Genomic DNA, 72,089 nt, shown 5'->3' with positions numbered 1-72,089 from the left:
ACATGGAACCGAAAGTATTGTTAATTTGTTACTAACACAAAGTCAGCAAAGCCAACATAACCATGATTAAAAAGTTGAAAGGCATATCAGATTTGGCTAATTTAACAAATCAAAGCACACCAAACTCTATCCATGACTAACCATTAAAGAAGTAACTACTAAGTTCTTCTGATCCATAACAGATTTATGGTTAATTTAACATAATAAAGCACACTAAACTCTCACATGCACACATATGAGTCAAAAACCCAGAACCCAGCTCATTAATATAATCAGTTGTGTCACTATAAACAATAACAGAAAAACCTTCATTTGGGTACCTCTGAATTATTCTTGAAAGAAAAATATAACTAAAAATTTCAGAAATAAAGCAATTAAAAATAAATACGACATTAGATTTGCGAAGGCTCTAATTACCGCCTAAGCATTTCAAGAACATTGAGCAAGTCCAATTGATACCTTCAGCAAAATCATTAAGCAAGTCCAATTGGTTCCACTTCAACCTTAAAATCCTTCAGCAAAACTACACCAATTAAGCTTTCTCTGTCATTACCCTCACAACACAAAGCAACAAACAAATTGATACCTTTTCCCTTAACTTCCAAATTATGCACTTGCTATTATTGGGATTTGCAGACAATTTCTAAACTCTATAGATTCAGCCCTTCGCTGGGCATGGCAGCGACGGCAAAGCCAAGGTTAATGAAGGAGGAAATTGGAGAAGAAGCTGGGGTCTTCAACCAAACAAAGAATCTAATAAAACCCCTCAAAAAATCTATTTGGCTTTTATGAATAAGGAAATTAACACAGAATTCATTCAAAAGTAGGTGAAATTTAATAACAGATATCAAAATTTCGCAGAGAAAACATAGTATTTGGGATTTTCTTCCCAGATAAATTGAAGTAGATCATGAATGAAACCCTAAAAATCAATATCATGGTTTCTATTTAAATTTATTTTCCGCAATAAATCACAGTAAAAAAATTAACTTGTTAACAAAAACTTTTTTTTTTTTTTTTTTAAATTGACCAAAAGAAAATTCCTAACTGGGTATTGCTAAGAATGGGAGAAAATCCCCTCTGCCATCAATTATGCACCTTTGTACCTTCTGTAATTCAACGATGGAGAGGTTAGAAAATGATGGGGAGCTGCGTTGGATGAGAGAGTTGAAGAAGAAGGAGAAGGAGAAGGAGATGGGAGTGCATTTGAAAGAGAGAGAGTTTGAAGGAAATGGTCAGAGGCTTCAGTTTTTGACTCTGGGGCGGTGGTAGACTTGGCTTGGCGGAAGGCTGAGGGGCTGCGGTAGTCACCATTCAGGTTGGAGTTTGGACTGAAGGTTTGTTTTCTGCATCTGGAAGTATTCAAATACCATCGTGTTCATGTATACAGTAGGGTTGTTCAAGGGTTAAATTGAAGTAAATTAAAAAAAAAAATTATAAATTAATAATGATGTGTAAATTTGTGGAGGCTACAAAGTTGAGGTGGAACACTCTTATGATGTCAACAAAAAGTCAGAGACTTTGGTTTTATAATATATTAGTCGCTAACCCGTACAATATACGGAAAATTTTAATAAACAATTTTATATATTGATGGGAAAGTTCAACAATTTATTTAAACTAACACAGATTAATAAAGTTATGCATAGACGCATTCTATAATCATGACTTATTGAAATCTACAATGCCAGCACCACTAATCTTTCTTTGGAAAGCTACCAAACTATATGAAGCATTGAAACCACTAAAAATTTGAAACTAAAGCAAAAAGAACAGTGCTCAGTATAAACTGCAATCGTAGGGATGAAAAAACTACTTGATGAGGGAACATTGCTGCTACCACCATCATCATTATTGTAATACCCAACTACAGATCTACCTTCTTTACGTTGAAACCCCATTCAAAATTAACATCCATTTATTACTCAATAACTTCCTACTTGAATAAACAAAATTTTTCCTTCACCACCTTGGCTGGCTTTGTAAACATGCAAGAAGCCTCTAGAAATCCTACTAAAAAAGCTAATCTTTCACCTACTATTTTACAATGCATGTCAAAGTCAAACCTTGCTTAAACCCTCTAACATTCAACATGTCTTTGTCTTTTCTATGCTTTCTTTCTTTGAAAATATATTGGACAGTTATGACTGTGAACAAATAAGTAAATCACAGCCACAACAGTTGAGCCAAACACCTCATAATTTTTTTTCTTTTATCCTCAACTTTTCTCAAAATTAGTACTCTTCTTCTTACTAAATTCAAGATCCCTTAGGAAAACCACTCAAGCATTGTATTACTTCTATGTTCTTCACTTTTTACTCAACTTGTTTTCATAGCTCATATTTGTGTCCATAATTCACAGCTTTCCTAGCCTTGCAAGCCATCCTAACAGCTTGCATTAAACAATCGCAGCAGAAAATTTTCTATTATTAGAAAAATTTGTAAAGTGTGTACACAGATTACAGTTTCTTGTAAAGTGTACATACCCATACTCTAAACCTCTAAGGAAGGAAACATCACAAACCCCTTACATATGTGGCTTAGATTTAAAACAAACTACATATATTCCAAGTCTGATAAGCCAACTCAATGGTAGAAAAATGTTCTTTATAAAATTAGATAATAACATATTTTACAAAAACATTTTGTATAGACAATTCAAAGAAAGCCTTTAAGAACCTGAAACCAAGAACTTAATCTCAATAGAATAACATAGCTTTCACCTAACATTGAGCATGCTCTGTCATGTATTCTATGATTGATTAGTAATGTAAGTCAAGCTTGAATTCAAGCTAATGAGTGTCTATATACTAAACAAAAGGGAGAAAAGAACAGCCTTACCATGAAAAAATGATGGGAAATTAAGTGAATCTTAGCTCTTCTTGTCTATGCTCCTACTTTCAAATAAGGATTAAAACCAAGAAAACAATTCTACAATAAGAAGTACTGTACATCACACATAAACAAAAAGAAAATCTAAAATAAATTGCCACAATCGGGAAGAAGGAAGAAAACCATGTGCTAAATGGACATTTTAGATACTGCTAGACCATGTATATACCATGTAGGAAGAACATCTCCACGTATTAGACCTGCAAAATGGACATGGTACAAATTTAAATTCTAGAAAAGGAACAAAACAATCAGGTATTTTATCAAACAATTGTTGTGCATGTAACATAGAGTCTCGTTAATTATGTTCACACCAAAATAATAAAGCAATATTTTTTAGAGGAGTGATTGGCAGAGAGAGACAAACAAATCAAAGTTTTAGAAAAACAAAATAGTCAAACAAATCGAATTAGAAGGTGAAATCAAGGTGACTTAATTTTGGTTGCTATACAAAAGATTTGATTGTTTCTATTAGATCAAACTATCAAACATCAGACCACAAATATACAATAAAACTCAGACGGGCTTAATGTCAACACTATCTTTATAATCCATGCCTCCAAGCCAAAGCCTTTTTTTTCAGTTTGGCTCAAGCATTTTGTTGAACACTTTGAAGGGTTGGCCTCTGTTCTCTTCTCATACAATGAAGAACTATTAGAGTCTACTGGTTTCCATTATTTTTTTGAAACATTCCACCCTAAAAATAAAAATAAAAAATATATCTTCTAAAGGGGAAAAAAATTACAGAACATAGAGTCTAAAAAAAATTAGAAGAGAGATAGCGATAGACCTAGTGAGGCCAATAATGACAACTGAAAATGCAGGCACACCCTCTGCCATGCACATTAGCTTTCATAAATCTTTTTTTTTTTTTTTTCTCTACCATTATTACCCACTATCAGCAAAGTTAGCATTTTGTATAATCCATTTCTTGTTTCTCTTCGAACCCCACTGCTTGATACAACCATTGTTCCACAATCCATAGAAATTCAGAAATTTTCTGGTTGTGTCGTTGGAGGGATGAAGCGAACCAGAGAGGACTACACTGCCGGTGGTGAGGTTTCTCTGGGTTACGGAGCATCGTCTTGGTGCAGGGGTCAATTGCTTGGCGTGGAGGATTTGGGTCTGTTTTTGTTGCGAAATTGAAGAAACCTGTTTTGGATTTCCTCCAACCATTGCTGTGAAATCAGAACACGCTGCTTCTGGGTTATCTTCACTCTTGAATGAAGAAGGGTTTCTTCGGTCTTTAAAAGGGTGTCCTAATGTGGTTCAAAGCTTTGGATCAGACATCACAACCACCAACTTAGCAGAGGGACTAAGGCAGCCATTCAAGTGGGGTTGTTCTGCCTCAGGGTGTTGGGGGCTGAAACTGTTGCCGGAGAAGATAGATAGTGGAGAGTGGAGAGTGGAGAGTGGAGAGTGGAGAGAGAGGAGAAGACAGCGGTGATTAAACATGATGGTGGGCGGTTGGGCTCCACAATAGCTGGGTTTTGGTCGCCGGTTATCCTTCCTGGAGAGAGAGGAGTTACCGTAAGGATAGAGAGAGTACAAAGGGAAGAAAGTTGAACAACGTTGGGTATAAAATCAGAAGAATTTTTTTTTCTTTTTTAATTAAAACAATGCATACATAGAAATTTTTGAGGCCTCCAAATCTAATGTGACACAACTTGAGGAAGTCAACAAATGGTCAAATATCTTTGGTTATATAGTGGAATTTTTCTTTTCAAATAACATTAAATATCAAAAATTTTAGTTAATTGTTACATTTCAAAACAATGCTGAAAACTAGAATATCGAGTATCTAAAACTCGAGTTCTAAGATAAAACTCGAGTTTTTAAAGATCGATTTGTAAGCGGCTAGGTCTGATGTGGAAAAAAGTCCACCGGGAAAATTATGTGGAACTCGAGTTTTAAAGACTCGAGTTCCATAAGCACCAAAACATAGAAACACCAGAATAGATTCAGCAAAAAAAAAAAAAAAAAGAACACCAAAACAGAAACACACAGAAACATGAAGGACACCAAAACAGAAACACGAAGGAATAACCAAAAAAATCAGAAGAAACACGAAGGAACAACAAATTTGAGCAACAAATCAGAAATCCCAAATCAGAAACACCTACACAAACCCAGATCTCCCTAACCCAAGAGCGACAGAGGCCGCGGCAGCGAAGCTCCGTCGTGTTCTTCATCGTGTTCTACCGTGGGTTCCCTAGGCATCGTGTTCTTCTATGGGTTCTTGTTCTTCCTCTGTTCTTTGTCGCTGTTCTTCATCGTCAGATCGTTGGTTCTTCTTCAGGTTGTCATTCCTCTCTTCGTCATCAAATCATTGGTTTTTCTTCAGGTCTATTCTTCTTCAGGTCATCGTTCCTTTCCTCGTCGTCAGATCGTTGTTCTTCTTCAGGTGTGTTCTTAGATCGTTGGTTCTTCTTCTTCGTTGTTCCTCTCGGTTTTGAATATTAGAACTCGAGTCTTTTAGTCTCGAGATCTACTTGGTATTTTTTGTCCAACTCATTCAACCAAACACTCGCAAAGCGAGTCTGTGGGACTCGAGTTTTAATTTGGATTTCAAGTTTTAGAAACTCGAGATGCTAGTTTGCTTATTCATTTTAAACGTGTATTAACTTACTATATTGTAGACCTTTATACAATTAGTCTGCAAATATCCCCTTATATAGTGTTTACAAACTAGTTGCTAACCCGTGCAATGCACAGGCAAAATTCTTATAAAAGTATAGTTTATACATAAAAGCTTTCTAATTGTATATGAACTATCATAATTGTAATAATAATTGTAAAAATAATAATAATAATAATAATGAAAGAAAATCTAAATCAAATAATCATTCATAGGAACAACTGCAAACAACCATATGACAATTTCATGAAATTTGGTTATTCCCTGCTTTCTTTGCATGCATAGCTCCTATACATTGGCTTCCACTATCACGAACTACCCCCAGACCATACCATATTATGTTCTACAATTTCCTTTTTTTGACAGGCATTGTTCTGTAATTCCTTGATAGCCAAATTTACCTTATAATACATACCTACATGAGGTCTTTATCTACACTTTTCAACAACCACTCTTATTTGATTAGTTTTCTAAGCTTTCATAAATTCCATATTAAGATTCGAGGCTGTCTGCATCAAATTCACTATTGTCTTCAAAGCTTCACCCACCCACCTTTGGTTCTAATTGTACCATAACAGCCAGGCTATATTCAGCGTGACCTCCACCTCCATGACATGCCCATTTTGCTTTAAAGACAAAATAATACTATACCTATGGAAACATCATGGTTGGTCTCTAGACTTCCAGTGCTTCTCAACACTCCCATATTTCATGTGTCATTGATTCTGCACTATCCCCACATATTTCACTTAAGAATGATGGAATTATTTTCCTATAGTAAAGATTGAGCTAATTCACAGGTAAAAAAATATTGTGGATCACCTTTCAAGCAAAAAGTATTTGTTATGGCCGCACATTTAGTCTACAATACAAAGAGAAGTATTGTTTTTTTGTACTTTTAGCACGTCACAGCTCATCATGTTTGATATAATCTTTAGCTAAATAATTGTCTTTCAAAGGCCATTATTCTTTTTGTAATGAAAATCTTTGCAAGCACTCTGACACGTTTGATATAATGTATAGCTAAATAATTGTCTTCCAAATTCAATGGTAGTACATACAATGCATTTAGTGTGCCATTCTAGTGTAATGCGTGGGATAAAAATGGAGGGAGTAGAAAAATGTTGAAAGCAATGTGGGATAATGTTTCTATATTATTTCTTGGGCAATTAGTTTGCTTCTTGTGCTGATGAATGAATTAGGCTACTTATGAGCAGTTCTAGATTGACTCGTTGGCAAGTTGCGTTTAAGTAACTCCCGCCATACTGGGTTGGTCAACTATCAATAGCATTTTTGGTTTGTGAAACAATGGAGAAGAAAGTCATTATTGGGGTTTTTTTTTTTTTTTTTTTTTTTTTTTTTTTTTTTTTTTTTTTTTTTTTTTTTTTAAAGAGAAAAGAGGTTTTTATTTTAACACAGCTGCCTTGTTAGACTAAATTTTATTTTTAATAATGCTGATGTGTAAAATGTGGGAGCTCAAAAATAAATAAAAAAAGTCAAATGTTAAGTCAAATACTTCGGTTTTATATAAATAGGAAAGTGTTTCAAATACACCTTCTCCAGCAAATAATAGGTTGGATGCGTATCCTAGGCAACATAAGCGGGTGAGAAGAATAAGCAGTTGCAAAGTCCTAGTTCTGGATAACAAAAATTCAAATAAGAGGTATTTGGGGGCCGTTTAGTAACGTTGTTCTAGTAACGTTGTTTATATTTTTTAGAAATATGTTTAGATGAAAAAATATGTGGAAATACATGTAATATTGTTTAAAAACTGAAAACATATGTTTAAACATATGTACTAAACGACCCCTCAAACACTGATATTAAGATGGAGATATCTCCAAATACTACTGAGGATTTTTTGGGCCATAACAAACTATCTCTTCGATCATAGAAACATATCTTACTTAAGTCGAACAATCTCTCATCTCCTTAAGTTCAGACTACTTTTTCGCACCCAACAAAACGCCCATTCACTGCTTCTTCGCTAGAGTCTCCTGCTCACAAAAAACAAGCTCTTGACAGTGATAGCTTGAGTGTTTCTCAATCCTTGGCTGGGAGCACTTTTCCATCCCTCCTCCAACATGAATCTTTTAAGCCGTAATTGCCGAGAGCTTGGGATCCAAGAGGCAATACATGAGCTCTGCTGTTTGGCGAGCAAAGAAGATCCCAAAACTTGATTGGATATGGATGGTTCTGCAAGATTAAAGAAGCAATTGGATTTGTCACAAGGTTATGTGATCTGGTGCTTTTTTTTTTTTTTTCAAATTGCATATTTTTTGCAAACTGAAATTGGAGTGCTGATTTGCCTAAGCCGTTTGGCTTCAATCTCCTCTCTAGAATGGTTTTAGGCTACCTACTCATATTAACTTCATTGACACAATGGATTCTACTCTCAAGAAACTACCTCATCAGATTTTGATACTCTTTGCATAGCTTATGGATGATATGAGTTGCCGTAATAAGCTGGTTTTTTTGGATCATAAAATTCCTACTCACAAAGATTCTGGTCTTTTTGGATCACAAAATTCCTACTCACAAAGATTTATGGTGAAGTGTAAGCTACATCATATGTTCGGGTAGGAGAAGAATTTGGATCCCCTTTGTACAACAGCTTCTACGACGAGGAATTTGTACAATGGCTTCTGTGACGAGGAATTTGTTCACTAAGGTGGCATGGACCCTTGAAGATATTAATTTGATTAGATATAGTTTTGTTTTTATTTTTTTTCTTGTATTCTTTTATGATGTAATCGTGCTACTCTAGTTGTAGTTAGTATAATGAAAAGTTCATTTTCTTGTATTCTTTTACGATGTAATCGTGCTACTTTAGTTGTGGTTAATGCAATGAGGAGTTTATTGTTTGGTTAGAAGAATATTCCTCTTTTCTCTTTTCCATTGTACAATATGATTCTTTATAAATAAAGCCTACTATTCTTTTTGCTAAAAAAAGAATTGGAGAGAGAGAAAGAGAGAGAGATATGGGATTCTTTATAAATAAAGTCAATTATTTTTTCTTCTAAAAAAAGAATTGGAGATAGAGAAAGAGAAAGAGAGAGATATGAGAGCAAGTGAAAGAGAGATATGAAAAAAAGAAAGAAAAAACATATGATTCTTTATAAATAAAGTTTACTATTATTTCTTCTTAAAAAAAAAAAAGAATGAGAGAGAGAGAGAGAGAGAGAGAGAGAGAGAGAGAGAGATGAAAACAGAAAGAAAGAAGAAAAAAAAACCTAAATATAATTGTGTCTATCTTTTTTTTTTTTTTTTTTTAAAGAAGAAAAACAAATTGACAAACCATAGAAATAAAAAAAAATGAAAAAAAATAAAATAAAATAGGAATTCTTTTTTGATGGATGAGAAGAAGTTAAGTTTATATTAAATTATTAAATTTTTGTGTCTATCAAAATTTATCCAAAGAAGTGATTTCAAATTAAAATTTTTATCAATTTAGAAATTATAGGAGAAGAATATAAGAACCAAATATGTGTGTGTGTGTATGTAGACTAGTCATTAACTTGTGGGATATACGGGTCTATCTCTTTTTTGAAGTAGTTTTTGCTATAGAAAGCTAATAGAGGATGTTCTCAGTGTCCATAAAGCTGCTAATAAGAAACATTATATACAAATCTCTGCACCGAAATAGCCATTGTTGCTAATTCTACATTACATTATTGGACATGTAATATGATTCTAGCTAATACGAAGTTGGCTGATGAAAGTCATGTGAGATATTTATAGATTAAAAGAAAAGAAGAAAAAGAAAGTTGATAGTAAATTTATTAGTGTGAAACGTGGGGGTATCTTGAAGAGTATAAATCCGTTATTAATTACTAATAGTATTAAAAATAAAAAATAAAAAGACTTTTTTATATAAAAGCCATGGTCAAATATTTCACATAGTTTGATATAAATCTCATTAAAGTAGTCTTAGACTTTAACTGATATTTCTAATTTGTTGTGGCTTAAATTAATAGTAAAATATAATACGTATTTCTTTTTTGATTTTGCATAGTGTGTGTATATATATATATATAAAGATTAAAATAATTCTTTGTTTTTTTCCTTTTTAATTGTACATTAAGATTCTAGTCTTAGAAATTCTTATCATTTTTTGAGAGAGTTTTAACCTATAACGTCTACTCCTGATAATAACTCTTTATCATCAAACTAAGATACCAATCGATTTTTGGTGTAAGCGGAGATTGAAACCCCCATATCATTAAAGAGTTTAAACATTAAAGAGTTTACCATTACAAATTCTTATCATTGATATGAAACATTAAATTACTAAATGTAAAATATTAATCAAACTTAAATTAAAATTAAACTTAGGATTCTGATCCTTAACATCCTCAATTATCCAATAAATATATGAAAGACAAATTTAAAGAACAACTCGATCAATATTTCTAATAAATTGGAAGACAACTTTAAAGTATTTTTTATTTTCTTCCTTTGTTCCTTTGTTGGTGTGAGTTGTACATTGCATTCAACACTAATTTTTTTGAAACTTTGTAGAATCACCATCTTGTTCACTTGATAAGTTGCTATCAAGTTCAAGTATCACTAATATAAGTCTGTCAATAGAACAAGTTTGAGAAATAATTTACGACATGTAAAAGTTAAATATCAAATTTGTAATTTTGCTACATTAAAAAATGTGCACTTCTGTTATTTTAAAGTCAAAAACTTTCTTGAGGGTGTAGAACTCCCATCTATACTAATCTCCAAATAAACCAATATTTATAATATAGGGTTTCTAATTCTAATTCCTAATCAAATTTAGGGTTGGAATATAATGGGCTGGGTTGGGCATGACTTGAAAACAGGGGAAATAATTTGTTTAGGTCGATGGCTTGTTGATTTCAATTTTTGGGTTGGGCTTCGTTGACTTGGGGCTTCACAAATGTATGTGGGCTGGTGTGTATTAAGGTGAAGTGGTTTGGACTGGCTACTTTTTCGGATTGGGCCATTTATTGAGCAGGGTTCGGATTGGGATAAGGCCTTTGGAAAACTGGCTTGGGATTCTACAAGAAATGGGCTTAAGCGAACCAGGTCAATTCTTCAGAGAGCTCAACAAATAAATCAGCAACATATTCTGATATCTTTCTCTCAATCTCACACACTCTCTCTAAATCTCCAAGAGCTCACCTTCACAGTGGAGATCCCTGAGATCAGCCCCTCCTCTCTCATGATTCTGGACACATCATGAAGGAAGGTTTCAAAATACCTATAATCTCTTTCAGCAATCACCAAATTGCTTCCACTTCAACCTTAAAAGTCCTTCAGCAATTAAGCTTTCTTTGCCATTACCCTCAACACAAAGCAACAAACAAATCGATACCTTTTTTTCCCTTTTTACTTCCAAACTATGCACTTTGCTAGTATTGGGATTTGCAGAAAACTTCTAAACTCATCCTTCGCTGGGCATGGCAGCGAGTAGAAATAAAATTCAGTAGTATCTAGTAGCAAGCCTACATTTTTTCTATCCACGAATCTTAGCTTCCATGGTTATACCAAATTTACCATCACGAAAAAATAAAATTCGCAGATAGATGGCAAGGCCAAGGTTAATGAAGGAGGAAACTCTGTCATGGCTGGGGTGGGGCGGTGGTAGACTTGGCTTGGCAGTGGGCTGAGTGGCTGTAGTAGGCACCGTTCAGTTTGGAGTTTAGACCGAGGGGTTTGTTTTCTGCGTCTAGGTCTAGAAGTATTCAGAGACCATCGGGTTCATGCATATGGTATGGTTCATGCCACAAAAATCTGCATATGAAATGAATTGAAAAGGGACGTTTAACAACGTTTCCTTCTTTTCGATCTTTTGTTGTCGAGCGGGTTGGTTAGATTTTAAACCATAAATAAAATGATAAAATGACAACGACTCAAAGAGCGGTATAAAAATATCAAAGATAAAACTTGTTATAGTTTTATCATGACAATGTGCATTGAGTTTACAAAGATTTATGAAAAAAATTTAATTAAGAAATTTTATTTCAAAGCCTTTAGCTTAACGATACTCCCTAATATATCAATATTTAATAGAGATGTTCAAGGTTTAATCCCCCTTTCTCAATTATCAAATTATTAAAAAAAAAAAATTAAGACATTTTCTATTAAATTCAATGTCTTCCTCTTACTTGCAAGTAGGTAAGCATGGAAATATTTGCACTTTGAATGAAATTGATATATGAAAAGGAGCTTAGAACTAATGATCTCATTTTATAATTGTTCCATAAATTTAATTGTTTTAAGATCAAATTATAGTCAAATATGTTTGTTGTTATGTCAATATAAAATAATGTTTGTTATTAGGGATTTTATAGAAATATGTATTTAGTCACGGATATTTATTTTAAATTTATTTCTTAAATTAAATACAAGAATTTAAGATTAGAGTTTATCTTATCCCGATGACATTTTATTTAAAGGCTTATACTACTCAAATTAATACATGATAGTGGGATCATTACGTAATAATTGCCAAGAACTTTGTATCTCTATTAATTGACACATTCTGGTGTTTTTAATGAAAACATCCAAGATCCAAAATCACCCACTCCCAACTATTGAATTGAAAAAATTGTAATAATGTATACAATATATATAATAATGAAGGATTAAAGATGAATCTTTCAAATTAAGATGCTTTAGTGCATTAGATCATATATTTCATATTTGTTTGAAAATAATTTTTGAGAAACGATTATTGTGTTTTTGATCCAAATACTAGGCACATCCAAGAAACTTGAACAAGCCAACTTCCTAAAAAAAATGATTTCAGACTAATATGTTCTTCCCTTTGCTGAGATGACATTGTTGATGCTTTTTGGAGTACAAAAGCTTCTAATTTTCATTCCATGATCCTTCATAATTTTTAATATTGTTCTTAATTTCAATATCAGCCATAGTCAAACTAAAAGGAAATTGTACTTATCGTGATTGTTCATGCTTTGATGCTTCTTAGTTCATTTTACTTCTGTTAATTGTACAATTGGAGCTGACATTTTGAGAAATGAACATCATGCTTTCAATGCTTGTAAAAGTCTTTATTAAGGTTGGGTTAATTGGGTATGCAGAATTTGAACGTGGTAGTTTGGTCCATGAGGTTTTAGAAGATTGTGGGCTGGGTAATCGAGGTCCATATGTAGTAGGAGGTGTGGATTGGGGGGCTAACCATTTGAGGCCGAACCCCATGGGACAGATCAGGTGGTCATTTGTTACTAATTTGTTGCACGACAAATAATTTTCAAATGAGGAGTTGATTGAAGTAGATGGAAAGCAATTAACGTATCCAATTTCCTTATCCAAAGCATGAACAATCATGATAAGTACAATTTCTTTTTGAGTTTGACATTGGCTGATATTGAAATTTAAAAAATTATTAAAAGTTACGAATGATCATGGAATGAAAATTAGAAGCTTTTGTACTCCAAAAAGCATCAACAATGTCTGGCCAAAATTAATGGGAAATTTATCTCTCACAAAAAAATAAATAAATAAATAAAAAACTTTGGTATCTAATCCAAGCAACCAAATCTAAAATTCATCAAGGATCCACAAATCCATATAATCTCAAAACCACACAAATTAATTCATATCAATATAATCTAATGCATTCAAATGCATTCAAAATTATCATTTTTTTTATATATACAAGACAGAAATTCTACTCTAACCTAATCTAAATGTATATGTGTGTGAAGCTCCCTCTTGGAAATTTGAACCCCGACCCTTGCCCCTCACTAGCACTTATACTTGTGGAGTGACCATCGCACCAAGGAAATGTGATAATGCATTCAAAATTATCGTTAAATGTATAATTTAATGCATTTTTCTATTAATAGGATTTCATTATGATTTTTAGCTATTTGCCTTGCAAATAAAGGGACATTACAAGTTTTATTGACGAAAAAATTAAAAATAAATAATAAAGAAAAGTTTCTGTATATGGCACGGGTTATAGGTATGTTGAATTAGAAAGCTAAAGAGTTGGTTGTAAAGAGGACTATTGGGAAAATCTGGATGGTTGTAAAGAGAGGGACAAGTGGGAAATTTTGGATGGTTGTAAGTGGTAGATATATTAACAAATTTCCATACCTTCTTTACATGTATAGTTAGTCAGTCCTGTACATTATAACTCTGGTATTCTTTTTTGGTAATACACCATAATATATGTAGGCTATTTCCTATACAAAGAGTTTTTTTTTTTTTTTTTTTTTTTTTTTTTTTTCAATAACTAAATTGAAAGACAGATTATGGGTAAATTACACTTTTCCACCCTAAACTATATACCAAATTACACTTTGTACCATAAACTATTCGAATGCTCATTTTGCACCTTAAATTATCACACTTATTACACTTTGCACCCCAATGTTAGTTTTATTGTTAAGTTAGACAAAAATTAATAGCACATGATTTACACATGATTTTTGCTTAGGTGACACATTGTTTAAAGACAAAAAAACCCCTTCACAAACAATTAAAAACAAAAGCTTATTTCTTTTTTATTTTTATTTGGGTTGAAGATTCCCCACACCCCACAATGGAAGCTTTGTATTTTGACTTGCTTCTTCATGAAAGTTGCAGTTTTACTCAAAAAGGAACAGCGGTAAAAAGCTGCAATTATAGAGTGACTTTTTGTTATCTAGGTATGAGTATCTGTATGATTTTATCAAACCGATTTGAGTTTGCACCAAAATGATTCTTTGATTATACCAGTTTTTTTTTTTTTTTTTTTTTTTTTTTTTTTTTTTTTTGTTGAAGACAAACATAATTTTCATTCATTCAAAGATAAGGAATCATGATACAATGCCTCCAAAGCTGGTGGAGGAGAATCTTCTATCCAACACATACTACATATCCCCATCCACATTCCTAGCAAATCTAGCCAATGAGTGTGCCACAAAATTAGCACCCCGGTTAACCCAGCTAAATTGCACCCAATGCAGTCCATGAGCCAAGCATTGTATGTCATTAAGAATATGGCTTACTTGACAGATTTGAACCAGCAAAAGAAATTGATGTCATGACTGTCTTATAATCTCCCTCAATCACTAACTTAGAAAATCCAATATCAATCGTAGATTCCAGCGCCTTCTTGCACGCAATGGTCTCTGCCTCTTCACTGTCAGTCATCGAAGGCCCTCTTGCTGATAAAGTCGCTATCACCTCACCCTTCTCATTGTGGATCATAGCACCCAAACCTGAGTAGTTTAAGCCTAGAAAAGTAGCAGCATCAAAGTTCAATTTAAACATTGATCTCGGAGGAGGTTGCCACACTTGGGAACTGTATTTATCACTGGTGTTTGCAGCAAGTCCTGGGCTTGCCAAAACTCATCTAGATAATTAGCAGCCCTTCTGTTCAGCCACGTCAAATCCTTTAGCTTCCCTCCATGATTCAAAACATTCCTTTGGTTCCAAATTAGCCAAGCTTGAACCAAAAATAATTCAAACTGAACAGTGGGCAATCTGCTTCATAATTCTTGAAATAATTGCACTTTTGAATCTGAAACAAACTACCAACTAGAATTTGTTGTGAAAATATTGTAAACATACATTCCTCTTATTTTAATATGAAACCATTTGGATAACATATTACCCCAATGGTGACTGTAGGATTTTTTTCTAGGGGGGTCAGCAATGGCAAAGCTAGACATAAGTCATGGGGGGCAACTAAAAAATAAAATGATAACTTTTTTTTTTCCTGTACATACAACTTCCATGTTATATACAATAATCTAAAATAGTATTCTAAATACAATTTAGTATAAAATACAACTATATTGTACAATAGTCTAAAAAAGTTATTAATAGTTTAAAGATCGGTAATACAACAGCCATTGAATGCATAAACAAATATAATTAAATAATTAATCATACATTTTTGTTAAATTAATAATAACTTGTTATATTTATATGTAATATCAATTAAATAAAAATATATGATAAAGAAAAATTGTGACACACCTAGGAGTAGGACTAGGAGTAAATGTGAATCTAAGAAAGTAGTAACTAATATAAGTTTTTCCTTTTGAAGTGTATTGACTTTTTAATCATACTCCTGGTCTTTCTCTTGGAATTTGAGCAAACATTAAAAGACTTCTTGGACTTGGAAATATATAAAGCATTTATCAAACTATTTGATCAAACAAAGAGAAAAACTAAAAAAATATAGAGGAGAAAAAGAGAAATAAGGAGAATGAGGAAAGAATCACATATGTAGATAAAGATCTATTGGTTGTAACAGTGGTGTAATTTTTTGCTTATGAAGAAGAAAAATATGGGGAAAAACAGCTTCATTTCGCTATCAACTATAAAGTAAGCCAGAGTCCTAGATAGAAGATTTATTTATTTATTTATTAATGAAGGAGAAAATTTTTGAAATTTTTTTAAAATTTTTTTTATAAATTCATTACACAATACTTTAACAAAAAATTTATAACAAAATCTAGGTGGCAAGTTCTTAAAGGTAGGTAAAAAGTGATGTCAATTGTGGGTCTAAATAGAAACTAGTTACAACTTGCCATATAACATTTATTGTGAAAAAACTCATTACCTTACTTAAAAACTACTCATTTTTACCCCGAAATTTCTATGATTTTTTTTAATTCTTTAAAACTTTCCAAAATTTTTGTTATCCAAATTCTATACAATTATCATAAATCCCCTTCCATCCACATTGACATATATCATCTTTCTTTTGTTCAAATCTCAATTGTTTTTTAACCTATTACAATTCTTACTCAATCAATAAATTCAAATGTCCCATTAGGTTTCAACTTCTTACGGTTCACTATCTCGTTTTTAAACATTATTCCATATTACTTTATCTCTTTAAAAAAAAACAAACACGCACAGCTATTTATATATCACTTTTAAGCATTATAACACTAAACCAAAAAAGAAAAAAAAAAGCATTATTGAAAAATTTCTAAGCCCCCTAGCTTGATTATAATACCACCCTTGTATTATTCAAAAGTATTTTCTAACTTTTTTTTCTTTTTAAGTAGTTACAATCTTTCTCGGTGCCAGTGGTCCGCCAAAAAGAAAGCTATAACCTTGTAAGTCGTTTTTGTATGAATTATCTCCTTCATGGTAGCAATCGGACATAAAGGTTTGAACATCAGTTGGAGACTGCAAATCATAGTTGGAATCCGTATATTGAAGTTGGTTCATAAAGCAAGTCCGATCATATATACCATCATCAAAATGTCCACTGCCCATTGGAGGGCAAGTATTATCATCTGGCGGAGTGAAAACATAGCCTCCCCATTCCAATGTGTCTGCTCCTTCAACTAACTCTTTAAATTCTGTGGGTGGCCAATACCCAATTGGATCAATATTATCATTATAAACCACCCACCATTTTCCACCTTCGTTATCCTATTGTTAAAAAGGAAAAACAAATTAAATGAAGGATCAGACATTTTGTAAAATATTTTTTTGATAATTTTTAATTGTTTGTTAAATTACTTATTCTGCCAAATACTTAATTATTGGGATATGGTAAATTTAATTATATAATTATATATTTCTAACACTCACTATCATGTGCAGGCTCAAACTCCCTTTTAATAAGTGATGTCCAACACGTGAGATTTTAAATAGAGGTAGAGTGGAGAAAACAAAAATCAAACTTATGATATTTTGCTTTGATACTATATATATTAAATTACCGATTCTCTAAAAACTTATGATATTGGAATATGGTAAATTTAATTATTTAACTACATATTTCCAGTGGCAGCTCTAGAAAGTTTTTTCAAGGTGGTCATTAAAAACACTTAATTAAAATTTTTTTTTATTAATAATAAAACTTGAATATATTAACATCACAAAATAAAAACATATTCAAATACATAAAGTTTTAAAATTTTCTTTCACAAGTTTTCATATTTTAAAATTGTTGTGTGATATGATAGTTTTACTATTAATATTATCAGTTACATCTTTTTCAATATACACAACTAAGCAATTATTAAGCTATTGATCTCCTATTTAATTGCTAACATATTGCCTAAATAAGTACTAATATAAACAAAATACATTATCTTTTTGAAAAAATATATCACATAAATCCAACAAATTCGGCTAATGACTAAAGCAAATACTAATAGACTAGCTAATATATCACATAGCCACTTTAAAATATGCCAGTTGAAACACAATTTAAAAAATCACAATTAAACATTTGATTTGAGATTTTAGGCTAATATGTTTGTTTGAGAAATTTTTAACAAATATTATGTTCACAACATTTTTTTAACAATTTCTCAACAAAACCTAAGTTGTAAGTTTTTACTGGTTTTAATTTGAACTTATCACTGAAATTATTTTCTATTCATTAATAACAACCTATTATTTAGGATTTGCTACGAAAATATTGCGAAAATGTTGTGAACATAGCATTTCTTGCAATTTTTTTTCAACATTCAAAAGAATTTTTTTTTGGAGAGGTTGAATTTTATTTTTAATGGGTTCAATTGTTATTAAGGGTGATCAAGTGTTTTTTTTAGGGTGGTCAAGTTCTTTTTGCTAGAGTGGTCAAGTGTTTTTTCGATTCGCAGCCAGTGCATATATCTAACATTTTGATCCAACATTCAAAATATCATGTTAAAAACAAAAACAAAAATAAATGGGGAAATTATTACTTGAATAAGGCCAAAGTTTAGAATCACTTGGTCTTCAGTACTGTAAACAGAGACCTTATCGATAGCACCGCCAACAGGAACTTGGGTATTAGTTTGTACGAAACCCCCGCAATTAAGATTAAAACATCCTGTAATATTGCGGACGTTGCTCTTTTCCATGCATGACATGAAATTCAAATTAAGTTAGTACTCTATACATTCGTAATATATATATATATATATATATATAGAGAGAGAGAGAGAGAGAGAGAGAGAGAGAGAGCAATATTTAGGTACAATACTTATGTGCTGTTTCTTATATTTCCCTCTTAAGATTCTGTCACATGACTTTTTTTTTTCATGGATGGAAGTGTATTTTTTAAGTTAAGTAGTCACATGACAAAATCTTAAGAGGGAAACCTAAAGAAGAGAGAGAGAGCAATATTTAGGTACAATACTTATGTGCTGTTTCTTATATTTCCCTCTTAAGATTCTGCCACATGACTCTTTTTTTTTTCATGGATGAAAGTGTATTTTTTAAGTTAAGTAGTCACATGGCAAAATTTTAAGAGGGAAACTTAAAGAACAGCACCTAAGGTACTTTACATAAGTTTTGTTCATATATAAAATCCTCTCAAGACCTTAAATTTGTTTGAAGCTAAAAGTACTTACAGTCCATTGCATAAACCAATGGGTGCGTGTATCACCATATAAGTCTGGGTTCACCTGAAGAATATCACAAATCATTTTCTGGTTACTGTTCACTTTTAAAATTACTATTCATAAGCCTAAATGCACTGTTCATGTCCCATGAATAGTGCACTAGGCATTGGAATAAAAAAAAAAAAAAAAAAAAAAAAAAAAGCAGCCAAAAACGCGTCTGCGTGAAATTCCAAACAGAATCCAAACCAAGCTTTAAGGTAGCAGGAATTTATTCTGTCATGCATGTAACAATTGTGTTAGGTTTTAAATTGGCTAAATTCCAAGAAAATGTAATAACCTTATAACTATTTAGTTGGTAACTGTTATTGTGGTATTCAAGAACAATTTGTCAAGAACTAGTTCAAAGAAGTCTTTCTATGAAGGACTTGGCTGCCACTTGATTGAGGGTTGATAGATTGACATTCATGGATTCGACAAAATTTCAATTGATGATCGATTGATCAAAATTCTGATTTTGACAGTCATTCAATCGCATCTCAATCGACTGAAAATTGCAAAATTAAATGATGTGTTTTATTTAATGTCGGCTGCAAAGGAATTCATACCCTACCCTCGTCATTTATATAAGGCAAGTTAGAACTCAACTATTCAAGGATGTTGGAGGTTGAACGTGCATACCAAGCTGTGGTAATCAAACCTTTAATGAGGGTTATTGGAGTTGATCGGAGTTCATGACCAATTTCAGAATGTCATTTGAGTAGTGGATTGCCTTATTTGGAGTGTGTTGCACTTTGAGTGTTTTTTCTTTTGAAGTAGTTCTCCTTTGTTTTTTCACTTTGTCACGAAATTTGTGTGTATCTACTTTTTGTTTCTTTCTTCATTTTACAGATCGAATTGGTACTTGATATGTTTATGCTTAAATTATCATAAGGGAGGTTCACTAAATCATCCTATTCGGAAATTAGTCGATTAATCCATTGCTTAATTAACCAAGCTAAGGATCTAAACAAGTTTTTCACTATTAAAAGTTACCTTGAATTCCTAATTTGAATTGATTTCGTCTTTCTTGGAGTGTAAGGAAAGGATTTTCCTTGGTGTGGATTGGAGGAAAAAGATACTCCTTGTTATGGAAGGAAAGTTCCTTATTGAAGAACTAATTAGGTATTCCTTGTTCATTAGGAATAGAATTTGAGCCCTATAAATAAGCATTGTTGTAAAGTGTTTGGTAGCTTTTGCTCAAGAAAAATGAGTGAGTTATTCAAAAAGTAGTTTAGTAGATTTTTGGGGTTGAAAGATACTTAAGTATGTGTGTTGAGAGTTTGTTTGTGAGAGACTTATTTGGTGCATTGAGGCTTTTGTATATGAGCTTGTGTGTGATATTCTTGAGAGGTTTTGTTTATATTTTTGAGGTTCATGAGTGTTGTGAGTGTGAGTATGTGAGTTTGGCTTATGAAGTTTGGGCTTGGCTTACTTCCAGTACTTTTTTAACTGGAAGTCTCCTTTCGTTTTATATATACAATGACAAGTTGCAGTGGGTTTTAATCTCTGCATTTTATCTAGTTGGTGGGTGATGTGACTGTTTCTCTTTAAAATAAAAGGAGATTCCAATTAAAAAAGTACTAAAAGTAAACCAAACTCGTAAAGTTTTGAGTGTACTTAATCAATATTATTAATAGTGGACTTTGGTTGGCGTTGCCTACGAAAGTAGGCTTCAAGTTGGTCAAACCACCTTAAATATTGTCGTCCTATATGGATTTTTTATTTTTGTTTGTGTGAATTTGCTTTCACTAGCTCCAAATCACAGCATTCACAATGATAAGGTGAAAGCATATGTTGAAATTAAACTATACAAGAAGTTAAGATATTAGATATCCTCAAATAAAAAGTAAAGCTAGCTGAATAAAGTTTAAATACTTTTTCTCTTTCCTAAGACTTACAATCCACCCCACTCGTATTTGATTGAAGTTAGGTCCATCTCCTGCTTCTACTGCTACTGAAGCCGAACTATATTGGTGAGGTCCAACTTGAGGATTATATACACTAATACTTGCTGTATTTGAATGATACATTCTGTCTGGGGTTGTTTTTGTAAGCAGCCCTGCAGACTGAGGATAAATTCCATCCAAGGTTTTGGACTCAAATTGTATTACCAAAACAAAAATGAGTAGAGAAATAAAAATTCACTACTAATATTAAACAAAGAAAGCCATAAATCACTTACTCGCAAACCACCATTCGATTGAAGCGGAGAAAATTGAGGCTTATTTAAATTTGATTCATTCTCAGGTGTTTCATTGTATGTGACCCTCACAATCGGGATAGTCCCTTGCGGACACTTCTCATCTAACTCAATCTTTGCATAACGAAAACTAGGCGGCAGCTTCTTCGAATGTCTTTGGGCTAATAGTTCTCTTACTTTATTGCTAGGTCTCATCTGTTCAATAATTTCTATACTTCAGCAAATAAAAATATCACGACATAAGAAATATTATAAAAGAAGCATCCGAGGTGTTAGAGTAGCATCAATTTTTTTTATTCATATCAATTTGTGCTCTTTCTTCTCAATTACACTCTTCCATTATCTAGCATAGATGCAACCAACGAACACCATTTTTTCTTTTAATGTTGACACTTTTATCATGCTTGACTTTTTTTTTTTTAATTAAATTTTGTTGTCTGTATGTTCCTTTATGGCGCATATGTTATGGAGTAATGTTTTCCAACAAGAGAAAAAGAGAATTAGATATGGAATTTCCACAAGTTCAGAGACAAACTACATGGAGCAAGATCCTCTTAATTCTACTTAAATTAGAGAGGGTTCATTTGACAGTCAAGATGTGATTTCCCCGATCTAATAATGTGCAAAGTGCCATACGTTTACAATTCTAAATGATATGGCACTAAATTCACCTTAGATTTGTAATTGAATCATAGAAGAAATTATACCAACTTACAGAGAGAAAACTACAGAAGTCCCAAAATGCTTGCTTGTTAGAAACAAGGTGCATGACTAAGGCATCACTGAAATGAAATCTTAGGGCAAGTTTTTTTTTTTTTTTTTTTAAAATCTAGGGCAAGTTTAGTAAACTAAATGAAGATTAAATTAGGAACATTAATTTATTTATTTTTAGAATAAAGTGTTAACATTAAATTATTGTCAATATGGAAATATTTTCTACAACCAAAGAACACCATTCAATTGCAATTTGTTTTTTGGGAAGAAAGTTTCAACATTAAAATCTTACAATATTTTCTATTCCCAAAAATAAAGAATCAAAAATTAAATTAGCAATATTAATCATGAAAACCAAAAACCAAAACAACACAGTATTTAAATATTTTTTTCTTAATAACATAATCTTCTCCTCTCTATTTCTCTTTCCTGAAACCTCAGTTATATTATCTCTATTTTTTTTTATTGACATTTAATTTTCAAAACAAGTCTATTCAGATCCATCATTTTCTTGTTTCAAATTGCTATATCAAATCATTTACAAGAGATCTTAGCAACCAAGTTCGATCCATAACTTGTATTTCTTGGGTTAGTATGTAAATTTTTGGGTAGGGGAGCAAGTATATATTTTGGGGCTCAATGTTAAAAATCTTGTGTAAATATCACGGTTTTCAGACCTAAACTGTTCAACAAATTGAAAAATGAAGAGGTTCAAAGTTTTTAAGGTCAGACCAAGGTTCAACTGAAATTGAACCGTGATAATATCATAATTAATTTAATAATAATAAAATACAAATAAAAGTATTAAAATGGAAAATATTAACAAAAGTTTACTAAAATTATGTCTGAAAAATATTAAACAACTTTCAAATGAATTTTTATCATTTTTATAAGTTTACTAGAAAATAATAAAGCATAAAAAAAAGTATAAAAAAAAAAGGTGTTTAGTAATATTTCGAATAAAAAAATAGTTTAAAATAAATTCATTTTCAACATAAATTAGTAAATTTTATATTCAGGTGCAAAAAGCATAATTACTTGAACCACTAATAAGATTATAAAATAATAATAGATTGAGATGGGGTAATATGATAAATTGAAAAACTATAATCTAAACTCAAAATAAATAAAATATTGAATCTAAGAATGTTACATCAAAAGAGATTGGCCTGTTGGTCAGTGTTCCAATATGTTGTCATTAGACTTGGGGATCCTAGGTCTTACAACTAAGCAGCTAAAGTTAAAAAATCTTGAGTGTCTACTATAGTGAGCTGCTAGAAATAGTAGTTCACTATAGTTAGATGTTAAAAGAAAAAATAATTTTTTATTGCCCCCACACACATGTAAACCTCATCTTCCTTAAATCACTATATCTCACTCTCACATGTAGACAAGCCACCATAGCTCCTTCCCTCTCTCCCTCCAACCATCTCTCTCTCTTTCTCTTTCTCTCTACCTCTCCATCTCCCTTTTTTACTCTCATGGGTCTGGGTTAATTTCATAGATTATGACATCCCACGAACTTGAACCTTGTCTAAATTGCCCACAAAACCCATCACTTTTTGCCTCCTTGTCTTCATATTCGGATGTACACCAATTCCATTGCCATTACTGATGACTCCATCTCAAACACGCTCCCAGACAACTCGAATCAATCTTCGCCTAGTGTTCACGCAATATTGTGGCGTGCTGAGAAGCACATCAAGTCTAAAGATGAAGCCGGTGAGAAGGTAGCTGGTGAGGATAAGTACTGTTGATTTGCATGGGGAGGCTAGCGAAGGGCGGTTTTGGTTGTGGAACAACTTGGGCGGTGATGAAGGCACGGTGGTGGTGGTGGTGCTAATATAGAATCAAAGTCTAGGAGGAGTAGGAGGGCATGTGGGGTTCATGGGTCGGTGATGGTGGTTTGTGGATTGACGATGGTGGTTCATGGGTCGGTGATGGTAAATCGTGGGTCAGTGATGGTGGGTTGGTGATGGTAGTTTTTGGGGTTCTGATTTGAAGGACGTGGGTAACGGTTGTTTATGGGATATATTATTTTATTGTATTTTTTATATTGTTTTAATATGTTGAATGTTAAAGTAGAAGTTTTGATGTTGAGTGTATTATAAAATGAGTTGTTAAAATAGATGAAGTAAGTTTTTGAGTTACTAAAAGTTATATTTTTTAGCTTTGTTACTGTGAATGCTCCAAAAATATAAAGTAATATTAGGAGGACAAAATCTATAAAGTAAAGTAATATTAGGAGGACAAAGTCTATCGAGAGAGATGAATTTTTTTTTTTTTTTTTTGATAACTAGGGAGAGATGATTTTGAAAAGCTTACTGGAATTATTACAAGCTTTAGCATACCAAACATACCCATAATTCACTATCCCCATTTAGAGTATAAAGTAATATTAGGAGTATAGTTATTAAACCCGAACTAGATGTTAACCCAGTCTATGAGCTGGGTTACCGGATCACTGGTTCAACTAGTGGGTCATCAGTTGAGTCGTAGGGTCAAATAATAAGATTTTAAAAATTAAATATATATAAAATTAAGTTTGAAAAATCATAACTTGAATATGTAAATTAAAAAAGAAAAAAATAGGCTTATGCCCAAATTAAACTAGCCATTATAATTCAAAATCAATGTTTCATAAGCAATAGCATTAGAAATTCTATAAAATTTACAAGGAAAATAAACAAATTTGCTAAAGAAAATCTTGTTACATGTCTAAAAATTATGTATATTAAAGAAATAAAAAGGAAAATCTCAAACTCTAATGTGTATTTCTCTCAATTTCTCACACACTCACACTGTACATGACAAAAAAGAAAAAAAAGAAAAAAAGAAAAAAAAATGCTTAAACTAAAAAGCAAAGAAGAAATAAAGTATAAAAAAAAACCTAAACAAAAGAAGATAGTTGGTGGCATAGAGTTATATGGTCATACTTACATGCTAATTGTTGACCAAGTACATCTGTTCAGACTTTAAAGCATAAAAAATTTATGCACAGTAGCAGCTTGTAGTAGTAGGTTTTAAGAATTGTGAAAATTGAAAAGTGAAAAAAATGCTTTTTTTGGATTTTTTTTTTAGGTTTTCTCTTGTTTAAATTACCATATTATCACACATTTAAATAATAAAAGAGTCAATAAAGTTGATCTATTAATGCAATTTTACACAATTAACAAACCCGACCGGGTTAATAAAACCCAACCGAGTCACACTGGTTACTTAAAACCCACCTGGTTGCATTGGTTTTGACTGGATTATATACTTTTCCAATCCAATTGATCACCCGGCCCGATTGATGTGTCGGGTCACCAGGTCACTAGTTTGACTGGTTGGGCCAGGCCATGTTTAATAACACTGATAAGGAGGACAAGATCTATAGAGAGAGATGAAAAAAGAGATATTAAAAATATAGAGTAATATTAGATGGGAAAAATCTATAGAGAGTGGTGAAAAAAGAGAAACTAAATCTTATCCCAAAAAAAAAAAAAAAAAGGGTAGAAAGAGAGAAACTAGTCTTACAACATGTGTCCTAAGAATGCTTAGAAACACCATTGATTATCATGAAAAACAGCCTCTCATGCCAAACACCATAATAAAATTTAAATTTTAATGAGAAATTAAACAGAAAATACGTAAAAAAATATGAACCTCAAATTTATGATTCTTGAGTGAAGGGTGCTTTAAGCTTGGTTGCTCATAAATATTCACGCAATCATAGATTTCTCCATTTTTGGTCTGCAAAAATATTGTAATTGTTAGATTAAATCTCAAGCTATTACTTTCTCAAAAAAAAAAAAAAAAAAAAAAAAAATCTCAAGCTATTATAAATGCCAGGACTTTGTTTGAAATGAAAATTGCAATTGCTTTTGCACTAAGTTGACATGGAATAATGAAAAATTACTTTACCAAACATACAACCGAAGATACCTCAATACTTTTGATGCGTGGTTCAATCTGTTTTTTGGAAATAAAATCATTGAGATCGTTCTCTTTTACCATGCCTCCATCAAGGGAGGATGCAATACATACTAAGACAAAAAAAACAACAAATTCTTTGAATGCCATGGATCCTCAACACTTGAGTTTGTCTGGTGTCAATATCTATTCTATACTATTTATAAAAGAATTCCTCTCTTTGGAATGGATTTTTATGTGGTTTAGAAATACCTCAAAACTTTAAGTTTAACACGGAAAAAACTTGTGGACAATTCAGGAAAATATATCTCCAACTACTCTTAAAAATGCCTACAAAATAGGACATTCTCCTATTAATCCATGTTTTCAAAACAAACTTATTCAAAAATTTTATTAAAAAAAGGAAAATTATGACACTAGTAAAGAAAAAAAAGAAAAAAAGAAAGCCCACCGCACTCGCAAAGCACGCATGATGAGGCTAGTATATCTATAAGAGATTAGGGACTATAAAAAGTAGGGAAATTCTTGGTACACATCCAAAAATGCACATGGTGTGCACGTACTGATGGGTAAAATCATAGTTAGTGCCAGCAGAGATGAATTTATTTAAGGGAAACCTTATCCTTGTCATTACTTTGTCAATATATTCACTTAATTTCATTTAGAGAAATGTTAACCAATGCCCTTAGAAGATTAGTTTAGGAACTATTTTTAGAAACATTTTATTGGGAGAATGATAAAACAATAAATGTTGTTGACAACTCTTTATATTTTCCAATAAAGTAGTGTCAAAACTTTCCTATTATGGTTTATTAACAACTGTCCTAAGGGCATCTGTTTACATGACCATTTCATTTATATGGAATTTGTTTTGATATTACTACTTTTTATAGCTTTGCTAGGCGCACATATGGAATGCACGTATTTACATGGATGTAATTTTTTGTGCATCCAGCTCATTAAATTACCTTATCACTCGCCTTTATTGGTATAATTGACTTGGTTGATTCTTAATTCCGCTAGCGCTAATTGTGCTTTTACACATCAATACGTGCACGCCATGTGCATTTTCGGATATGCACCAAGAATTTCCATACTTTTTATAGTCTCTAATCTCTTATAAATGGGTTATGTTAACAGATGCTATTGGGGGAACTGTTAATAAACCATAATAAGAAAGTTTTTACACTAATTTCATGGAAAATATAAAAAACTGTTAACAACATTTATTGTTTTATCATTTTCCCAATAAAATGTTTCTAAAAATAGTTCTTAAACTAATGCCCTAAGGGTATTGGCTAACATTTCCCTAAATGAAATTAAGTGAATATATTGACAAAGTAATGTCAAGTATAAGGTTTCCCTCAAATAAACTCATTACATCATAATCCAAAAAGTTTAGGTGTATGTATATTTTAATCACATGACTCACTAAATTATCAAAACAACTTACACGATGATGATGATGATGATTTTTTTTTTTTTTTTTTTATGAGAAGGTACATGATAACTAAATAGGTAAAAAAAAAAATGAACTAAATTTTTTTTTTTTTTTTTTGAGATAGTTTCATCCTATGACATCTACTCCTGATAATCTCTTTATCATTAGACCAATACACTAATCGGTTTTTTGTGTAGGCGAGGATTGAATCCCAGATCTCTTATTCAATCATTAGAAACTTTACCAGTTAAGCTAACTGAAACCCATAGTGAAGTAATTAAATATATACATAGATGGTAATTTTAATCACAATGCAATGGTTTTATAATAATCATAAATACATTGAATAGATACCAAATTTTGTCTTAGAAAATAAGTGAAACATGTTTCAATTTTCAACATATATCATGTCCTAATTTCAATTTCATGAAAAAATGTGTGAGATCTTATTTGAATGTGGACCGTAAATTCTTCAAAATATGCATTGGGCAAAGGATGTTCCAAAATTGGGAGCCACTTTTTTTTTTTTTTTTCGTGATACCTACCGTAATTCTCAAGAGCTTTGAATTTTCTTGAAAAATACTGCAAAATAATGGACCCAATTTGGCTTGTGCCACATGGCGACATGTTTTAGATGCTGAAGGATATGTCTAAGATTAATGAAGACAATAGTATTTGTAAGGATGAATTTAATCAACCATTTTGTTGGCTTATTCTGTGCCAATTTGCTTGTAATTCAGCATTTAGAAACTTGACCTTTCGCATTCCAAACACAAACCAATATAAATACCCTTATACCTAAGTATTGTAGAGAGCTTCCAGAGAGAATTTTGAGAGAGAAATCCTAGAGAAAAACAAGATTGACTCATCCATAATCTTCATCTTTTGATTCTCCAAATTCCTCTACTCTCATCCTTTCCATTGTTTTTTTTTTTTTTTTTGATAAGTAATAAGAATTCATTGATAATAAAATAAGAGACACCCAAGCACACAGGGAGTATACAGGGGTGAACAAGTCAAGAACGAAAATTACAAAAGTCAAGTAAATCCAAAATAGAAAAGGATGGTTTCTCCACACAGAGAACCAGTCAAGTAAGGTTCGGATGAAAAGAAGCTTGAGGTCAGGCATAGCACGCTCAATGTCTTCAAAGCATCGACTATTCCTCTCCTTCCAAATACACCACATCAAACAAAGAGGAATGACCTTCCAAATAACTCCATTGCGGTGGCGACCAAAGCGACCTTGCCAACAAGCAAAGAGCCCAACAACAGACAAAGGCATGACCCAGCACACTCCAAATAAACCAAAAACCATATCCCATAACTCCGAAGCAACCGGGCAATGAAGGAAAAGATGGACAACACTTTCACTATTACACTTGCACATATAACACCAATCCAAAATGCAAACCTTTCTTTTCCTTAGATTGTCAATAGTCAAACATTTCCCCAAGGTTGCGGTCTAGACAAAAAAAGCCACTCTAGAGGGGATCTTCTGCTTCCAAATGCTTTTCCAAGGGAAAAATTGCTCACTATGGCCAACAAGAAGATGGTAGTATGCACTAACCGTGAACCCCTTACTCTTACAAGGCAGCCAATATTGTGGACGTAGCACTTCTCTTATTTTAATATGAAACCATTTGGATAACATATTACCCCAATGGTGACTATAGGATTTTTTTCTAGAGGGGTTAGTAATGGAAAAGCTAGACATAAGTCATGGGGGGCAACTAAAAAATAAAATGATAACTTTTTTTTTCCTGTACATACAACTTCCATACTATATACAATAATCTAAAATAGTATTCTAAATACAATTTAGTATAAAATACAACTATATTGTACAATATTCTAAAATAGTTATTAATAGTTTAAAGATCAGTAATACAACAACCATTGAATGCATAAACAAATATAATTAAATAATTAATCATAAATTTTTGTTAAATTAATAATAACTTGTTATATTTATATGTAATATCAATTAAATAAAAATATATGATAAAGAAAAATTGTGACACACCTAGGAGTAGGACTAGGAGTAAATGTGAATCTAAGAAAGTAGTAACTAATATAAGTTTTTACTTTTGAAGTGTATTGACTTTTTAATCATACTCCTGGTCTTTCTCTTGGAATTTGAGCAAACATTAAAAGACTTCTTGGACTTGGAAATATATAAAGCATTTATCAAACTATTTGATCAAACAAAGAGAAAAACTAAAAAAATATAGAAGAGAAAAAGAGAAATAAGGAGAATGAGGAAAGAATCACATATGTAGATAAAGATCTGTTGGTTGTAACAGTGGTGTAATTTTTTGCTTATGAAGAAGAAAAATGCAGGGAAAAACAGCTTCATCTCGTTGTCAACTATAAAGTAAGCCAGAGTCCTGGATAGAAGATTTATTTATTTATTTATTTATTAATGAAGGAGAAAAATTTTGAAACTTTTTAAAATTTTTTTTATAAATTCATTACACAATACTTTAACAAAAAATTTATAACAAAATCTAGGTGGCAAGTTCTTAAAGGTAAGTAAAAAGTGATGTCAATTGTGGATCTAAATAGAAACTAGTTACTACTACCTTGTCTTCTCCATTGTACACAACTACTCTCACTCCTCCAGACTGGGTAGTAGAAGACCCATCAAATTTCATTACCCATTGTTCTTTGACCTCTTCTGCCATGGCAACTTCCCCTGGAACTTCATCATCCAACGGGAATTCTTCCTCTCCCGGAAATTATGCCAATAGATCCGCTATAGCCTGGCTTTTTACCGCCCTAAGTGTCCCCATTCTCAAGTCGTACTGTGACAATTGTAACAACCACTAGGATATTCTGCCAGAGAGGATTGGTTGCTATAACAAAACTTTGATAGCATGGGACTTGGTCATTAGCCATACTTCATATGTCAAGAAATAATGACGCAACCTTTGCGAAGCATACACAATGGCCAGGCATGCCCTCTCCACCCTTGGATAATGAGTTTCTGCATCTTTTAAGGTGCGACTGATGTAGTACATTGGCTGCTCAACGCCACCTCCATCCTCCTGGGTGATTAATGCACCAATGGCATACGAGTTGGTGGCCAAGTAAAGTAGCAATGGTTTTTTGTGGATAGGGGCCTGCACCGTGGGGAGGTTTATCATTATCTGCTGTAGCCTCTTGAAGGTTATCTGCTGCGTTTCCCCCCACTCAAAACTTTGCCCCTTCTTGAGCAACTTGGTGAAAGCAGAAGTGATTAATGACAACCCAGGGATGAATCTCTGGATATAGGAGACTTTTCCTAAGAAAATCTTTAACTCTTTTACCGTGACCGGAGGTCTCATAGTTGCTATAGCCGTGGCTTTGGCCGGGTCCACATCTATCCCCTTATTGTGAACCAGAAAACCCAAGAATTTCCCAGAGGACACCCCAAATGCGCACTTAAGGGGGTTCATTCTTAACTTCAAGGCTCTGCATCTTTCGAATACCCTTTTTAACACGTAGAAGTGCTCTTCTCTCCTCTTTGATTTAACCACTATGTCATCCATATAGTCCTCTAGTTCCTGGTGCATCATGTCGTGAAATATGGTTGTCATTGCCCGTTGATAAGTTGCTCCTGCATTTTTTAACCCGAAGGGCATCACAGTGTAGTAGAAATTGCCCATAGGTGTTCTGAAAGCAGTTTTCTCTGCATCCTTTGGTGCCATCCTGGTCTGATTGTATCAGCTGAACTCATCCATGAATGAAAACATGGCACTTCCTGCCGTAGAATCTATTAGTAAATCCATGTTTGACAATGGGAATTCGTCCTTTAGATAGGCTTTGTTGAGATTTCTAAAATCTACACAACATCTTATCTGGTCGTTCTTCTTCTTTACTGGTACTATGTTGGATAGCCAGCAAGAATGTTGAATAGGCTTGATGAATCCTACGGCTAGCAATTTCTATACTTCTTTGACTATCTGCCTTTCTATTTCTGTGTGAAATATCCCGATAGGCTGGACCACTAGCTTGACCTCTGGGTCTACATTTAATGTATATGCAACTAGCCTAGGGTCTAATCCTGGCATTTCACTATAGTCCCACACGAAAACATATTTGAACTCTTTCAATAGTAGTATCAGTTCTGACTTCTCCTTGTCTGCCAAACTTGCGCTAATTGAGATAGGCCTTGGTTCTTGTGAACCAAACCCTAGGTCAACTTCTTCCAATTCTTCTTCTGCCATAACCTTTGCATCTTTTTCTGCCACAACTTCCCCATCCTTTTCTTCTTCTTTTCCCAAACTTTCTTGAGCGACACAACATACCAAACTCCCGTGCTGCCATTCTTGGGTAGGGCCCGCTTGCATCTCACTCATGGGCCCCACGTGCCTTTATAACTTATACACAATCCTGCCATCAAGGCCTCGGACCTTGATGTATTGGGATGTGTTATCTAATTCTGCGATAGACGCTTCTTTTCTTTTCTTCTTTCGTGCCAACAACTCTCTTAGATCAGGTTCTAGGTCATTTTGGACGTCTTCCCACTTAGGTAGGAAGGTACTTTGTGGCTTTGAAACTGAGCTTTCCCCAAATGGAGCCCATTAGTCGTAAAACATGGTTTCCACTAAATGAGCTTCTACTTGCTCGAATGGTGAGGGGTTTGCAACTATACGCATCATCCTGCCATTCAATCTCCCTTTCACACACTGGTGATAAGTGGACGGGACTAATCGGTGTTTATGCAACCAGGACCTTCCCAAAAGCACATGATAGAATACTTCTGTTCTGACCACATGGAAACGAGCTAAAGAAGCTATAGGGTCTACTTTCAACCACAGCTGGATGTGGCTTGCGATGTACTCACCCCTTCCGCCAAACCCTATTACTTCTATTGGGCATCCTTGGATCTTTCTTTCTGAAATTCCTGCCACTTGCAAGGTGCTCAACGGAATGAGGTTTACAGAAGCACCTGTATCTACCAAGGCCCTCTTGATGGGGATTTGGTTTATGGAAGCTGCCAAATAGAGAGGCCTCTTGTGATCTGGGTGTCCCACCTCCATATCCTCACTGCTAAAAATGATCTCAGTTGATTCCTGTTAGAGGGCTCTGTCTTCTGGGATTTTTGCTGATAAACACTCTACTCCTGCCCCGAAGGCGATACTCACCAAAGCCTCTGTGGCTATCTTTCTTTCCTTTATTGTGAGTCCTAACTAGTCAAACAAATTTTTGAACTTGGTGCTTTGTTGTAGGGTGGTAATTGCTGCGGCAGGCAAGGCCGAGTTTTCCATCTCGTCCTCCCCCGGGTCTACGCATATTACCATTGCTGCTACACCTTTCCATTTGTGATTCGAGAGTGGGTTTCTTTGGACTTCCTACTAGGTTAACTCCAGTGCCCCTTCTTTAATTCTGCGGTGCACCAATCTGCGGAGCGCCCAATATTCTACTGTGAGATGTTGTACATAGTTGTGCAGACGGCAAAAGTAAGGGTCTCTTCTTTCTTCCTCCGTGGGCTCTCTGGAAACCTGGTTGGGTTTAAAGATTTCATTTACTATCCATTTATCTAGCAGCACATTCAGTTCCTTAGGAGTACACAGTATGAGTGGGGGTGTATCATATTCCCTCCCTTCAGTTTTCCCTCTCCGTTCTCCAGTGGTCACTGCCATAGCATGCGGGGCGTTTCTTTTGTCTAAACTTGGTTTTACGAATTGGGCCGTCTTCCTAGCTTTCTGCAACAGCTGTGCGAACTGGGAAATTTCTAGATTTTTCAGGACTGCTCTGAATTCCCAAATTATGTTAGTCATACACATTTCTACTAAGGTTCTTTCTTCACAATGGTCATAGCAGTCAAGTGTATGTCCCTGAACCTCTTAATGTATTCCATCAAATATTCTCCATTCCTTTGCTTGGTCGCTTGCAGGGTTGCAAGCGTTACTGTTTCCTCTCCGTGGAAGTACTTAGTGCAAAATACATCCACCATGTCATTCCAAGTTGGGATCGATCCTGGTTTTAAGCTGATGTACCAGGTGTATGCCCGGTCACACAATGACTTCGAAAATTCCCAAAGACATAAGTCTTCATCTGCGGCGTAAGGGCCAAGGGTATCAATAAACTTGCTCACGAGCTCAACTACACTTCCCTTCTTGTCATCGTATTATGCAAAGGCCCTTGGCTTATACCTCTCGGGGTATGGTTTGCTGAGTACCTTTAATGGGTAAGGAGGCCTTCGTGCGTAAAACTTCTCCTTAGGTGTTCTGGCTTTCTCTTGTTCCAAGAGAGCCACTACTTCAGCCATAGTAATGAAATGCTGTTCTGCATTCCGTGGGACACCTCCTGCTAGTGCCTTTTCTCTGTCTGCCGCATGCTCTGGGTCATGCTGGCTCCCTTTCTCCCTCATCTTGTCTGCTTTTAGTTGATGGATTTCTTCCATCATTTGTTACTGCGAGTGCTGCAGTGATTACAATACTTCAATAAAAGTACTGACATCATCCGTGGAAATTCTTGGCTGTGGCTGAGGATTAGCCCCCGTTCTGTTAGCACTTTCCATTTGGTTAGGCTGTTGCTGGTGAGACGTTGTTGGCCTGGACTCTGCTTGCGAGGGCACGTCACTCGTATTTCATGTCGTTCTAGACTTTGGTGGCATTGTATGCGAGGGATTTTGTATTTTCACCCCTATCTGTTTCCTAACTCCTCGCCAATTGTAAAGTGGTGGGTTGTGCTAGTGGTGTTGGGCTGCTTCCTGCTACACTAGGCCCAAGTTTCCTGGATAAAGGAGTTGGGACCGGTCCAACTGCAACTCAATTTGGTCCAGCTTGTGCACAAACTATGCCTGGTTTGCCAGAAACGTGCTTGCAGCAAGCAGAGCTGTTTCAGATAAGTTGTGGCAGACAAACATAATAACAAAACAAGAAAGATAAAACATCTGGCTACTTAGTAAGAAATGACCAAATGATCCTCAGGCACAATCACAGTAATAATAATCACTTTTACAAAAAAGAAAAAGAAAAGAATAAAAGGGAGCAAATAGTAATATGTATGGGTTAATCAGAAGATAAAGAAATCAACTTAAATCTAGTCTGCAGAAGCAAAGCCAGAGAAGAAAGAACGTTTCTTCTCAACGCAATTAATCTCTTAGGAAAATCCTACCGTGGAGATTAACTACCTTGAGGGAAATGGACCTGAATGGTTGATGCACAAGGACTCCTTTTGGTTTTTGACAGAGAGCAGGATTTCATGAGGGAGAGAGGGAATCAATCTACCGGTGCATGTCTGTCGTTCTAATTCTCCCTCTATTTTTCTTTCTGGTTGTTTTCTATCTTTCCCTCCCACTCGTTTCTTTTCTATTTCTTGGTATTTCTTTTCGAATTCCTATTTCTTAGTTATGGTTCCTGTTGTTACTCTGTTTTTCGTTCACGGCAAGGTTCGTTCTTTATAATGCCTGCCGTGACCGAATTTTACTGTTTTAGCCCTTAACTTCTTTTGTCTGGTCTAGGTATACTAGCCGACCACCACTGGTTCGTCTGTGAGCCACACCCCATCACCAAACAAAGAAGGGTATTTTGTTTGTTTGTCTGCCGTGGCACCCTTTCTTACTACGATCTGGGTTCTTTCTCTCTCTCTATCCTTCATGGCATGCACCTAGTAGTTCCAACTTAGCTTGCCTTTTTTGGGTAATAAGTCATCACAGCAAGACACTTCCCCGAAAGAACTTGAGCCGAAACCTCAAAAATAGATTTTCCCCTCTCCCCACCACCAAACCATGCCCTCTAAATCTCTGACTCATGACCTCACCATGCCCTATATTGGCTGGGTACAAGCTGGTGGTGCCTAGGTCTTGCGCGTGCCTCCCTTCCATATATGTCCAAAATCTGTCTGCTGGTCATTTGCTTGTCGTAAGCTAGAGGCTTGTCTGCATAGTCTACCATCCATTCCTTTTGACCTTTTATGTGAGTTGCTTTTCGATTTCCCACTCCCTTGAGGAGTTGGGCTTTATTTGATACTGGGTTTTACATTTCTTTCGGTCCATTTCTTGATTACCCTCATTTCCTATGACTCAATCCTGCTGTAATGACTCAATCCTGCTGGGCCTCTCTAGGCTAGCCATTTACTATTTCCCCCAATGGCTTGGTATGACCATTGATTTTCCTATTTATGGGCTCCTGTGTCCCTTTGGGCATCCTTGGCCCATGTGCTTTCTTTGGGATTCTTTGGCCCTTTTACTAACTCCGCATTCTCATGGGCTTTTACTAACTTCATTGGGCTTCTCTGGCCCAATTACCTTATTCTCATCCTTAAGGTTCATGGACCTGCCATTAACTCCTTACTTTCTTTGTTTGCATTACTTTAGGCCTGCGGTTTACTAACTTCATTAGGCTTCCTTGGACCAATTATTTTATTCTCATCCTTAAGGTTCATGGGCCTGCCATTAACTCCTTACTTTCTTTGTTTGCATTACTTTAGGCCTGCGGTGACCCTTTCTCACTTTTCTACATCATATACTACCCATGAGTATGCTATTTTTCTCTTTCCGGGCTTCTTTAAGCCCACTTGCCTCTTCAAGGCTCATCTGTTTATTTCATGAGCCTATGATCCATTATTTCTACCGCTTGGGCCTAATGGTTTTGCCATCTGTTTGCCAATTCTTTGTTGCCCTTGTCGTTGGGCTTTCTTCTTCCTACTTGGATTCTCAGAAATGACCCTCAACACATACAATGTTATCTTTATATTTGCTTGGAAACAATATTTTATAGTTCATATCGGATAAAAGTGTTATATTTGTCGCTAACTTTTAATAAATTTTTTTGACTTTGAATATGCTTGTAATGAGTGCAATTGATTTATATCTATATTATAGTAGGGAGCCTCATAGTATAATGTGACTTATGGAGTGATGTATTATTCAGCTAAAAAAATGATGGGAGATCAATTTGAAAAGTTGAAAAAGAAAATTATAAAAAAACTGGATTTGGATCGTCGACGACACTGTAATACTATATCGCATCAACGATACTGTAATACTATACCGCATCAGCGATACTGTAATACTATATTGCATCAACGACACTGTGATACTATACTGCATGTGCCAGAAACTTGCTATCTACTAATAACAAGTCCTGCTTGATTCATTGATGCCTTTGTGGAAAAGGACCAATTAATTTGGTTAATAGAGAGGAACGACTAACTATATATCCAATTAGAGGAAACCCTTCTCTCATTTCTGCAGAATCTAGTGGCTTGGCATTTAGGTAGTATAAAATAGAAAAACAAGAACCCAAGTGCACATCTCATCACAAAAATAATCATAAATCTTCTTCTTCTTTTTTTTTTTTTTTTTTTTTTGAGGAAACAATAGTCACAAATCTTCACTAGGGACAGCCACAGAATTCATCTAACTAAATAATGTACTCAAATATCTAGTCCATAACCCATTCAATTAATTACATCCTAATCAAACTTAAAGGAATTCCTCAACAAACTTAAACAAATTTAAACATATTATTTAGAACCCAAAACATATTTACAAAAAAACCCTAACAAAATTTCACAAATAAGTTAGGTAAAAAAGATTGAGCCTACCTAGTTTTCAAATGGAGTGCTGTCACTTGTCACTGCCGTTAATGGAGAGGCTGTCGTCCGTTGAGCAAGAGGTAAGGGATGACACAATGGTGGAGCAAATAAGAGAGACAAAGAGAGGAGACACTGAGAGAGACGAGAGACTGAGGGAGATGAGATACTAAGGAAGACAAGAGGTTACAAGAGATAGACCTAAAAGTCAGAGTGAGGGAGGATAGTGAGAGTACGAAACAGCAGTATTGTGAGAGAGAGAGAGAGAGAGAGACGTTCATATGTGACTTGGGAAAATTTTGTGACTTTGTTGGCAAGAACTCAAGTTTAGTAAACTCGATTTCCAGGTGGATAAATTTTATTTACCGAACTAGAACTCGAATTCCACATGGTTTTTTTTATTTTTTTTATTTTTTATTTTTTTATTTTTTTAATTCCACATTAGACCTATATTAGTTAGACCTCAAGTTTGATAAACTCGATTTTGGGTTGGAACTCGAGTTTGATAAACTCAAGTTCCAAAAACAGTCTACTTGGAAAAAGATACTATTAAGCAAATTTTGCCAAGGGAAAAAGGGTCATTCTATATCTACTAGGGCCCACTCAAAATCGAAAAATGAGCTTTGAACACTTGTGGGATCATTGGGTCTATGCTTGATGCTGTGTACGTAAAGGAACTCAAGGACACCAGAACATATCTGCCGTGCAACAAAGTTTTATCTAACATAACACTTTTCCTCCCATGAACATCAATGCAAGGCTACTGTGATCCCTTAGATTCAGCAAGTTGGGAAGGGAGTTTTCCTTTTGAGGAAGCATTTTTTATGGAGCTCAAAAAAGAACAAGAAAATACAAAACAAAAAATCAACCGTAGTTCATCCTTTTTAGAATTAATAGAGCTTTAATGTAATGAGTGCTAACACCTAATAGTTAGGTTTTTGAGCGACCCCAAAATCATTAGATAAACAAGAACACCAATGTGAAAGGGGAAAATGAGATGGACTCCAAACCAATAACTACAAGATTCACACACGCTTACCGTCTATAAGTACGTGTATAAATGATTTATATATAATTTAACCTTTTTGTGTATAGCTTAGTATCATCTTCAAAATACTAATCAATTCCTCTTCCTTCTATCTCATTTTTCTTACTTTCATCAGAATTAATACAGCCTCGTTAGGGATGGCAAACTGTTTTCACTTTTCACCCTGTTTTGCTCTTCAATACTAATCCATTCCTCTCCTTCAATACTCTTACCATAGGGTATGAATTAGGTGGGATTGGGGGGGGGGGGGGGGGGGGGGGGGGGTGGGTGCTAGTGTTGTTTCATATAGAGTTCTAGAACACTGCCACTTGCAAGTCTGTGAATAATTTCTATTAATTAAGTAAATAAAAAAAAAGTGAAAGGAAATATTGATATAAAAAAATAAATAAAACCAACTAAATCGCACAAGGAGTGCGACTAGAAATTGAAAGAACCAAGATTGTGTAATAGAACTTCAAGAGTAATGATTATCACACACCTGCAATTGCACACTCAATACACACTCCCTTTCAAATGGTGTTTTGAAAACAGTAAAAACTATGTAGGCATGAAGCGTATACGAAATGTGCAATAACAAGTATGTGACAAGAATTAGCCAAAGCTCAAATCACAAGCAATGCGAGTGCATTTTACCCTTAATAATATAGCAAGCTCACCCTGTTCTCTTTAATTTACTTCAAAGAGCCGCGGGGAGTGGGGACCAATGTATTCAAAATGAGTTTTCTCCCACAAGATCTACAATGTTGAAAGTAATATAGGACAATATGCCTCGAATGATTACTAGGTTAGCCAATGGCATGTAGCTTGAGTCATAACTAATGTAAAGGGACCAGTAGACTACCGTTTGCCTTAAACATACTGTGAGGGCTATACCTCTGGTTTACGATGCATGTCATTGCTTTTTATCATGATATAATTTTTCAAGAGAAAAAGAAAGAGACGGAGAAAAAGCAAATCTTAAATGCTACATAGTCAAACTAATTAACTTTCACCCTTTTTCATTTTTGTTACAATTGCACAAATCATTATTGAATATTTAATATAAAAGGAAAATAGAGAGAGGGGGAGTTGGGGGGGGGGGGGGGGGGTGTGGTGGGGATCTTGGCACATAAACCTGATTGATAACCAAAAGTTCAGCATAATACTCCATTGACATGACCTAGCATCAACCAGTTCACAGCTTCGAAGTCACAGGTGGAATTGGATTTTTAATCACCCTAATTAGGCCCTCTTGAGTTGCCGATGCAACATGCTGCTCATCAAAACATGTATAAATCGGTTCATGACACAGACATCACTTGGATGGAGAGAAAACAGCAAAAAGAGTAGGAGGTAATTAAAGAAGAATAAAGAAGGTTGTTTCTGCTATTTATGAACATATAATGAAATTTTTACCTCTCTCTTTCTATTGAAAATTTTAGCAGAATCAAAACCACGTGCATTGTAGGCAGCGGGACTGTTTATCTGGGGGAAAAAGCCAAAACAAACTTGGAAGCACAAGCATCCAAACAAAACTAAACATGAGAACTAAACACTTGATGGCACATACCACAAATAATAGGCAGTCATCAGCTCTGAGAGGCCAGTGAAAGTGCATCCTGAGATGGAATTGAAAACAAGCTTATAGTAATGATTGAAAAAAGTGGCAAAGGAATGCTCTTCAATCAACTTTGACCATGAACTTAAATGCACATACAATAGTTGACGACATGTATGTCAGGATATTTAAGTTTGCCAACAGAGATACTTCCAAGACATGGCCAGAAGCATCATTTGATAAATGATAGGAGCAGTGCATCTATTCAGCAATACAAAAGGAGTTGTCCAATTTTTTAAAAAATGCAGTTTGCTACAAGGCAATAGTTACCTGAATTCACTTCGTGCTTCCCATTTAAAATCAAGAACCATGTTAGCAAACTATGATTTGGTCATCTTTTTCAGACATATAACAGCTTAAGCTACATTATAAAAACAGGCCCTATATTTTTAAACTGATATTGAATATAAAAGTACTCGATAATCAATTTTGTCATATTGGCCACACACTTTGGTGATTAATCATCTGGTAATATGACACAGACGCTTACCAGTGGTCCAGACTAACAGCACTTGTCTTCAAATTCTTCCTATGGTGGGGATTCATACTTACTTGAAGAAATATCAGATCAGAAGTATATGCCACTACACATCTGTAAATGACCAAAAAAGCATATTAAAAAATAGGAACAAAAATAAAGCCAAGTAAATTGGACCTTTATCCAGATATCATTAATAATATTCGAATTTATATTTGATTAAGAGTACATTAAACATTGCATAGGGCATTATTTGTGCTGGTAAACTGTCCCAAGAGCTCTTCTATATATGCCAAGTAAACCTTTCTTGGGGCAAGGTCCACCAACAAAAATTTTCATCCTGATCTCTACAAAGGATCAAAATAACAGTGAGGCTGATTTTCAGTCATGTAAATATAACACATAGATGATATGGCATGTTAACTTAATTGGAATATACGAATAATTACAGTATAAGGTTCCCTCAAAAACTACGCAGAACAATACAAAAGGCCACATTGCTCATTCATTATGAGATACTCATTCTGCTCAGCTTTTATTCAAGCAAAGCAGAACCCACCTTGCATGTATATATATATATATATATATATATTTATAAAAAGGTTTTACTTGCCTATGCAAGGCCTGATCATCAGAGAGTTGCCTTTTGCTCAATACCTCAAACTGCAATAAAAATAAAATGTACTCAAAAGATGTGGCTTGTAAACATGGATTTGCATGCAAGCAAAAACCATATTCATATTTCTATAATAAGTGATGTGCATATTTAGCCCATAGGAAAAGATGAATATCCAACACAATAAACCAGGCTAACCTTGGAGGAGATTTAGTCTGATTGGTTGAAGCATTGGGCTCACAAAACTGTATCTCAATGGGCCAAGGGATGAAATTTGTAGTGGCCACCTTGTTCCCATAAGTCCTGAATCAGCCAAACACCAACATTTTAGCTATGTAAGATGAAAAAATTAGAGTAAATAATCTAACCAAACAACAGCTTTCATTCAGTTATTAGGCTCACAATCAAAAGATGATCTTTAGGTACAATAACAATGAAAATCCATCCAATTTCACAGTTACTGCAAAGCACACACTACCCAGGAAAAACAAGCAACACTACTCAGAACAAAACATAAGCAGACAGAACAGAACTACAAAACAATGTCCCATGCTTGTCTCTATCAATTACTAAAACTAGCAGAAAAGTATTGATAGCATTAAATACAATTCAGTTTAAACAAGTTGACAGGTCGCATATATGGCAGATTTTCTGGTTTCTATCTTCAAGTGAAGCCAAATACAGACATAATTATGGTTCACTTTATTCTTAGGCTCTAACTGGAAGGCTATCCCAGTCTACTTTGCTGGAGGCTCACAAGCTTATATCAAATAGGATCTGATATAGAGAAAGCACTGTGTGTGTGTGTAGGTGTGCTTGCATGCATTTGCTGCCAGTGATTATTTTTCTTTTTTCTACCTCATCTAAATTTCTCGTTTGTTTTTTTAAACTTATTCTTGACTCTTTGGTGTATCTCTTGTGTACTTCCCATGGGTTGTGACCCTTTTCTCTCATAATGAAATTTGTTTACTCATTAAGAAAAATAAACTGAATTTATACTCATGAATGTACGTAGATTTTTTTTACAGCCTGGTAGAGGTGTACACCATCAACCATACCACCTGTATCCTAAGACTCCCATGTAGCATAGATAACTATATAGTGAGCTTGACAATACCAAAAATAGCATCTTATCTTCAAAGCAAGTAAAGGTGGGCATTCATCCTTAGCCTTATATCTTGAAACATCTAAACATCATATGGAATGGTGAATTCCTATATAATCAAAAGATGATCTTTAGGTACAATAACAATGAAAATCCATCCAATTTCACAATTACTGCAAAGCACACATTACCCAGGAAAAACAAGCAACAGTACTCAAAACAAAACATAAGCAGACAGAACAAAGCTATGAAACGATGTCCCATGCTTGTCTCTATCAATTACTAAAACTAGCAGAAAAGTATTGATAGCATTAAATACAATTTAGTTTAAAAAAGTTGACAGGTCGCATATATGGCAGATTTTCTGGTTCCTATTTTCAAGTGAAGCCAAATACAGACATAATTATGGTTCACTTTATTCTTAGGCTCTAACTGGAAGGCTATCCCAGTCTACTTTCCTGGAGGCTCGCAAGCTTATATCAAACAGGATATGATATAGAGAAAGCACTGTGTCTGTGTGTAGGTGTGCTTGCATGCATTTGCTTCCAAGTGATTATTTTTCTCTTTTCTACCTCATCTAAATTTCTCATTTGTTTTTTTAAACTTATTCTTGACTCTTTGGTGTATCTCTTGTGTACTTCCCATGGGTTGTGACCCTTTTCTCTCATAATGAAATTTGTTTACTCATTAAAAAAAATAAACTGAATTTATACTCATGAATGTATGTAGATTTTTTTTATAGCCTGGTAGAGAAGTGTACCATCAACCATACCACCTGTATCCTAAGACTCCCATGTAGCATAGATAACTATATAGTGAGCATGACAATACCAAAGATAGCATCTTATCTTCAAAGCAAGTAAAGGTGGACATTCATCCTTAGCCTTATATCTTTAAACATTTAAACATCATATGGAATGGTGAATTCCTATATAATATATATATATATATATATATATTTTTTTTTTTTTGAATGGTGAATTCCTATATAATATATAACTTACCTTCTTTTAAATCCTAAAGATGGTTTTGGTTGCTTAATGAGGCAGCCTTATACCAAACCTAAAAGCTACTGAACGACAAATAAAGAATTTACTAATTCTCCTATATTTTGAATTTCTTGATTCATAAACAGATTCTTCAAGTCATTCTTCTTAAACATCCAAACAAGATTACTTAATTCCAGTCCATTCCTTTCCCTTGCTTATACATTTCATTCCATTTCCTTATGAACTCCCAAATGAAGATTGAAAGATGGGATCATAATATAAAGCTCTCCAACAAATTTCTGAAATTCCAATTTAACAAGAACTATAGTCTAGGACTTTATAAATTGTCCGAGAAACATATAGGTTTGCCTAATAGGATTTTCCTTGTCAAATTGCTAAACTAACTTCCATTTGGGACGGGGGGTGGGGGGAGGAATGGAATGGAACAATTGAAAGGGATTTTTAAGAATATTCCAACCATTTTCCTAATTGGGAGTTTATTAGGAAGGAAAGGAATGATTAGGAAAGAATGCTTAATCCATCTCATTCCCTTCTAAACATTCCTTCTCGAAGTGGGAGGAACACTCAATCCTTTAATGAAATGGTGGTAAATTAACAATTTTATCCCTATTTTGAGACAAAAAATAAATAAAAAGGAGTCAGGTATAATAATAAAACTATATATTTATTTTATTTCTATTCCTTCTTTTAAAACTTCCAAATACACTCTGTTCTTTTAAAAAACCCCCAAACTTAGTGTTTACTGTGATCATTATACAGTACATAAAAACACACCAGCAAGAAAACAAATAAACAAAACAATAATCGAGAACCAATAAATTATAGAATAATATGCAATATACGAGGACAGATGAATCATTTAATCTACCTAGTGGAGAAACGGAATGTCCATATGCAAGGGCAGATTGCAATAACCTGTGAATTGCGTAGTACAAATCTTACCTTGGAAGATGTGGATCCGTGAGACGTATCTCATGTAGCTCTTCCATCGATGGAAGCTGCAAGTTGGAGTTTAATAATTAAAAACAGCAAGAAATGGGAAAATGTTTAGTAAAAAAATGGAAAGCACATATTAGTTACCATCTCTGGAGCAGGTACAGAAGCCATTGTTACTTCCTGGTGTTCAAACCCTTCTTCTTTCTGTAAAATCAACTTAATCGAATGTTATATTTGCAACACTAAAATAATTATAAATATTCACACCTTCAAAACCACATAAAAAATCATGGCATCAGGATCAAAGTAACCACTGGCCAAACTCAACTCAGGAAAATTTCAATAACATGCAATTAACTCATACCTGAAATGGAGCTAGTAATGTGAATACAATGTTTCCCTTCTGTATCGCATCTACTCTTCGGGTAGCAAAGTGTTTCCCATCACGTACTCGTTGAACTTGATACATGCGTACCATTAACAACTTTCTCACTAATTTTAATCCATGAAAGGGATAATGGATTATGGTACCAGAAATTTATAGCATTGCGCAAGAATTTAAGTTATAGTTCCATAATCATGAAGATATAATAATAGTTCCTGTAGCAGAATTCAACATTGCATGAACCCCACAACATATTGAATCAACAATTTGACATGAAAAAGTCAAGCACAAAACTATTTCAAAGCCATAATTTGTTCGAACTTTTACTTCTTTATGCAGTCACTAAAATGGTAGTAAAAATGAAGAATATTTTGGGTTTTTTACACAGACAACAACAGGGTCAGAGACAAGAAAGCTTAAACATAAAAAGAAATATTGAAACAGGGTCTAGACTAAGACTTGTTACAGAGCCTACTTGGGACCTCCAATCACTTTTTTAGTCTGTCAAAATAAACACGGGAAAATCAGCCGAAGCCGTTTACGAAATCACCCCTTCATCAAACCCATCTATTAAGGCAATCAGGGATCTGTTTGGCACAAAATATTGGGCTTAAGGAACAAGGGCTATGATAAGCATTAAAGCACTCTAGTCTCCACTCTCCAGGCTCATAACCTCTTAGGCTTGACATACACGGGCCAACTAGTGCATTTGTATTTCCCACTGAAGAGCTTTGGGCCTCCGAAGGCCTTGGGCCCACCCCCATATCAGCTGGAGGTGTTTGATTAATCCCCCGTGCATCCCATTTGGAACTAATACCTCCACCTTTGATACAATCCCATGATACAGAGCTCAATTTTGTTAAAATCGAATTTCAAAAATAAGGATACAAATTTAAATAGTTTCAAAACAGGAATATATTGCTATTATTTTTGCAAAATAAGGACAAAAGCTCAATATCCCCTGTGGTAAGGGTATGTTGCATGGGAAGAATTTTCATCAGCTGCCTTTCTTGAGGAATTGTTTCATGAAAATGGAGACAAACCAGAATAACATCCTATCTAGATTATTGGTTGAGTGGAAAAGGGAAATATGAAGTCGGTTTTATCCCTCCATTCAACTGTGTAATACGTAAATTCCCATGAAAATTTGTCAACTTTTGTATAATTTGTGATTAAATGTAATTGAAGAACAAGGGCTAAGATAAGCATTAAAGCACTCTCCACTCTCCACTCTCCAAGCTCATAACCTCTTAGGCTTGACATACACGGGCCAACTACTATATTTGTATTTCCCACTGAAGAGCTTTGGGCCTCCGAAGGCCTTAGGCCGAACCCCGTATCAGCTGGAGGTGTTTGATTAATCCCCCATGCATCCCATTTGGAACTAATACCTCCACCTTTGACACGATCCCATGATACAAAACTCAATTTTGTTAAAATCTAGTTTCAATAACAGGGACACGAACTTAAATAATTTCAAAACAGAAATATATTGCTATTATTTTTACTAAATAATGGCAAAAGCCCAATATCTCTCTGAACAAGGGTCTATTGCATGGGAAGAATTTTCATCCACTGCCTCTCTTGAGGAATTATTTCACGAAAATGGAGACAAACCAAAATAACATCCTATCTAGATTATTGGTTAAGTGGAAAAGGGAAATATGAAGTTGGTTCTATCCCTTCATTCATCTGTGTATAATGTAAATTCCCATGAAAAATTGACAACTTTTGTATAATTTGTGATTGAATGTAATTGTTTAGATATTTTCTTGGATAAATCGTTCTCTTGATAGATGAAAAATTGTTAATACCCATGCAAGAACTTAAGAGCAAAGTTAATAGATTTCAAGAGAAGTTGGCAAATGCGATGACTACTTTAATATATAGAGAGGATAAAGATTGTGGTGATGTTCTAATGGTTAGTAAAATACATATTAAATAAATAAAAAATTGCGAGTTTTGGATTTGAATTATTCCTTTCATGTGTGTTGGAATAAAGACTGATTTGACACTATACAGTAATTTTTTTTATCAGATTTGATGAGATTCCACTTGCTCTTTTCATATATATTCATGTGAAGGTTTTATTATGTTGGCTAATAATTTGGAATGTAAAGTTTTGGGGAATAAATGTAGTAAAAGTTAAGATGTTTGATGCGATTCCGAAGACTTTGGCTAATGTGAAACATGTACCTGAACTTAGAAAAATCCTATTTCTTTTAGAGCATCCACAACAGATGTTGCAAAAAAATATTATTTTGACACACTAAAAACCTACTTTATTATTTTACCAGATCATTTTACAGTATCTCATTTATCAGATGTTTTATTCTTCAATTCTATACATTAAAATAATATTTACAACACATTAAAATAATATATTAAATTCCTCCCCCATCATCATCATCATCATCAACCACAACAACAACTACAACAACAACCAGAAAAATTGTTGCGGCCACAATCACCAAAAAAAAAAAACCCACAATCGCCGCCGAATCTACCACCAAATCACAACCACCAAAACAAAAAAACAAAGACAAAAACAGATTAGAACAAAGATCGGCACCACCACCGATTCGCCCATCACCAGCTGACCCACCCACCACCACTGATCCGCCCATCACCATCTCAACACACCCATCACCATAACCCACAACCTAAACCCACCCACCACCAATCTACCCATCCAAACCCACTCATTGCCCAACCTACCCATCAAACCACAGCCAAAAAATGTGAACGAAAAAAAAAAACGAGAACTCGAAGCGGAATAGAGAAGGTAGATGGTCAGCGGCATCGAGTGGTGGCCATTGGTGATTGGCGTGCTATGGAAGACGAATAGAGAAGACAGAGATGAGAAGATGGAGAGAGAGAGATATCTATGATGAGGAGAGAGAAAATGGGAATAAAATAATAATATATATTATGCAATTGTTGTCTGTATCGTCTCAAATTTGAGACGGTACTGTAGCATATTGCAAACTTTTGAAACATTTAACACATCTGATAATGCATTGTTTTTAGTGTTTGGTGTGCCAAATATTTGGCATTTAACACATATACCACAGCTGCTATGGATGCTCTTAGGTTGATTCCATTATTTGGGTTATGGATATTTTGCATGAGCGGATTCATGAAAACTAGTAAAAGAGTTTTAGTGCTCATCTAGTATATCTTATTTTGCAATTTTTTTTTTAAATAGACTATTTGAAAAAATTTACCTAAAATAAAAGTAGAGTTTCAAAAGGCTATATTTTGATAAAGTTCAATTTTAAAGCACACTCTCAAACGAGCACTTAACAGTAAAAAGGAGAAGAAAAAAAAAGTGACAAAATATGGCTATAGACTTCGTCATAGACTAAGGCTAGAAGGAGATTTTACTAAAATAAGTATTAAAATGAAACAAATAGATATACTCTATACTAGTATATGACAAATGACATGTGTTCATTTACTAAATCACACTTAGATAATTGTATACAATGAATTTAATCAAATAAACATGTGCTCCCAATGTCTTAAAGTTTTGGACCCAATATCTTAATCAACTTTTCTTACTTGCATCAACTTGGGGACTATATGTATGTCCCATTCGTATTCTAAAGTCTCGTATCATTTCATTATCTTAAACTTAGAAATAAAATGAGCTATATCAATCTTTCAAAATTCATGTTTTCCCTTATGCTTAAAGCCCAATTACATCATTCACATATCTCGCACTCTCTCTGTCACGTCCCAAACCCAAAAGGGTCCAAAGCCTGAGAAATACATCCCAAAGGTACCTGTAGATTTTTCCTTTTTAGCAAATCAAACTATAGGAGATCTTTATTTTCCTTTCTTTTCCACAGGATAAGAATATATAACTATACTAAAATCTCCACATTACAAGTTAGGGCTCTATAACACATTTATGAACAATAACTAAAAATCATGTGCCTTCACATAATATATGAATATATTACAAAACTCTGATTAAATTACACAAAGTCACAATCTTATCAAGAATAAGAACCTTAACATCGTGTCTAGGCCTACCACGCCAAAGGCTTACAAACCTCAAGCGACCCACCTCCAATAGAATTAATTAAGGTCTCATTGAATATAACAAGATCGAGTCACCAACCATTTACAGCAAAAGTCTCCAAATTTAACATTGCACTCTAATCATCACCAAAGAAGTAAGCTCCATGCTCAAGATATAGCTAATAAAAAAAAAAAAAAAACTGTTAGAGAGTGGGATGAGCTAACGCCCAATAATTAGCATAATTAATGGGTTGGGGGAAATGCAAGTTTCATCTTCAACAATAATAATATGACAAGAATAATTAAATGATGAAACACAAAACTTCTCAAAGTAAATACCTTGAAACTATATACTATAATCTATGAGCACCAACAATATAATTTCCAAAGCCATAATATTTAACATAAGATAAATTATCACAAATATACCACATTACCACATAGCCCAGTCAAGGGATCCACCCATACACAACAAGCATGATATTGTCCTCTTTGGTATGCAGACTCTTAGCCCTATGGACAGCAGCCTCACCCATACTCTCAAGGTTTTTCTCTTCCCCCCATGGGCAGCAGAGAGAGCGCATCAAATAAAACCTCTCTTGTATATGGTCTCTTGGTTCCATATGCATCAACCTCACCCACACACAATCAAGGAACCTCTTCCCCCCATGGGCAACAGGGAAGAACGCGTCATCCAAAGTAAAAGGGCACTAACTTGGATTTGATTCCATTGTCACAAAGACTACGGAAACCAAATTGGGTGATCACCGAGAAATCACGCATGGCATGGTGTTAAAACCACATAAAACTTAAAGGTTACATAAACTTTGAAACACATAGTTTATATCTAGGTATTTTCGAAAAAAACCCTTAAATAATCTAACTTCTACAAAATTTGTAAGGTTTTCAACTTTATTCTTGTCAAAAGATTTTCTATCAATTTTCCATATAACAAGACAAGATAAGCATCTTTAAATTTTCTAATATACCATAAAATCCATAATTTCCTTATCAAAGATTAAATAAAAGATGCTCCTTTTTCCATATTAACAATTCGTGCATTTCCCCAAATGCAATACTAAATATGATGCATTTTCATATATATATATATATATATATTAAGGTTACAACACAATAGTTTTTAGGAAAATATAGTTTTCATAGGTAATTTCCAAAAGTGTGTCTAACCCAAAAATAACATTTATACAACATGATTATTTTTCAAAATCTCATTAAAAAGCTACTTACCTCACAACCGCAAAAGCCTAATTCTCCAAGCTCCAAGAAGATTAGCTAGAACCTAAACAATATCAAGTAAACCTATCACAATAAGCATAGAGCTTGAAATTGTATCTAGTTACAATTTATGAATTTCCAAATAAGCACTTAATTAGGCAAGCCTAGTATATAACCTCATCAATAATATATTCTACTTCCAAACTTTCTCTACAAATTAATTCACAAGACATAGACTCCAATTTATAAAGTTAACCCATTTAATATCATCTCCAATATTATAACTAGCTTCCATAAAATTTACACTATATCATTAAGAGACCCATGAAAGCAAAATCAAAATATCCTCCAAGACAAGAAATTTAGAACTTCAACTAACTCCAAATAAACCCAATAACAATGAGAAAATTAGATTTACCAACCATCACATGTTATAACTCAAAACCCCTAAATTTGCACCACTTAAATAACCACCATTATAAAAACTATAAACCCATACATCAAATAATTCCACCAATACAAAACCCATACATATAAACATATAAATATCACTTCTAATGCTCATAAATCACATGGATATCATTATCAAAGCTTAGACTAAAGAAAATCAAGCAAAAGCATATAAACCCACCAAAATATTAGAAATGTTTAACTCAAATAAAAGATGTGAAGAGGCTTGTGATCTTGCCGGAAAAATGGTGTGGAAAAGGTGGTGGTGGTATGGAAGTACCGGTGGAAAGGATGAGAGTGAAGAGGAGTGTTAGACGAAAAATGAAAAATAAGAAAAAGAAAGAAAGGATAAGTGAGGAGAAGTAAGGAGCTTGGCTGGTCAAAGAGATAAAGAGATGAGTGAAAATGAGTGGTGGGGAATGATGTGGTAGGTGGGGCACGTGTGGTCCCAAAAATATCCAACCAAAACCCTTTTTTTTTTTTTTTTTTGTTTGACAGGGACGTCAAACTCTCCTTCCCTCATTTAGATCCAAGCCCAATTTCATTTCTTTCTTCCCTTTTCTTTACTTTTCTTTACTCTTTTTATTTCTTTAGGCTTAGAATCCAATTACAAGTCACTCATCTCGCCCTCTCCTTCTCATTTGGGCTTAAGCATAGGTTATACATGAATTTTGCACGGTTAGTTCACATCTTGTGCTCTATTAGACCTTAAGAGAAAGGTCTCATCAAACAATTTAAACACAAAGATCAATGCCCTATTTATAATGCAAGCCAAACATATTTTGGAAAATTTCTTTTTTCATGAAAAACTTATTTCAACTTGTATTTAAAATGGGCCATGACATTTAGAAGTCCACATCTTTTCTTTTCTTTTCTTTTTCTTTTTCTTTTTGGATTTTTATTTATTTATTTATTTCTTTTGGAAAAAGGGTGACCAAATTTTATCTCAACATATCAAAGCGTTTTATTTGTGCCATTACAAAGCTCATCTTGAATGTTCACTCTCCTCCCTCATGAGGGCTTGCCCCTAGTTTCAAAAGTTTGATCCATTTTTATCTTTCATTCTCAAATGGGCCTTGCCCCTAATTCAAAGAGTTTGGTCAATTGGTTCGAAAAGATTTCCTCTTTTAATCCTCATTGGACGCTTAGTAATCTACCCATATCTTTGGGTTTTAGGGTTTCAAAACTTTCCCAAAGTATGGATGGGTTCAACTTTTTTCAATAAAGCCTATAACATACTCATGATCTTGGGCTCTCTTACTTTTGAAAAAGATTTTTGAATTTCGATCCAAAACCTAGGGTATGTTATGACTTTTATGACCCAATGCCTTTCTCCAAAGTTTATGGTATACTTATGATCTTGGGCTCTCTTGATTTGAAATTTTTTTTGAATGGGCCCAAAACTTAGGGCATATTATGGCTTTGTGGATCATCTCATATCCTCTTTTTGAAATTTTTTTTCATAAATTTTTTTTTTCATTTTTTTTTGAAAACTTTTTTTTTTTTTTGAAAATTCCTTAAAAAAATCATTTACAAAAGCTTTTAAAAAAAATAAAAAATCTTCTCCTTGAAAAACTTTTCTTTGCAAAACATTTCTTTTCTTATACTCTTGTTATAATAGTTCTATTGCAAAAAATTTATGTTGCAATAAATTATTGCAGCGATTTATTTTGTTACAATAACCTAATTTAAAAATTATTAAAATGTTGTTGAAGAGCTTAACGCAAATCCCAAGAATAACAAACTAAACCCCAACAGCGAAGGCCATCTTCTTCCCAACTTTGTGTAGATGAAGAACGATGGTACGGCTACAATAGCAGCTAAGCTGAAGATAGATGAGAGATAACCTTCTATTAAACTGCTATAATATGCACAGTAGTTATCCACCCTTATCTTCATTATTGTGTAGTGGAGTTCACGGAAAAGCAACTTAAAGAACACGAGCATACTCACAATATATATATATATATATATATATTTATGAGATAGGTTCAAGTTACACCTGGTGTAACTCTTGTAAAGTTACACATTTTTTACACCGTAGATCCATAAGAGATCTAATGGCTAAAAAAATATCATTAAATGCTATTAGTTTCCACCTCATTCATAATTAATACTAGCATTTTCTCTCTCTCCTTATATTAATTTGAACCAATTTCAAACGTGGGGTAAAAAATGGGGAAGCGTCACTATTTTCTTTAAAGTGTCTTCTTCTTCTTCAAAGTAATAATTGCTGGATCAAGAAAAATCTCTCCCTCTCTTGCAGGCACAAAGAGTGACATCCACGCAATATATATGCACATACAAGTGGGATCATAACCAAACACAAAATAAAATATGCTAAGGACCACCAAGCTTCATATCCTTATATTGGATCTAGAGGATTTGATATAGATTTGATAACTAGAGGCATATATAATTTCCATGAAAAATCTAAACGTAACCAAAGCAGAAAACAAAAACAAAATAAAAAAAAAAAAAAAAAATGCCAATGAACTTTGGTCCAGTTGACAACATCCATTTTTTTGTATAGTTTTTTTTTTTTTTTTTTTTTTTTTTTTTTTTTAAAGAATAGAGATGCAAGTTGTTAAAAATGGCAGTATGCCCTTTAATCAAGTGAAAAACAATAAATAAGGAGAGAAAAAAAATGCTAGTATTAATTATGAATGAGGTGGAAACCAATAGCATTTGATGATTTTTTTTTAGCTGTTAGATTTCTTATGAATCTACGGTGTAAAAAAGGTGTAACTTTACAAGAGTTACACCAGGTGTAACTTGAACCCATCTATATATATATATATATATATATATATATATTGTTGTAATAGTTCTATTGCAAAAAAATTTAGGTTGCAATAAATTACTGTAACAATTTATTTTATTTCAATAACCTAATTTAAAAATTATTAAAATGTTGTTGAAGAGCTTAAGGCAGATCTAGGAATAACGAACTAAACCCCAACAGCAAAGGCCATCATCTTCCTAATTTTGTCCAGATGAAGAACGATGGTACGGCTAAAACAGTAGCTGAGCTGAAGATAGATGAGAGGTAACCTTCTATTAAACTGCTATAATATGTACAGTAGTTATCCACCCTCTTCTTCATCATTGTGTAGTGAAGTTCACAGAAGAACAACTTAAAGAAACCGAGCATACTCACAAAAGCTAGCATCAATCATGGACTCCAAGGCCTTCTTGCATGTAATGGTCTTTGCCTCCTCACTGTCAATCACCGAAGGCCCTCTTGCTGATAAAGCCATCATCACCTTACCCTTCTCATTGTGGATCATAGCACCCAGACCTGAGCAGTTTAAGCTTGGAAAAGTAGCAGCATCAAAGTTCAATTTAAACATTGATCTTGGAGGAGGTTGCCACACCTGGGAACCCGTATTTATCACTGGTGTTTGCAACAGGTCCTGGGCTTGCCAAAACTCATCTAGATAATCAACAGCCCTTCTGTTCAGCCACATCGAATCCTTTAGCTTCCCTTCGTGATTCAAAACATTCCTTTGGTTCCAAATTAGCCAAGCTTGAACCAAAAATAATTCAAACTTAGTCGTGGGCAATCTGCTCAATAATTCTTGAAATAATTGCACTACATCATGCTGTTCAAGAATATATTTCTGCAATTTGACTGAACTATCCGCCCAGATGTCTTGTGCCACCCCACATTCCCATAACACATGTATCCCTGATTTGGCACACCTAGTAGACAACAAGCACTTATCATCCTCAATAATCTTCCTCCTCGCAAGATTGTCACGGGTGGGTAATATGAAGCATCCAAAAATTTTACCACAGCTAACCTCCAATCGAACCAGAAGGGCTTTTAGCTCTGTTCTCAAGTTGCATGACCCATTTTGCCACATAATATCACGTTTTAATTGAGTATACTTTCTTCCTATGATGTAACCATACAATGGTATCTGAGCATTGTCTGTGGCTAAGAGATATACGTAAAATAGCTTCAGTATCTTCCTTATGAAACACAGAGTTAATGTAGTCACACCTCCACCATTTCAAGTCTAGATCAATAAGATCAGCTACATGCCACTCCCATTCCTCCTCACTTGGTGGAAAAATCACTCCATTCGTTGGATAATTAGGAATCCATTTATCTGTGAGAACTTTAATGGCTGATCCATCACCATCCCGCCAACAATATCCATCAGTTAAGATTGGTTTGGCTACCATAATACTTTTCCACACGTATGAGTTATTTGATGAGTTTGAGGTATCCAAAAATTCAGTCCATGGGAAGTACCGAGCTTTGAAACACTAGTACATTAGAGACTCTTTATTTTGTATAAGTCTTCATCCTTGCTTCGCCAACATAGCTAGATTAAAAGTTCTTAAGTCACGAAATCCCATTCCTCCCCCCTTTTTAAGCTCAATCCTTCAACTTCTCCAATAAATCTTACATTCATCCCTAACCTAAACCCACCAAAATCTTGCACATAAGGCATCAAGTTCCTCACATAGCTTTATAGGTAATTGAGACACACCCATTGTATAGGTCGATATTGACTGAGACACAACTTTAATTAACACTTCCTTCCCAACTCTAGACAGCATCATACCCTTCCATCCCTAAAGTTTCTTCCACACCCAATCTTTAAGATAAGAAAATGAATGGTATTTTGCCCTTCCAATCACAGTTGGCAGCCCCAAATATGTTTCAAAGAAATCTACCTCCTTCACTTCAGCTTGTCTTTGATCCAACTCTTATTCTTAGCTGATGTTTTGCCACTAAAAAACACCAAGGATTTTTTCCAAGTTAATACTTTGACCCAAGGCAAGAGCATATACTTTCAAAATTTTGGTCACCTCTTCAACATTATGCTGGTTGGCTTGGCAGAAAAGCAGTGAGACATCTGTAAAAATTAAGTTAGAGATATTTGGTGCTCTTCTATAGATGGAAACCCCATGAATGTGCCCATCTATTTCCGCCATAACTAATAATGAAGTGCAGCCCTCTGTACATAACATAAATAGATAGGGTGAGAGGGGATCTCCTTGATGAATTCACCTAGATGGAGTAATATGACCATAGGGTTTACCATTAATGAAAATAGCAAAAGAGGATGTAGTAACACATCCCATCACCCTATTCACCCAAATCTCCGGAAAACCTAACATAGTCATAATACCATGCAAGAAATCCCATTCAACTCGATCATAGGCCTTATTGATGTTTAACTTAAGTGCCAGTGCCCCCTTCTTTCCCTTATTAAGGCAATGCATAGAATGTAGGGTCTCATAAGCCATCATAAAGTTATTCGTAATCAGAAAACCCGAAACAAAAGCACTCTGAGTAGAAGAGATTAAAAATAAAAAATTTTAAAACTATGGATAAAATGTAAAAATCAAAAGTTTTTTTCCCCCTTTTTTGTGTGTATGCCAAATGGACACTTTATAGAGAGCCCATATGCAAGTTGAACAAGATTTGAATAACATGTGCCCACCTAACCTAACAGTCCAACCCAAATCCCTCAATGACCTTCATTAGAAAAGTGAGCTAACGTCACCCTAGAACTAAGATCTGAATAATATTCATCCACCTAACCTAATGGGTCCAACCCAAATCCCTCAATGACCTTCACCAGAAAATCTAGTTAAAGTTATTTCAAATAGAAATGTAGAGGATCCAAGTCTATGTATATCTTGAAGAAGAAAAAAAATCTCCATGAGAGAGCATGTGTACACGTCACTTGCCCATATGGATTTTGTATACATTTGTTATCTCATAATTTCTAATGGCTTATTTGCTAAATATAAATATGAAACAAATATATAATTTTTATGTTAAATGTGTGACAAAAAGAGAAAACTTTAGGTTATTTTCATAGTGGTTCTCTTATATTGCCAAATTGCTATTTTTAGCACCACAAACAACAAAAACCAAGCTACATCAATGGTGCTATTGTTAAAAAAATTTAACAAACTTGTTACAGTAAACTACCATCTTTGGCAATCAATTGTCGCAACAAAGTGATAAAATAAAATAAATAAATAAATAAATAAATAACATTTTTTTATTCGTCTCCTCTCATTAAAAATCTCTCTCTCTCTCTCTCTCCTATATTTTTTCCTTCTATGTTTTTTTCTCTGCAGCGCCTCCATTTTCTCCCTCTTAACTAAACCAAAGCCTTTCTTCTCTTAACTCTTGCCTTTAAGTTTGTTGAGATTGTTTGTTTGGGTTCGTGGTGGTCGGTCGTTGTTAGGGTGGGTCGGTGTAGGTCATTGCTGGAGTGGGTTTGTTGGTCCATGGTGGTGGTGGTGGGAGGTCATTGTTGGGGTGGGTTCGTTGGTTTGTGTTGGTGGTGGGGGGTTCAGATTAGGTTGTGGCTGCAATTGGGTTGTTAGTTATGGTTGTGGATTTGGATGGTGGTGGTTGGGATTAGTGGTTATTGGTGGTGTGGCTATGTTGGTGGTGATGGTAGTGGATTTTGGCTATGGTGGTGGGTTCTGTTGATTTTGGCTATAGGTTTTGTGGGTTTGATTGTGGCAATGAGCTGATAGTGATGGGTTGTGGTTTTTTTTTTTTTTTTTTAGTCATGGGTTGTGGTTGCCATAGTAGTGGTTGTGGCAAGTAGTGGTGGTCATGACTAGTTGCCAAAGTTTTTGTGGTTGTGGACACAAGGGAGGAGTCAAAATCTAGTTTTTGCAATGGTCTAGGAATCATATATATAGCGTCTCTTTGAGGAAGGACCATTGATCTTACTATCAGAGTATGGGTTCGGAGTATAGGTACGCTTTTGGGAAGGTGTTTGACACCCAAAATCACCCAACCCTAAGGTTGGCCTCCCATCATTGTGTCTTATGTCTTAACCCTATTGAAAACTAACTTAACACTTATATTCTAAATTCACACACACTAATCATGTATCTAACATACAACATGACACTTTTATCCCTAAACAAGCATACTTATTTATCCACAAAGCAAAAGAGAGCGAAACACACAAAAGAAACCCTAGCATTCATCTAGCATGTGAAAACCCTATCATACATCTAAAGCAGCAACTTGATCATGGCAGCAAGGCATTAATATATTACAAATGCATGAACATTTTTAATGCATGAATTACCTTTTACTTAACTTGTAGTAACACAACACCTATGACATTGATGCATGGACATGTGAATAAATGGCATGACATTAAAGTAAGAAACAAACATATAAACCCTAATTTAAACATGTTAAAGACAAAAAGCATATAAGACAGAGGCACAAATACATATAAACATATGAAAAGGACTTTAAAAAGAGACAAAGCATGTGAAACAAACGAGCCAAACAACAAGAAATCTGGATTAGGGTTTCTAGGTAAGTACTTGTGTGCATAGCTAGAGACTTACGTACGCAAGATTAAACTTGCATACGCAGCATGCGTGCATGGGTCTTGTTCAAAACCCTAACCTAGAAATGAACAAGGCAGAAAAGCAGAGCATGAACTAAAATCCTAATTCTAATAAACAAACATGCATTTCAAACATACAAAACTTAAACCTAACCTAGAAAAGTATGTTAAAACATATTCGAACAACAAACAAAACAAACAGGAGGATTTAAAGGCAAATAATAAAAGAAAGGAAAAGGAGAAGTTTAAAAGAATACCTCACACAAAAAGCTTTCCAAGCTTGATTTTGACAGTTCCTCTTAGTCAAGTCTATTCACAAACCAATAAAAAAGTGATTAGTAATGTTAAACTAAAAAGATTGGGGCCAGAAAAGGTCCTAACCAAAGAAAGTTGACTTGAGAGTGTTTTGTGAAAAACTCCATTTTGATTCACTATTTTCTAGTGAAATTTAGGTTTTTCTCATGGGATTTCTATATGTTTTTGAAAATGTACCATGTAAAGATTTATATAGTGGAAAAATGGGGTTTGGAGCAGCTTCCAAATGATGTGGGATTTATTCCAAACCTCAACCATTATTACAGAAAACTTGTCTTTTTCATATTTCTGAAATCCTAACTGCGTACGCAAGAATGTGCTTACGAGCTTTGACCCACATACGCAAGGCTAAGAGCCACTTTGGTTATTTTATTTCCAAAAATAGATTTTTGCTCATTTAAAATATTATATTTTCCATTTTTACACTCCTTAAGTCAATTTGATATTTGATTAGGCTCTAAACTAGCCTTGGGCCTTAAAGTTTAAGCATCATTGGGAAACAAGGGTCCGAGTAGTGAGTACAAAATGTGGTGTCTATAGTGGTGGATGTTTTTTATTTTTATTTTCATGAGTTCTTTATACCATTTTAATTGAAATGGTAAAAAAAAAAAAAAAAAAAAAATCGTTGATGTTGGTTGTGTTATAAAGCGATGCGTTAAAATAGATAAAGTAAATTTTTGAGATGCTAAAAGTTAAATACTTAAGCTCCACCATTGTGAATGTTCTAACATCTCTCTCCATTTCAAATAGAAATGGAGATGATCCAAATATATGTATATCTTGAAAAAAAAAAGGCTCCATGAAAGAGCATGTGTACACATCACTTGCCCATGAATTTTGTGTACATTTGATATCTCGTAATTTCTGATGGCTTATTTGATAAATATAAATATGAAACACACACACACACATATATATATATATATATATATATAATGTTAAAATACGTGATAAAAGAGAAAACTTTAGCTTTTTTTTTTTTTTTTTTTAATAAGTTTTTTTATTTTAACATTTAAGAGGGAGGGGGAGAGGGGGGGGGAGAGGGGGGGGGGGGGGGGGGGGAGGGCGGCGAGGGAAAAAAAAAAAAAAAAGAAGCAAAGACAGAATTATAGTTAACTAGATTGGATTGGCTAGTTCAACAGGAAACTAGTTACCAATCCGATCCTGTAAAAACCCCTAAAATCGGTAAACAAAAACAGTTCCTTAACTGTACTGATTTTTAAAACCATTGACGAAATGCAAATTAAAAAAATCAGAAATTTTTTTGGGGTGCCAAACGGACACTTTATAGAGAGCCCAAATGCAAGTGGACCTAGTCTCAATAATATGCGCCCACCTAACCCAACGAGCCCAACCCAAATCCATCAACGACCTTCACAAGAAAAGCTAGCTAACGTCAGTACAACTCTTCTTCTTCTTCCTCCGCTGCGCCATAGCCCAAGTTCTTCTCAGTTCTAACAATGGAGAAAGGGGATTCGAAAGTTACAATTACTTTGTTCATCATTATATTGATTCGCATCGTGTATGCCAGAATGGGAAACCTCTTATTAGCTCCAAGTCCAAGGCTCCAGTATGTACCCTCATAGACATAGTTTTGGGTTAAGGTCAGCATTCTTCACAAGCTACAGCTACTACTTTCATTCCCATTCATATAATGAAACTGTTTCATTACATTTGTTATTTGTATTGTATGTGTTGTAATGAAACTGTTGTCGGTGTTGCCAAAGGACAGGTTTAGTCCTAGGTTCTACGTTGCTGCTACTACCAATAACATGAGCCTTCAAAAAAAATCTCGCGCCCTCCACAACTCCGAGGTACATACCTTAACTAAACTGATCAAATTACCGATTTTCTCAAAAACCTATTGGTAAATTATGAATTGAATCATATAACCAATATTTTAATGCTTTCTTAAGTGAACCCCAATACGTGTGAGTTTTAACATTTTAAATGGTGCGTGTAGATAGGATTCGAATTTAGGACCACATGCTATTAGAAAATGGTTAATTTAATTATTTAATCAATATTTTAACAGCACCTTACTCTTTGATACGAGTAGAGGCAATTTTTACATGTTTGAAATCAGTGGAATTTAAAAAAAAAATTATTTATAATGGAAAGCAGGCGGAAACGGAAAAAAATATATGCCATCGGCTTTGACTAGTTTGTTGAGAATTTATAGCCCTCCATGAATTTTGGGACTATGGCTTGGTGGTTGTTGTTGTAAGCAGCTAAGCTGAAGAACAAAACCAGGACCACAGCTACACCACAAGCAGCAGAGCTGCAACCACAAAACACTTATCAACTACTCGAAATAAAAAAGGAAATGCTCCACAGATTATGTTACATTCTATTTTGTAAAGTCTTTCTAATATTGTTACACGGAGATAACCTATATCTGCAAAACTAAGGTGTGTTGGAGTATAATCCCTCATTGTCTTATGTGGGTCATATGGAGGGAAAGTAATACATATATTTTTGAGGGGGATGAAAGATTGATTCATGGGTTGAAGCTCTTCTTCTTTCGGACTTTGTTTGATTGTTAAATGCTTTGGGTGTGGTTAATCTCATTTCTCTTCCTGATATGATGGATTTTTGTACTTTCATTCATGTTTATTTTTTTTCTTCTTTGGCTTTTAGCACACTGCCTGTGTGCCTTGTATATTTTTCCCTATTTTTGATTTTCAATGAAGTTAATTACTTATAAAAAAAGAAGAGATGGCTTATATCTAACCTGCATAACTACTTTGACACTTTCAATATCAGACTTTACTTTTTGCACCATGAGTTCTAGCACCTCGGTCAATCCAAATCTGGTAAATGATAGCTGCAAGAGCAATCTTGCAGATAACATGCTGCCACTCTCTTCCTTTAAGCTTTTTAATGGGCCAATTAAGCTTATACGACCAGTAACAAATTTGCTGATTGAACAAGCACTTCCTCAAGATTTCCATTCAAATCCCACTAGAAAAAGGGCATGTGAAAAACAAATGGTTGCCAAATAACCTCACCCCTTCTCTCTTATCACTTGCCCAAGTGTCCTTACAAGTAAACCGACAGTGAGCAGCAGCCAACCATTGCACCTGATCTTCCTCCCCAATTGGTACTTCAGACAGCTTAGCTTAAAATGCCATTAAGTCATTAGACCTAACAAGATGGTTGACCTTACTCAATGCTTACAGCATCATAAATCACATAAAGTCCATAATTTTTGCAAATGGGGGCCATCAGTATGCCTAGCAGCATGCCATAAGAAAAATTTTCCCCATTCCTCACTTTATGCTTCACCAAATGCCTTACTTCTCTCGTAAGCTGCAAAACCTTTCTCCACCCACAGGCAATAATCGGGTATAAATCATTTTGTTAATTATGATTTCTTTCCCTTATAAGTGAATTTTTTTTTGGGAAAAAAGATGAGGATTGGATGAGCCGGAGGGCAGAATATCACATAGCTTCTGCATAAAAAGGATATAGTCTTTTATTGTTTCCTCCATTGTTGTCGTAGTAGGTATACTTACATTATGCTTTTCGTTGAGAGCTGGATTTGATGCAGCATTTGTACTACATTGTAACTTCTTATGATGTTGCAGTTTTGTCAACAAAAGTTTCATTTTTTAAATGGTTTCTACTGCAGATTGGGATCAAGATGGCAGAAACTGCTCAGTTCATGCATATCTATCGAAGCAGGGAAGTTGGTCAATCATATTTAACTTCTGTTTGGACAACTTTGATTGCAATGGCTCATGCACTCTGGCTAATCACTAAAATTAGACCCCAAGTGGTATTATATCTATCCTTGTCTATGCTTCCAGGCATGTATGTTTTGAACACATAAATATATTGCTGTAATTTGATTATATAACTTAATAAATCTGTATCAACTTTGTATAACTTCAGATTCAACAGGCCAGTGACTTGTGTTCCGCTATGTGCAATTGAATTCTTTTTTAAGGTGTGGATGTACTCCATTAAGACCACCTCTCTCTTTGGTTTTTCTTGTCCATATTTTTTGAATTGTTTAAGATGATATCAGAGTACATCCTTTAACCTTAAGTGCAGGTAATTGGGTAGATGGTCATCAGTTTTCCATGTCAAGAGTATAGCAAGACAGAGAAGGCTCTCATTAAGTGGCTTACTTCTTGACAAGTTATGAATAGCTGGTGAGTTCTTTGTGCAATGGCCACAGCTTCAAAGGCAATATTCACGAGCTCACTATGTTGGTTGTCTCATGTAGTTGAATGAATTCAGCCTCCGACATTGGTACTTTCACTTCAACCTCCAAGTTTTTGCAAAGTAAGGTCAACTGTAGTTTGTTTTTACTTTCTTTGGGGCTCGACTTGCAATGTTTACTTTGAAGTTTGAACTTGAAGCCACCTCTTAAAATAATTTCCTAATATATATATGGTTGGATTAAGCAATATTACACTACTCAATATTTTTTAATTAAATATGAATTTTGATGAATCCTCTGTTAGATTACATTATCTTCATATATTCTTCATACTTGCAAAATTTTAAGGTGATCAAAAATTAAGAACATGTAATTAACATGAAAATTGGCATGAATATTAAGAACATATAGAACATGTAATTTAAGAGTAAGATTTTCAAAATATGAATTTTATAACAAGTTATTCAATGGTGTAACATTATTTAAAATTATACCAAGTGTAATTTGAATCCAACACATTGAAAGATAGGTTTCTAAACTAGATCAATAATAGAGCTCTCTTTTTGCAAAGTTCTTCAAGAGACTAAATGTTTAGATTAGGTTATTTTTCTTGTAATTTGAGTAGAATATATTCTAGGACATTCAATGTATTCTTGTGGTTTTGTCAACAGATTGTCAAACGAGGAGATTGTTAGGATCATATTTTTGTGTATTGGCAAACACATGATGAAATACACTTTATATGTAATTTAGTCTTAGTTTAAGTGTGTTCAAGGAATGTCCAAGTGGTATGATTTGAAGACACAAGACTGTACAAGAAACTGTTCAAGAAAACAAGGCTTTGATACCTCTCTCTACCTATTGATCTATCGAGAATAAATGAATCTTGATACTTGGCTCGACACCTCTTGAACTATAGAGTTACGAGAAAACTTAACAGTAATTTTTGTTTCAGCCTATGATAACTTGGTCCGACTTGAAATTCATGCACAATGGTTCCAAAACATATAATTTGATTGTGAGAGAGAGAGAAAGGGAGAGGCTTGCTTTCAATTCTAAGTCTTGCATTTGTTCCTTAAGATTTTGCCTCTAAAGTTCAAATTTTAAATTGTTTGATGACTGCACCAAACCAAATATGTATAGGGTATGCTGCTTTTATGGTTGCAGCCTCTTCTATAGAAATAAGGAGATATACCAATATTGGTGCAGGTCAAGGTGGATCTCCAGTGTGGAATGAGAAAATTACATTCAGGGTAGGGTATCCGGACAAGGAGACCAATACAAACTTATTCTAAACATCATGGATAAGGACACATTTTCTGCTAATGACTTCATTGGGCAAGCCACGTGAGACATCATAACATCATGTCTCTTAGTTACATTTTATGTTCTTAGTTAAGACTTTCATAAATACTTCTCCTCCAAAAGGTATAATTTTTTATGTGGCTTGAAGCCATTAGAAAAGACATTTAGACTTAAACAGTGAGGGTAATTGATAGGAGGGACTGGAAGGATAATGTAGAGCATGAAAAGCAATTTTTGATGTGTATTATGTATATATCTTTGTTGTTTGATTGTCCTTCCTCACATACTATACAAATTTTCCATTTGCAGCATCTATGTGGAGGATTTAATGGCAATAGGAGTGGAGAATGGAACTGCTGAGTTACACCCTCGCAAATATAGTGTTGTTCGCAAAGACCAAAATTATTGTGGAGAGATTGAAGTTGGTGTCACTTTCACCTGAAAGGTATTTCTGAATCTTATATATGAGCTATGAGTTGGTTACTTCGTTTATTACAATGAGACTAGTAAACAACATAGTGCTGTATATATATATGCACCTTCTCCTCTTGAAAGAATAGAGTGAAGGATGAGGTTGTCATTTCAAGACCTATTGAATGAGTGTCTATTAACTTAGAAAAGTGTGTTTGGATACAGTTCCTTTGCTACAATTCAATTGAGAAATATAAGATATAACCATTAAGGAACTATATCTAAGTCTTGCTGATTTATAATGTAGTTCTAACACAAAATTACATATTTGCTTTTAATATGTATGCTACTCATATACTTATAATAAATAAAAATAGTGCTGTCATTTCTTTCTTTTTTTGCGATGAAAAGTGCCGTTAATTATGTTTTTGCTTGAGACTGAAATGGTTGGTGCATGGAGAGATAAATGATGCATTGAGTTCCATAAGCCAAAGGAGTACATGACATCTTAATTTCAATTTCTTGTTTGATTAATGTGGTTTTTCATTTTTTAAATATTGTAGGTAGAAGAGCAATATCATAGAGAAGAGTAGAGAGGATGGAAGCAAAGCTACAACTACTAGTTTATCAAATATAGTTTGGTGATTTAATTGTGTCTTAATTGGATTTGTATGCAATTTGGGATAAGGGTAACATGAGTTTGGATCAAAGCTTTTGGAATATTTTTTTGCCTAAAAATATTTTTTAACTTCCTGATTTTCTAGGAACTAAAATAAAATAATTAAAAAAAATCAATGGCACCAAAAAAACCACATAAAGAAAGGAATAAAAGTTCAAATTTTGCCATTATTATATTTTAGCACGAAATGTAATGCAATAGCCACAAACTATTGGTGTAACCAGTTTCTTATTGATTTTCATCTACGCCCACCATTGACATCACATTTTTCCTTTACTGATGATAACAGTTATCTGGTATGCCACCTTTTCCGCCAAAACAAAAGGTATATCCTATTGTGTCGTCTTTGTATGATTCATCCCCTTCAAGGTAACAACGAGACTCATCAATTTGAATATCATTTGGCGAGCGAACTAATTGATTATTGGCACCTACATATTGTACATTAGTCATGTAAGCAGTTCGTTGATATATGCCATCATCAAATTCTCCACTACCCATTTGAGGGCTAGCATTATCACTTGGCGGAGTGAAAACATAGCCTCCCCATTTCAATGTGTCTGCTCCAGAATTTAACTCAAAAAATAGTTTGTCTGGAAAATATCCAACTGGATGTGGTTCAGTATTAAAATACACCCACCATTTTCCAGTTCTAGTTGAAGCTGCTCCATCCTATTGTTATCATATAACCAAAAACAATAAAAAGGAAAAGGAAAAAAAAATGGAAATTAGAAATTCTGCAAAACAATTATTTGATAAACTAAATTTTTAATTGTAAACATGCATTCAAATCCTATGTTAAAAAAGAAAAAAGAAAAAAGAAGTAATTATTACCCAAATCATGGAGAAATGCAAAACCACTTGATCAGCAGTACCGAAATCAGAGACCTTCTCTATAACACTTCCAATTGGAACTTTGGTATTAGTTTGTACAAACCCCAAGCAAGCAAGATTATGACATGATGAAACTCCTTTGTTCTAGTCCATGTATGGTGTGGAATTCAAATTAAGTTAGTACTATGTATTTGTTCCCAAAAAAAAAAAAAAAAAAAAATCATCCTGCCAAGAACCTTAAATCTATTTAAAGATAAAAAGTACTTACAGTCATTTGAAAAAACCAATGGGTGCGTGTATCACCGTACACGTTTGGGTTTACCTGAACAATATCACAAATTATAAATAAAGTTGAAGCATATGTTGTAATACAACTATACAAAACTAGGCAAGAGTCTTGTAGTTTAACTAACGAAAAAATTTAAGAACTTCTCTCTCATTGTAACTACTAAATTTATTGGTTAAAAAAAAAAAAAATACTTTTCAAAAATTTTTAAAAATTAACCGAACAATTATTTTCAAATTCATTTCTCTTCCTTAATACTTACAGTCCACCCAAGTTGTATTTGTTCGAAGTCAGTTCCAAACGTTGCTTCAACTGAGATTGCAACTGAACTATATTGGAAAGGTCCTTTAACACATGGATTCCATACACTCATTTTGGCTCCAACTGCTTGATACTTTTTGTCTGGGGTTGTTTTTGTAAATATTCCTGCAAACTATGAGGATGAATTCCATTGAAGGTAAGAAGACTTTAATTGTATTACGGAAAGGATAAAAAAAATAAATAAATAAAGTTTAGTTACAAAATTAGTTATAGCTAAAACTACAACTTTACTGAATATCTTTTTATTGAAAATGAATTTTAACAAATCCACAATTAGATTATATTTTCTTCTTATAACCTCTATGCTTGAAAAATTTCTAAAAATTTAAAGATTAATAGTTATATCATCAATAAATTGTTTAAACTGCAAATTTTTGTAATTTAAAATTATGTATAAAATATAAACTTATAGATCATATAGTAAATAATTATCCAATTGACACAAAATTTGACATATGTATTAAAATAGTAAAAAATTTGTAATCCAACAGTTAGATTTTCAAAATTTGTAATAATGCTAATTTTTTTAAGGAAGTTGTAGCCTTAGGCTATTACCAATTTTGTAATTAAACTTTGTCAAAAAAAAAAAAAAAAAAAAAAAAAAACTGGCGCAACCAACATTAAGTAAAGAAAACCTTATCTCACTTACTTCTATATAAGCATCCAATGGATCAAATGAAGAAAATTGAGACTTATTTAAATTTGATACATCATTAGGTAGATCTTTGTCTGCGACTCTTAGAACAGGGACAGTCCCTTTTGGGCACGTCTCATTTAACTCTATCTTTGCATATTGGACACCAGGCGGCAGCTTCTTGGGTTGCATTTTAGCTGCTAGTTTTCTTACTTTATTGCTAGGACTCATCTGTTAAGTATTTTATATACTTCAGTAAATCAACATATCATTTCAAACCAAATATTATAAAATAAGCATCCAAGTTGTTAAACTAGCATCAAATTTCTATATATATATATATATAAATGATTTCACTCTTTTTTCTCTAAAACACCCTCTTCCACTGTCTAGTATATATGCAACCAACGAAAAACATTTTCTTTTTATTATTTATCTATTTTTATTATATATGTGTTCCTTTTTTTGTACATTTGTTATCGGGCAATGTTTTCCAGCAAAGAGAAAAAGAGAATTTGATATGGAATTCCACATGTCCGAGACCAAACTGCAAGGAATAGGATCTTCTAAATTTCAATTACAATGGAGAAGAATCATTTGATGGGTAATATTTAATTTCCTAAATTTTATAATCTACAAAGTTTCACACCATTTAAAATTTAAATGAAATGTTACATCCTTAGATTTGTAAATTTTATTATGAGTTATTAAATTGATCAATTTCAAAATGATTGTGGCCCGCACTATGAAAGCTTGTGCATGCCCTAGTCATTTTCTAGGATACCTTGAAATTGAATTTAAATTTTGATGAAAATATAACGCAAATAAGGTAACAATATGAACCTGAATTGTATGATTTCTGAACGAAGGATGTTCAAAAATAGATTGCTGGTATATATTCACACAATCATAGGTGTCTCCATGCTTGGTCTGCAAAAATCTTATTATTGTTAGACTAAATCTCAAGCTATAAGGAAATGAAAATACTTTGTTAGAATGAAATCCACAATTGCTTTTGCACTAATTTGACATGGAATATTTGGAAGAAATAAAAATTGATATAGAATAATAAAAATTACTTGCACAAGTAAAACTACCAACAAATATATAATAGATAATACCAAAACACTTTTGATGGGTTGATCAGGTTGTATTTCTGAAATCAAACCATTGAGATTATTCCCCTTTATCATGGCTCTATTATGGAATGAACCGAAATATGACAAGACATATAAAATAACAAATTCTTTGAAAGCCATGGATCCTTAGAACTTTGTACTTTTTTTTTTTTTTTTGAGAGTCCTTAGACCTTAGTACTTGAGTTTGCTTTTTAATGTCCACTTGTTAGCTCAATTAGATTTAAATGTCAATATTTAAAAACGATTCTTTTTCACAAGGAAAGTCCCAAAAATCTAATCCAAAGATTAATAATCTTTCCAAATTGACGACAATCAAGCTTTAATGATAAAAGATGACTAATTTGAATTTAACCTAAAAATCAATTAAGGAAATGACAAGTGATTAATAAGGTAATAATTAAATATCTTTCCTAAAAGGCTAAAGGGTTTAATTCCAAATTGATTGACAAACATTAATGGTTGACAATCAATATATTATATTGTACAGTGTAATATATTGGAGATAGTTGACTAAACGTTAATTAGGAAATGACAAAGCAATCAATGACTTATTTAATTTGATGATCCTTACTGAAAGACTTAGATATTTGAATTCAAACTAATTTGATATATAAGGCAATAAAAGTCAATTGATTAAAGAACACTTAAAAAGGCAAGAGTACATTTAAAGATCAAGAGCATGTTTAATAATTGATATTGAGTTTATTAAAAGAAAGACATTCAAGATTTAATGAAGACTCCACTCCAGTTAAGTGTCACTCCTTCATAAGACTTAATTACTAATTCTCATTACACATCAACCCTTTGTTTCCATCCACATGTGGACACATTTAGATGATGATCTATCTATATGCTTAGAGGCTTAAGTGACTATGCATTTGGACATTCATATGCTCTTGCACTTTGACGTTGAGGTGATTTGGTGGTAAGAGGCACGTGTTTAGATGCTTACATGCCTAAATGCTCATGTGCTTATATGTTCTTACATGTTTGTATGTTCTCATTCCCGCTTGCTCTTACATGCTTGGCTATTCGCATGTCTATTTGCTTTGATGATCGCATGTTCAAATGTTTTGATGCTCATATGTTCATATGTTTAGATATTCACATACTCATATGTTCAGATGTTTACATATTTAGACATGTTTACATGCTTGGATGCTCACATGTTTAGATACTCACAAGTTCACACGCTTCCATGTTTGCACGTTCATATCTTCCCATGCTTACACATTCACATATATTGATGTTCACATGCTTACATACTTGGATGTTTGTATGCCTACATATTGGCATGCCCCCGTGCTAGATCGTAATAAATAAGGCTGTTGGATTGTAGCAGATTACACTACTAGACTATAGCAACTTAAGCTTTAGTGAGTGAGCTAGGATATTTTACTGATTGATGCAGCATCATGTTTTGTGTTGGAAAGTTCTGTGCTCAAGAACCTCAAATGAAGAAGATGCTGCCTTGATCTCTATAGGATCTGATACGTTTGTGATAGGTATACCTATGAATTGTCAAGTATTATCTATTATGTGAGGGTTGGTTGTGTGCTACCAAGAACACTCCCTTGGTGATGAGATCACTGATATTTGTGGGTTTTGAACTCCAACCCATGTAACAAAGGGAATATGGGCCTAAGATGAGTGGACTAATATTTGATTGGGTCAAGTATTATGAGAGGCTTGGTTGTGTACTTCCATAAACACTCCCCAAGTGATGAGCTCACAAGTATATTTGGTCCTTAAGGTAGCAAAGAGAATATGGGCCGAAGATAAGTGGCTAATATTTGTTTGAGTCTATTATTTTATTCCCAATAATTATTTGTTTTTTTCTAGCCCAATATAAAATCAAGGCTGAATCCGTGGAAATTTGATTGAAGTAAGACTTTATGTTTACTTTATATATTCAATTTTCTTTTATAGGAACTTCTTGATTTATGTCTTGAAATACTCGTGGGTTCCAATTAGCTCAACTGGTAAAGTCTCTGATGGTTATATAAGAGATCTGGGGTTCAATCGCCGCTTACACTAAAAATTGATTGGTGTCTTGGTCTGATGATAAAGAGCAATTATCAGAAGCGGACGCCATAGGTTGAAACTCTCTAAAAAAAAAAAAATGTCTTGAAATACTCATAAAAAAATAAAAAATAAAAAATTTATGTCTTGAAATAATGATGAACAAAACCTTCATGTTAGAACCTGTGCAGATACTTTAATTATGTTTGCTATGACTGTAGACTTTCATTAAGCACCCATGGATCGTAAATGCATGGCACAGTTTCTGGTCCAGCATTGGCCACCTTTGTCTAAGCTTAATACTTGAGAAAATCTTATTTTAAGTTTTATTATATATGAACATGCTTAAATGAATAAAAAAACTAATTTAAGGTTTATCACATTGATCGGCAGCTATTGCAGCTACAGTACAAAAAACCTGAATTTAGGAGTCTACACTCTTTATTTTTTGGGCGAAATTATACTATTAGTTCTTGAAGTTTATCATATGAACACAATTGGTCCTTTAGGATATAAGTAAATGTTATTGGTCACTCAAGTTTAAAAAATGAACACTGTTAGTCTTTTTGTTAACTCTGGTTAATGAAACACAAATTGACATGACAACTTAAATATGTAACAAAGCAATTTAATTTTGCCATGTAATCTTTAATTAATATTTATATTTTTAAAAAATGAAAAAAAGAAGAAGATTGCTTCAGCCCTTCCATTCCTCTTTCCCTGCTTCCCCGTCTTCCAAACCTCCAATAAAGTCACCAAATCACATCAAAGGTAACACAAATCTGCTAGCCAAGTAAGTAGATCCACCTTTGACCATACAAAATCTTATAAAACTCTCTCTCTCTCTTCATTGAACCAGGGCCGGTCCAAAACATTTTTGGGCCTAAGGCAACAATTAAATTAAGACCTTTTTATATTAATGTATTAATTAAATTAAAATTTATCTAATATTTTTATATTATAATATATTTCATTTAAAATTTATTTTTATTGCCTCTTGAGATGCAAATTGATTAATTAAATTTTTGTATTTAAATTCTTCTAACATCTCATTTTTAATCGATAGTATAGTTAATCCACTTAATTTTTCCTAGAACATTGTTGATCTTATATATCATTTTATTAATTTTAATTTTGAAAAACTTTTTTATACAAAAACAACTGTAACATGTATTGTTAGTAAAATTCTATAAACAATGTATATATTTGGAAACGAATCTAACATTTTTATATAATTTAGTATGTCAATAGGAGGATATTCTTTTGTTTGTAAAATTTCTTTTAAAACTTTTAATTCTGAAAATAAATCTAAACCATCAATATCATAATAAACATTATGTGTGGGAAAAGATTCAAGATGAAGTACTATTGTAGCCCCACTGAACAATAATAAATATCTAGCAATCTCAAAATGTATAAATTTATATTATTCAATGAATTAACACTAATAGAAATTATATATATTTATTCTAAGTTATAAGTTTTTGTTTTTTGGATTGAGATATTTTTAAAATTATTTTTTTGCTTGCTTTATGTGATACTATCGTTTATAGTATATTACTACTAATATACTATCATACTATACATAACAAAAGTTACAAAACGGATCCAATAACAAAAAAATAAAATAAAAAGTTAAAAACGCAAGATTTAAATAAATTAATTAAAAAAAACCAAAACTTTACAAGTCCATAGGCGTAAAGTAAGCCCACAGCCACAGCCCACAAAAATCCACTGGGACCATCACGATGAAAAAAAAAAAACAAAAACAAAAACAAAAACCACACATGAAGATTCACAGTGCATCAAAGGAAAACTGAAAATCCAGATTTGAAAGAGGGGAATAGTGAAACTATACCTCAGGTTAGGTCCTCAGTTCTCAGATGTGATGAGATCGAAGGAGAAGTAAAGCTGAGACAGAGAGAGGAAGAGAGCAAGAGTGGGAGAGGCAGAGAAGAAGAGAAGAAGAGCTGAGAGCCTGAGATAGAGAGAGACAGAGTAGGAGTGAGAGAGAGAGAGCAACGGTGATAAATTTTAAGGATTTATGATTTTGATCTGTTATTGTTTTGTGTATAATATTTTTAGAGTGTATTTATATTTTATCTGGTTGAATTTTGGTTTATTTAGAGGTGAATGATGTTATTTTAGAGACAATTGATTTTGTTTAGACTAGGAACTTTTCTTGTTGGTCTTTGGTCAAAAAGATGTAGCTATTTTTTTGGGTTTCATTTGAAAACCGCTATATATATTTTATGTTACCTTTTATTTTTCAAAAATTTTGGAACTCCCTTCTACTTGGGACCTTAGATAATGGCCTAATGGAAGAGCCGACCCTTCATTGAACACAAATATTTATTGGTTGGGTGCAAGAAACCCAACAAAAGGATTCAATGAGTGCAATCTTTCTTATTAACCGTTGATCCCCACAAAGATTGGCTGGGATGGGAAAAAAAAAAAACAATCTTCCACATTTTGTAAAAGAAAACAAATATGAATATAATACTAAAAGTCATTCAAATATTTGAAGACTATTGAAAAATATTTAAACCTCTCTATGTTATTTATAAATCCATTGGAAACAAATCTTAAGAACAAACATACATAAAGATACTTCAAGATTTGCCAGCAACGGAGATCCATGGTGATTGGCAAAGGACATAGAAATGTTTTGTGCTGCTGATGCAGTGACAACGGCGAAAATTTGTAAATCTAATAGTGGTGGGAGTGGCTGAAGTAGCAGCAACAATAGCAATAGTGACAGCACCATCCGTTGGGAGAGGAGGAAGATAAAACGTAAGGGGGATTCATAGGAAAATTTGTGGAATTTTTTTAACAAAATAATTTAAAAAAATGACTCACATGCTAAGTTGCTAGCCTGACAAATTCATCAACGTGGCTATTGCCGTATAGACCTACACGAAAGTTAAAAAATGCTACCTCATTTTTCCATTAATCACATAAGAAATAATGCTAACGACAATTAACCAGAGGACTAACCGTTCTCATTTTTTAAACTTTTGAGAATAATAAATATTTTTAACGCACACACACAA

At 33.8% G+C, this 72,089-nt stretch overlaps 3 protein-coding genes, 2 long non-coding RNA genes and 1 pseudogene across 19 annotated transcripts in view; 2 read left to right on the top strand and 4 right to left on the bottom strand.

Annotated features, from left to right (window-relative positions):
- LOC126726534 (ATP-dependent Clp protease proteolytic subunit 5, chloroplastic-like) overlaps positions 1-4,495 on the bottom strand; it is a 5,783-nt gene extending 1,288 nt beyond the window's left edge. For 2 of the 15 annotated variants that reach the window (XR_007655956.1, XR_007655953.1), the window contains exons 1-3: positions 3,683-4,495; positions 3,016-3,092; positions 2,842-2,897 (exon numbers count right to left, since the gene is read on the bottom strand). Coding sequence is in view for 1 of the 15 variants with exons in the window: in XM_050431802.1 (XP_050287759.1) it covers positions 3,062-3,092; positions 3,683-3,738 (87 nt within the window). In the remaining 14 variants the exon portion in view is untranslated. The other 13 variants (XR_007655954.1, XR_007655946.1, XR_007655957.1 and 10 more) reach the window with 10 other exon arrangements.
- Positions 4,496-38,670: 34,175 nt separating this feature from the next.
- Positions 38,671-44,364, bottom strand: LOC126726527 (acyl-CoA hydrolase 2-like). Its single transcript, XM_050431801.1, has 9 exons — positions 43,820-44,364; positions 43,600-43,659; positions 43,462-43,517; positions 40,585-40,707; positions 40,402-40,437; positions 39,801-39,902; positions 39,263-39,311; positions 39,109-39,177; positions 38,671-38,965 (listed from the first exon to the last, which is right to left on the bottom strand). Exons 1-9 carry the CDS (start codon positions 43,931-43,933, stop codon positions 38,888-38,890), a joined length of 687 nt encoding a protein of 228 aa, XP_050287758.1. The 5' UTR covers positions 43,934-44,364; the 3' UTR covers positions 38,671-38,887.
- A 3,338-nt stretch (positions 44,365-47,702) lies between these two features.
- On the bottom strand, positions 47,703-49,953 carry LOC126726531 (uncharacterized). The gene is made up of 3 exons (XR_007655941.1): positions 49,737-49,953; positions 49,118-49,169; positions 47,703-48,048 (listed from the first exon to the last, which is right to left on the bottom strand). It is a non-coding gene; the product is annotated as an uncharacterized LOC126726531 (long non-coding RNA).
- An 8,630-nt stretch (positions 49,954-58,583) lies between these two features.
- Positions 58,584-61,787, top strand: LOC126726533 (uncharacterized). The gene is made up of 5 exons (XR_007655943.1): positions 58,584-58,838; positions 58,967-59,048; positions 60,869-61,015; positions 61,132-61,186; positions 61,294-61,787. It is a non-coding gene; the product is annotated as an uncharacterized LOC126726533 (long non-coding RNA).
- A 211-nt stretch (positions 61,788-61,998) lies between these two features.
- LOC126726528 (16 kDa phloem protein 1-like) lies at positions 61,999-63,273 on the top strand (annotated as a pseudogene).
- An 800-nt stretch (positions 63,274-64,073) lies between these two features.
- Positions 64,074-66,067, bottom strand: LOC126728481 (uncharacterized). The gene is made up of 5 exons (XM_050434293.1): positions 65,891-66,067; positions 65,183-65,353; positions 64,903-64,956; positions 64,635-64,778; positions 64,074-64,472 (listed from the first exon to the last, which is right to left on the bottom strand). Exons 1-5 carry the CDS (start codon positions 66,065-66,067, stop codon positions 64,074-64,076), a joined length of 945 nt encoding a protein of 314 aa, XP_050290250.1.
- Between the last annotated feature and the right edge of the window lie 6,022 nt (positions 66,068-72,089).

Source organism: Quercus robur, chromosome 5 (genome assembly GCF_932294415.1).
Source record: "Quercus robur chromosome 5, dhQueRobu3.1, whole genome shotgun sequence".
Taxonomy (NCBI): Eukaryota; Viridiplantae; Streptophyta; class Magnoliopsida; order Fagales; family Fagaceae; genus Quercus; species Quercus robur.
Note: the sequence above shows the minus strand (reverse complement) of the source record. Positions and strands in the feature narration are given on the sequence as shown.

What these genes read in the sequence shown, in the direction of transcription:
- LOC126726527 (XM_050431801.1), bottom strand. Translation starts at nt 43,933, where the DNA reads ATGGTACGCATGTATCAAGTTCAACGAGTACGTGATGGGAAACACTTT. An exon ending in AGGTTAGCCTGGTTTATTGT is followed by an intron (nt 40,438 to 40,584) that starts GTTGGATATTCA and finishes TGAGGTATTGAG; the next exon opens with CAAAAGGCAACTCTCTGATG. An exon ending in ATGACTGCCTATTATTTGTG is followed by an intron (nt 39,178 to 39,262) that starts GTATGTGCCATC and finishes TTTTTCCCCCAG; the next exon opens with ATAAACAGTCCCGCTGCCTA.
- LOC126728481 (XM_050434293.1), bottom strand. Translation starts at nt 66,067, where the DNA reads ATGCAACCCAAGAAGCTGCCGCCTGGTGTCCAATATGCAAAGATAGAG. An exon ending in AAATACAACTTGGGTGGACT is followed by an intron (nt 64,957 to 65,182) that starts GTAAGTATTAAG and finishes GATATTGTTCAG; the next exon opens with GTAAACCCAAACGTGTACGG. An exon ending in TGCATTTCTCCATGATTTGG is followed by an intron (nt 64,473 to 64,634) that starts GTAATAATTACT and finishes TGATAACAATAG; the next exon opens with GATGGAGCAGCTTCAACTAG.